Consider the following 71,628-nt stretch of genomic DNA (forward strand, 5'->3'; position numbering starts at 1 on the left):
TACATGCATTTTGGAGTGGGGAGTGGCTCTGTCTCATGATCGAGATCTGACAGCTGAGCGGCGCCGCCCACTCCACTTGTTGGATCTCCGAGGAGCTGGATCTCTGCCTTCATCCTCTACCTCATCATGACCCAACTCTTCTATGAGGAAAGATGGATCTGCCACATCATCATCAACATCCTCGCTATTTGCCTCAGACTCCGGCTGGGAGTCTCCGTCCACTTCCTCTGCTTCCAGTTCAAAAAACAGCCGTACTATCTGAACTGCCTGGTGGACATTTATCCTTCTCATCATCCTTTATATAAGCCTAATAAAAGCCTACTAAACTGCAGAGACTACATATCTGTCCGGATCGCTCCAAAATATGAAGTTTAACATCAATATCTGTCTAATTGTTTGTTGTTACTCCGTTCGTGCCACTCCTTTCCCCGCGAAGTGGCTCCTTTTTGAGCACATCGTTACTCGTGCGGCCTTCCTCTCTCTCAGCTACATAATGATACTTTTTATCAACTGAATAAGTGAGACTTCCACCAACAGCAACAGGATCTCATGTTTTTGTGGGTTTTTTATGTTCACAAGCACATTCCCTCTCACGGATTACTAAACTGCTGTTTTGACAAGTTATCAGATTGTCTAAAAATAGGTCGTTTTTTAGTTTAGTATAACTCCGCTTTTACGTTTCCTATTAACAACATTTAAAAACTGGGGTGTAGTTTATAATCTCCTTTTTAAAGCTGAATTGAAACCGAAACTCAGGGAGGCGGAGTCTTGCTGCTACAGTGTCCCAAATCAGACCTGTTCAAAAGACGCGGATACGCGTCCGTGGACCCCAGAGGGTTAACAACTAGCTTTATAATAAGTTGAAACTGTTTCTTGCTTACTGAGCAACAACAGTCAGACTTTATGTAAGCCATTGACTTTGTTTAAGCCGCTTTAGATTTAAGCATCAAACAGGAACAGAAAGCTGCAAAGATAGTCTGAGAAGGACAATATGAGGAAGTCTGTAAAAGAAAGGGACAGCAGGAACTCTTAAGCAGATTGTTTGGAGAAAAAAAGGAATAACTTCATGTGTGGAGGCAGATAGTGAATTTATTCCTGGCCTCCAAATAGACCAGTTTTAGGTCAGCAACTCCCTCCAACACAGTACTTCAAATCAAAAACCGATATCGATGGGTAACAAAGTGCAACGCAGAGCAAGTCTACTGGAACAAAGGCCAAAAAGAAAACTTTCCACGCCCTTCCATTTAAACCTGCTGTAGGCTACATCCTTCATCTCCATACGACTCCCTGATGCAGCCTAAAATACTTTAAATAGACACACAAATGTTGGCATTCCCTGATGTTTTTATGTTGTGTGAAGAAGCTGCAGGAAACCACGTCTCCCACCCAGAGCAGGAGCGTTGTCAAACAGTCCGACTAATGAAAATTCACCCCCTCAACTTTTACAGCCCTCAACCAATCCTCCTCCAGGGCTCCAGTTAAATAGGAGCAACATGGGATTTTAACATTCAGCTGGTACTTCTGCTTTGCTGAGTGGTACTTATACCACCCAGTCAGTCACGCCCCATGCCTGTGGCTTTAAATATCCCAAAAACATAATCCTGGGGTTCCTCCACAGACATTATTTGAAGGATCTCGGGTCAAAAGTAAATCACAGATATGAAAAAGGGACTGAAAATCCAGCGGACTGTTATTTGCCTGATTGGTGCCGTGTTGGCGAGCAGCAGCCGGCTTCGGAAACACATGTTTAACTGTGCTGTCCGAAGCCATCATCATTATCATCACCTCCATAATTATCATCACATCACAGCTAGTGTGATAAACGTAGCAAGCCACGAGGAGAGGCGATATTGGAGGAAAATGCACTGATGGAAAAACAGAAGACCTCAAGTCTTCACTGAGTAATGGGCCTCCCCTTCAGCCAAACGATGCCAGCTTACACTTAAAGCATCATTTACATTAGGGCCTGTTATGGGCTATTGGACAGAATGCTTGAAATGGTTCATTAGCGGCAAAATGTTCACATCATCTCCGTTCATGTTGGAAGATACAAATGTAGCAGCATGAGTCAAATTACTTGTAATGTGCGTTACGTGCAAATACTGCCACTGGGGGGGAAACATGCAGCACTTTGTCATATAGCGTGGGGTGTGTATTTAGGGGATTAGCACATAGGGGCAATGTGGCAGAAAAGGGTTTCAGAGGGATATCATTATAGCAGCGGGGGCATGCTGCCACCATCTGGGAAACAGGAGCTCTATCTGCATTCTCCACACTCAGCCGGTTGAGGACTTAAGTGCACCTCCCAACAGACGCTACGCTGTTGTACCGGTTTAAGCTTTAGCAAGCAACCTTACATCCTGCTGCCAAAACAGATTCCCCATCCCTATTCCCTACATGAATAGTAGAGTTGCAAATTAAAAAGCTTTTTGGTGGAAAAGTGAACCCAAACACGCTCTGTGAGGTCAGTAAAACCATTAATAAGCAGATGTGCTTAGTGTGATCTGTGTTATTTATAGGAGCAAATAGCTGTAGCTCTATTTATTTATATACTGCTGTGTTTTAATAGCTGTTCACAAACTGGGTTCTGATTAAAAAAAAATTTAAATGTAACAAAAAGGTAAATTTACACAAACATCAGCCTCCAGATTATGATTTTTAAGGCATTTGTTGTGCATTTTATCCTGATTTTAGACAGTTGATAAACATTAGAGTTTACTGCTGGTTGTCTGTGAAGGTTCTCAGTCATCCAGGTCATTGTAGTCTAATGAGCTTTGAAAGAAAAGCGTCTGGACTTCTTTGAGTTGCTTGAAGACATTTCACCTCTCATCCGTGAGGCTTCTTCAGTTCTGAAGACCTTCAAGCAACTCAAAGAAGTCCAGACGCTTTTCTTTCAAAGCTCATTAGACTTTACTGCTGGTTAAATATCATGATTGCAGTAAAACATTAAGATGAAAAAACAGATGCCTAACTTAGAATTTATAGAACTTATCTGGGTCTTGCAGACGTTTCTAAACAAGATTCAAAAGTGATCATTAGTACTAATTACTCCTATTAGCATAATTTTCCATAATTGTTAGAAAAGGCAAAAGCAGCATTCATAAATGGATAAAAACAGCATAATTGTTGCTCTCTTACTCGGTCATGCTTTAATTGGTGTGATTATTCTGACCTGCGACGGTTGGGGCCACAAGTTTCTGATCTATTATTTGTGGATCAGAAAACTTGTGATGCAGAGACTGTAGTGGAGTTTATATATGGCTATTTTATTCCCCAAACTCTGTCCAGTAGGGGGCACTGCAGCTACAAGACCAGAGGCAGTGATTACTGTTAGTTTTGGGGTTTAGATAATTAAAGACACTATGAAACTTCATATTTTTAAATACATTTCTTGAACCAGTATGTGCCAAAATGACCTTTTACAGGATTAATGAAAAGCCACCCAGACACCATCGCCCCGTGGCCAGAATATTCCACGTTCAACTTCAGAGAGCTGGGCCGCTCTGTTGGGACTTTAAAAAAAACTGGAGCCGACAAACCTGGCGCTAAAGATTCTTGCATATTTTAGATCATGAACACAGCTTAATTGTATAATTTAGTGATGAACCACTCCTGTAGACACTAATGAAGGCTGGGAGACATTTCAGCTGTTCGATTAAGATGTTAAAAAGTTGAACACACAAAGAGATCGGTTTTGCTTTCAGTTCTACTGGGGGTGCTAAAAGCAAGCCATAACTGCAGTTCCCCTTTAAGAAGTCTTGTGTTGATTACCTCTGAAGAAGAAAATTTCTGCAAACAAGTCTAGAAATACAGTTTTAGGACTTTTGTAATAAAGGTGAAAAAATTATTAATTGATCAACAAAAGTTCTAGCACTTTTACAGCATCTCAACAGAACTGAATGGAACCAAACAACTAAACCAGCAAAGCAGAATTTAACTAGAAATTATGCTTTTTGGGCAAAATTCTACTAATTGAACACATCAGTTCAATCTACAACCCAGAACGGGACCAAAGCAAAAACTTGCCAGACTTCATTTTTGTATTATTTCTGCAGTATTGTTGTTTACAGAAAAGCATGATGAATATTCTAAGTCACACCTGATCTGCTAAGATAGGATTCATATGCTTATTCTAGGACTGGGCATCCATCTATCTACTTCCTTACGCTTATTCGGAGTCGGGTCGCGGGGGCAGTAGCCTAAGTGTAGAGGCCCAGACTTCCCTCTCCCCAGCCACTTGGGCCAGCTCTTCCTGGGGAATCTTAAGGTGTTCCCTGACCAGGTGAGAGACATAGTCCCTCCACCGGGCCCTGGGTCTACCTTTAGGTCTCCTCCCAATTGGGCGTGCCCGGAAAACCTCACCAGGGAGGCGTCAAGGAGGTATCCTGACCAGATGCCCGAGTCACCTCAACTGGCTCCTCTCGATGTGGAGGAGCAGCGGGTCTACTCCGAGCCCCTCCCGGATGACCGAGCTTCTCACCCTATCTCTAAGGGAGAGCCCAGACACCCTACGAAGGAAACTCATTTTGGCCGCTTGTATCCACGATCTCATTCTTTCGGTCACTACCCAACGCTCGTGACCACAGGTGAGGGTAAGAACGTAGATCGACCGGTAAATCGAGAGCTTTGCTTTCTGGCTCAGCTCTCTCTTCACCACGACAGATCGGTACAACGCCCGCATCGCTGCAGATGCAGCACCAATCAGCCTTTTGATCTCGCGCTCCAGTTTTCCCTCACTCGTGAACAAGACCCCGAGATACTTAAACTGCTCCACTTGGGGCAGGACCTCGTCCCTGACCCGGAGAAGGCATTCTACCCTTTTCTGAATCAAGGGCTGGGCAGTCAATCGAACATGTATCGTTATCGAAATTTCTGACTTATCGAGAATTTTTCCCATGTCAATAAATTAGATAATAAAAAATGAAAAGATGTGTGTAGGTTGGCAACATTCATGTCCCTTTAAGATGCTGTACCATCCTGAGTCATGTAAACATGTGACTCAACCTAATACATGTGACAGCCCTATCTTGCGGACAACTTTTGTTTCTGCGCATTCATGTAGTCTTCGTCCATTTATCGTTATCGAGGTGAAATCATATCGATTTCAGGCCATGTCGCCCAGCTCTAGCCGATTCCCCAAATGTCACTAGAAGTAAAGATGTCATACTTGTTTCCTCTGATTCCTTCCCTTCGGACTGTGGCAAGCCCTTCGTTCACCAGAGACTCGGCGATGTTCTCACCTGTTGTGTCTTCACAAAAATGGCAGAAAAAATGTTTTCACTAGTTTGACATGGTGACATTTCAAAATAAATGTCATTTTTTTGAATACCAAAAAAATGTTCCGCATGCAAATGGCATTTGACCTAATCTGTGACAAAAGGAAAAGAAAAAAAACGCTGAGAGTTCGAGTACCTTTGCCCAGGTAGACCATGCCATACTCCCGGCCCAAGCTAGTCCTGATTTCCACAGTAAAACAAACTTCTTTACCAATTAGCTTCTTTCTCAAAAACTCTCTGGCTTGGAAGGCCCAAGGCTGGAAAATACAGAGATCATAACACAGTTAAAGCAGTTCAATCAAATATTCATCATATTGAAGTCATCAAAGCAGATTTACACTGTCAACGTCAAACTGCTCTAATCTCAGGTGTTTGAAACTAGAAGCAATATTTTATTATTACGGATCAGTGATGCACTGACCAGTGACAATTCCTTTGGGAACCGTGACTTGCTAAAATGTTTTGTCTTTGGTTCAGAGGTTGCGATTGCAACTGAAGTTCAGACTTAAACAAGCACAAGCAATCTCACCTCATCCGGGGTGTCCTTTGTGTCGGGCTGGCCTTGCGCTGCTCGGCGAGCTATGGCCCCGGCTCGCATGTTACTCAGGTTGATCTGACGCTCTGGGGGCGGACCTCCTCGAGGCTGACCGCGAACAATGATGGCACAGCCAGACAAGACCTGGATGAATGAAAACAAAATAAATCGTCTAAGAAAGTCTGATTCTACATTTGAAATCCTGCCTGGTTTCACCAAAGCGTGACACAGTTTCCGTTTCTTCTACTCCCAGATTAGAACACAGGTTTATTTTGTAAGGGGCTGACATACTGAGAAATAGGTAAAAAATAAAATAAAAGAATTACAGAGCCAGAAACAACTTTGCTCTATGTGTCATCATAGTAACATTGTTATTCTAACACTATGGATGATTGTTCCATGTGATTACACAAATGAAAAAAAAAAAAAAAAAAAAGATAACCACCACTTGGCGTTTGACAACCAGGGCATTTACACGAATCTGAGCAAACACGTTTTATCTGCAGACTCTTCAGCGTGTCTGCAGGGAGGGAGCATCGCCAGTTGTTGTTGATCTAAGATGTGAGGGAGATTAACTCTTTCTACCAGTCCGACCCCATGTGAGCAAAGTGGGCTTTGGAGATGTGTTGTTCACAAACAGATGAGCAGTGAGAAACAAAAGAAAACAGACACTGACCCCTCTCTGATTACAAAAGAGACTTCAGTTTCTAGTTAAGTAGACAAAAATAGTTTCAAATCATAATCTCACAAATTACACTGTTGTGCTGGGAAAAAGAGCTGATTGAAAGCTCTGTTCCAGTTTTCCTCATGAATGACTGAAGCAAACTGGAGATTTATTCTAAATGCAATTAATCTGAAGGTAACTCATCATTAATGCACCAATCTTACCCTGAAACTCTGTGATTTGTATTTCTGAAATACTACACTAAGGCTAAATTACAAAGGTCAGGTTTGTTTTCCCTACCGCTCTTAAGCCTTGCACTCCACAATGTCTAACATAAACAAGCAAAACATGAAATAAAGTTGTAAAACTATTCTGCATTTCCAGCTTTTACTTGCTGTCCGGAGAAACAAAAGCAGAAAAGATTGTGGACAAAGTATCAAAATTAGAGAAAACTTTTTTTTTTGCAGTGATGAGAAATGAGTCCAAGTAGAAACATGTTTGTTGAGGAAACATGAAGATAAAAGATATGACCTGACTGACATCATTTAAATGTCCTTGAGCAAGAAAGCATGCTTCAGTGGAGTATGAAGGTAGAGGACAGAACAATCCACTAAAGCACGACAAACTGCATGTGTGCACAGAAAGTTGATAACCAGTGAAGCTCTATGCGTTTCTATTGGACTCAAACTGCCCCATGAACGAAAAGCAAAAAGTCTAAAGTGTGCGACTAAGGCCAGACTAATGTGAAATTACAGGGGGGCAAAAAAAGTTGTAGCTACGTGTCAGTTTCAACTGGTTGGTTCTGACCAGTTCGGTGAGGGAAATTCCTCCTAAAGAAGACTTTTTAATATTTAACCTGCAAGTATAATCAGAAAAAATATGTCAACAAATAATTTGACCATTTGACCCAGTCATAGTAAACGTCAAGTTGACGGTGAACAAAATTTCTTAAAGCTACATTTTGTAGCGTTAGCTTTTCAGCTAAAACTGCTACATTTGCAGTTTGTAAATAAGATAACGGAGTTCACGTTGCGCTGTTGTGGACAACGAACCTGACAGGCTCGACTCAGACAGTTAACTTTACTCACCGACTTTAAAAGCTCACCGACTTTGGACGCTAATTAGCTAGCAATGTGCTAGCCTTTAGCTGAGAAACTCGCCATCTGTTTTGTTACAAATCACAAGTTTTCAAGTTCAATCAAGCCTCAGATGGTTTGGCAATTAATACACGTTCGTCTCAAAAACAAGTAAATTGTATCCACTTTGTATTTGTCAATGCACTTGTCTTTGTCAAGAAGGTAGTTCACTTGCTTTAAATTATATAAAATCGAAGACAATCTAAAGAAGCTAGCATGCTAACGTTAGCCGGCATGTTGCTGCAAATATAAAGCGAGGAGTGACAGCTGTTATTACTGTAATGACAGCACCGGAATTAAATTGACATTTGTTTATATGGCATTAATTAGGTAGTTATGTGAAGTTATGCGACAGCTCCACGTTATTTCACTCTTCATTAGCCTTAAGCTAACTAGCTGTCTCCCCAGTGAGCTTTCATTCACATGTTAGGATTCATACCATTTTCACAATCCCTCTTTGCAAAGAAGCAGCCGAAACCGGGACTGTCTGAGCTGGAGCCGAAACAGATGCCATGTCCAAAGATTCGAACTGTAACGGGTTTAAATAGGCGTGGGAGCTGGGACTCTAAAGAAGAGTGACTGATCTAATGAAAGCCAAGAGAAAAAGGCTGAACGCCAACCAACACACACGTTATACCGGAAACACACTTTGCCATGCATATACGCACGCACGGAGAAATTTTTCCGGGTCTGAGGAGCAGTATGAATGGTAGTGAACGGAGAGCGCTCGCGACCGCGTAAGCAAATTGAAATAAAGCCTTCCGGAGCACGAGGTACGACACGTCAGCGTAGTGATACCCCGGAGAAAGCTGCCTTCAAGAGAACTGGGAAATATGACGACTTCGGTATTCGTTTGCGCAGGAGCCGACGAATGTAAACAAACACACACACACACAAATAATCTATTCATTTTTTAACTGCTTTTATAAGACATTTACTACAGTTGAATTGGTAATTCTAACAATATCAAATTAATTCACAAAAAGTGCATTTGTTTGGAAAGAAAACAGTGCTTGTTTTTCCTGTCTCCAGATACATTTCGCGCGCGCAAGCACGCACACACACACACACACACACACACACACACACACACACACACACACACACACACACACAGTATTTGTAATAAAAAATCTGAACCAAATATTTAGATTATCGTAATATCAGAGCACAGCAACAGGCACTTGCTATTCTTCCTGTCATTTGGCAAAAATCCGTTTGAATATGTTTTTTCAACTATGATTAACCTTTTTTACTCGAACTTTATCATGAACAAATAAGACAATAGGTACAGAAAACACTATAACTCTTGTGCATCCTGCACATAAAACATGGCAACCAAGCCAGAGATTTATAACATATTACTGATCTGAATATATAAAATACAAATTTTAAAAATATACAGATTCATAAAACTACTTCACAGACTGGAGAGCACACACTTTTAAGTTTGGTTCTGGCATAACAATATTCATCCCTGTAGATTACACCCTCTTTGTCTTTCTGTGAACATTCTTTAAATTATATCATATTTATTGACTCTTTCCATATATATGCAGTTCTAAACAACTGAGTTGTTAAACTCTGTTTATGTAATTTTAATAATGATGGTAACCAACATGGCTGACTGTCCCTCGTGACTCACTTTTACAGTGTGCATAATAAAATATCACCCCATATACTTTAACACAGTAAATTTAGACCAAGAAATATATTTTCACACACTCTTTCTGTATAAATGTTATTTGTTGTTACTGTCAATTGTTCACATATTTCACAATTTCCAAACAGCATGATTTTAATGTAAAATTATTGGTAATTTTTCAATTCAAACCATCATTTTGCCATTTGCGGCCGAATGTGAAGCGGCTGGGATGAGGATCAGCACCTCCAAATCTGAGACCATGGTTCTCGACCGGAAAAGGGTGGCTTGCCACCTCCGGGTCGGGGGAGAGGTCCTACCTCAAGTGGAGGAGTTTAAGTATCTCGGGGTCTTGTTCACGAGTGAGGGTAGGAGGGATCGGGAGATCGACAGGCGGATTGGTTCGGCGTCTGCAGTGATGCGGACGCTGAGCCGATCTGTCGTGGGGAAGAGGGAGCTGAGCCAGAAAGCCAGGCTCTCGATTTACCGGTCGATCTACGTCCCAATCCTCACCTATGGTCATGAGCTTTGGGTAATGACCGAAAGAACGAGATCGCGGATACAAGCGGCCGAAATGAGTTTCCTCCGTAGGGTGGCCGGGCTCAGCCTTAGAGATAGGGTGAGGAGCTCGGACATTCGGGAGGGACTCGGAGTAGAACCGCTGCTCCTCCGGATCGAAAGGAGTCAGTTGAGGTGGTTTGGGCATCTGGTCAGTATGCCTCCTGGACGCCTCCCCGGGGAGGTGTTTCGGGCATGTCCTGCCGGCAGAAGGCCCCCGGGTCGACCCAGGACACGTTGGAGAGGTTACATCTCCAATCTGGTCCGGGAACGCCTTGGGGTCCTGCCGGAGGAGCTGGTGGACAAGGCCGGGGAGAGGACGGCCTGGAGCTCCCTAATTGGGATGCTGCCCCCGCGACCCGGACCCGGATAAGCGGAGGAAGACGAAGACGAAGATTTTGCCATTCCTGCTGTAATCAAGTCAAACCTGCAGATTTTCCCAGAGGCAAAAACATTAGTGTTGTTTATAATTAATATACATTTTAATGCTCTGGAAACCTTACATAATTTATTGATGTGGAAATGACTTGTGGCCCAAAACTTGTGGTACTCCACAATTTTGTTTAAATAATCTCACCTATAAGGTGACAGAGAAGTTAAGAGCCTACCCCAATACTGAAGGCGTACAGTGTTATGCCCCGCTCAGTCTGTCGACGTTGATGTGTACTTGGGCAAGACACTTCACTCGCCTCGCCTGCATGGTGCTGGCTGAAGGGAGCCAGCAGCAGCCTCACCTCTGCCTGTTGCTGGGTGACAGTGCGTGCTGTTGTACCAGATTATGTCAAATAGTTTTGAAGTCTTGCAACACACAAAAGGAAGTTCTAATTCTACTCACCCAGTTAGTTTTCTCAGAACACCCTTTTGAACACCAAGGTAACATTTTGCTTCCTTCAGAAAAGCTTGTTTTGTTTATGAATTACGGCAGAAGCCATTGTTGTTTTGAGATCATTAAATGTGTTTCAAGTCTAAACCGTCTGCTTAAGCACGTGGTGACTGGCACGTGAGAGAGGTTTTGAAGGTTTCATGAGGCTAAGAAATTAAACTTCCTTGCTTCCCATGGGAATGTTGTCTGCATTATCTGTTGTGTTGCACTTTATTCTGTGTTTTTATGGAATAAAAACATTGAGATGATGAACCATTTGAATATCTTTTTTTGGGGGGGGGTACATTTTACCTTAAATGAATAGGTAATGTTTATCAACTGATAATAATTAAATTTTATAAGTAATTATCAGGTATTACCAACTAGCAAACAAGAGATAATTTTACCTAATTTCAATGAGTAAATAGCTGTTGAATGTATACATAAATATTGGGTAAATTTTACCCAATTTAATTAAGTTTTTCATAGCTTTTTATTGAAGCTATTTTAAACACAATATATTGAAATAAATCTACCACAAAAAAGGCTATGCAAATTGTTACCTCAGATTTATTGGGTAAATTCTATAGATGAGTTTTTACAGTGCAACAGTAAATAAGATTTAGTAGCCTAGATGTGATCCAGCACCCGATGAACATGATTTCAGATGTGCATGGTGCTGAGCTTTATTCCGGAAGTTTTTCTAAGAAAAACTGTTTGAACACTATAGTGTTTTGTTTAATGCAGAAAAATGTATATTTGAAGATTGCAGTCATTGAACAGTTTTGAGCCATGATCTTTCTTGATGTGCACCAAAAGTAAAAAATAAACTAAATTAACTAAATTGTGCAATCTTAAATTTAGTTGTTTTTCAAACATAAATTTTAAAGTGCAAAGTCACCCAATTTTTGTCTTAGACGGTATTTGTAATGCTTATGTAAAATTGCAGGCTCACAAAAAGTTTTGATAAAAGGACGAGCAACTCAGTTCTTCAGGGGTCCTTCTGAGTTGAAAAATGCTCGTGAAATATGTATGTGGAGTAACCAGGTAGGTTTTAACGTCGCAAATCTGCAACGCCTGCCTCCAGAGGGTTAAAACAAAGACAAGTGTAAGAGCCTCCACTTTATCAGGTCGGAGAAAGAGCAGAAGACTAAAAGAGAACACAGAGTTTATAAAAAATGAACAATTATGATGCTAAACAGTCATCAAAAAATTGGAAATTTCAAGTAACCCTAAAAGTTTAACTGAATCAATCCGTTAGAATCAGCTAGAAAGCTGATGTTTGGTCCGTTTAAATCAGCAAAATACAAAAATCAGCTGTCTGTGTTCATAGAATAGAAGAATAATGACTAAAGGCAAAATTAATTTGTGAAATCCCGTGGACTGGACTGCTTCCTCGAAGCACACGAGGAGCAGGGACGGAGCTCCATTACGCACACGTCGCCTTTGTGCGCTTTGGAGAGGTTTTAGTATCCTTTTACGCGGCCGATTTACTCACATTTCCTCATGTTGTAGAACAAAGTTAATCACATAAATGCACGTATTTACGTGTTTGGTACGAGTCATAAAGATTTAGGACATTTATTGAAAGTTGAATTTGCGCTCTGTGGCGCTAAATGCAACCAACTTCAGACGTTTCCTTCTGTGAAGGCGAAATAAATTTTACGCAACACAAAATGATTTGTGTTGCATAAACAGCGGGCCTCAAGTCGTTTACCTAAATCTGCCATATTCACTGTAATAAAGAAGAATAAATTTATGTCATAATCTATGATAATAAACAAAAACGCGTGTCTTTATTTAACCTTTTTCTTGGTTGGCAAGGAGACACAAGTGTCCAAAAGCGGCTGCGCTCCATCCAGTCTGGCTGACTGTACCAGGGCTTTTACTGTCGTGCTGTCCATGGTTAATGTATAATGTGGGACATATGGCATTTTAAAATGCGAGGCTGTATTTCTGTGACACTTGGATGTGTGTGGACCCAACTAATGATGTCCAATTAGTCATTAAACGGGCCAAAAGACGAGCGTCGTGTGGGTTTTCCGCATGAGCTAATATTTGCTTGTCAAATATTTCCCTTGAAACCGTTTACAGCGCATTTTTATCTGCTATCTACCCAAATAACATCTGTGGGGACATTCGCCTCCTTCTTCTGGACAAACCAGGTTCCCCAATTGGTCCTCTTGGTGCGCACATGCGAGTCTATTTGTTCACGTTTTCAAAGAAAATGTAATAAAGATAGACAAGGTGATGGATTTATGATTGATCAAAAGCACTTTACCATATGGCAGTAGTCAATTGAGCAGATTTCCCAATGTTTGTTTTATGGAAAAAGAGGCCAGAGATCATTTTAATGTGAGCCACTTCACCCGGGGGAAGGATGCTCGGGTCACGTGACGCCAGGTCTCCCCTCCGAGGAATGGAGGGACACTGGAGCTGAGCTTTCAGATGAAATTAAATGAAATTATGCTCAACATGCGCAGCTAATATTAAAAACACAAAGCTGAGGAGGTCTGACGTGGTATACTTTAGACCTACTTGTTCTGACGCTGCGCAAAATCAAAGCATCAGAATTTTCTTTCATATTGATTCAGTTTTTGCAGGAAAAAACCCCAAAATAAGCAAAAATTATCTTTTCTCCTTAACATTTGGACACAAGACCTAAATCAAAGCTGCGGTTAAACCGTTTGGGGACAACTGACATTATTTTGCCAAACCATTTTAATGTCATATCCAAAATTCAAATCAAAACAAAATATACAAAACACAAATCTAAAACTGGGATGAATATATTGGCCCCACACTTCGGACATCCACGTCATTGGGATCTCCAGCTCATAAATGCTGCTGAGGGGTGCGATTGCGCGCATTGTCCTCTCAACCGAGCGGAGTGGACTCCTGGACTTTCCGGGTCATATTAATTGGACTCTCGTCATTGGAACCAGTTACGCACAGATGTGCGGAACAAACACAGATCTGTTAACCTCAGGTTAGTTTCACGATCTTATTTTGCACATTTGTCGATTTTAACGCAGTTCCAAATACTTGTTGCCTTTTGTAGGTGGAAGGAGTGTCAACCAGTTAGGAGGGATGTTTCTTAACGGGAGGCCTCTGCCTGAGCCCAAGAGGAGGAAGGTGATTGAGCTGGCCACGGAGGGAGTTCGTCCGAGTCAGATCTCCAGGATTCTTCGGGTGCGCACAAATCTAAATGGCACAACTTTTAGGCATTGGTAGTATCTTAGGGGAAGCAACAAAATGACATAAACAATCTTTGTAGGTGTCCAATGGGTGTGTCAGTAAGATCCTGAGCCGCTACCGGCGCACAGGACTCATTAAGCCCAAAACTATGGGAGGGAGCCGTCCCCGGCTTCTCACTCCGGGCGTGATCTCCACAATCCTCCGCTGCAAAAATGAAAACCCGAGCATTTTTGCTTGGGAAATCCGCCAACGGCTCGCACTGACACGGATATGCAAATCCACTAAAATCCCCAGCGTAAGTAAGATAGAGCATAGTACATCTGATTAAACGAATCTGATCATTTAACAGCTTTTTTGTTCTGTAAGGTGTCATCCATAAATAGGATTTTGAGACAGATCCACTTGGAGGATGGAGCATCGTGCATGGATGTCAACACGCAAAGAGCTCAGCAGGGTGAGTTTAGCGCGCTTTCCCCTAATAACAACAGGCACATTTTAAATCCTAATGTGTTTGTTTGGTAGGAGAAGGAAGAGGTTTAGAAATCCAGAAATCTAAGGATGCTCAACAGAGAAATCGAACCACCTTCACCCCAGAACAGAGCAGAGCCCTGGAGAAAGGTTTCTAATGCAATCATCAAAAATTCTCACAATGCATCACCTATTTCCTCAGCAATACTAATAAGAAAAACACTTTTTCATGTCCCAAACCAGAATTCTCTCAAAGCAGGTATGCAGATCTATACACAAGAGAGAAGCTGTCTGCAGAGATTCAACTTCCTGAGGACACCATCAAGGTAAAATACTCACTAGTGCTCCATTTCCTTTCTCTCTTTCTGAGATGTTTTGGTTCTCCTCTGCAGGTTTGGTTTTCAAACAGACGAGCGAAGTGGAGGAGAGAAACCAAGCAGAGAAGCGACACACAGAGTGAGGAAAAAAGTCACAATATCCTCATTTTGAGGAGAAAATACAAATAAGAGACTGTTTTTTAATTAAAAATCATCATTTGGACATTTTCCAACATACCTGTTCCAGATCCAGCATTTCAAGAGCATAACAGTTTTAATTCTTTGAGTTATGTCTTCACAGCCCAACAGGTGGGAATTTTAAAAACCACTCTACAGATAAACATGGTTCTGCTGTTTCAAAAGAAACAATATTAATTTTTATCTTTTGCTTTTACTAATTACAGGAAACAGGAATATTAAGAGAGAACAAGGAAGTCTCCAGTTTGTGCACTCTCCCTGGAAGGTTTCTCAGTATCTCCCAGTTTCAAACACAAACAGGTCAGTTCATCCTTTCCAACAAATAATGCTGATTCACATTAGTCATGCATACAATATCCCTAAAAGTGAAAAGAGAGAAAATGACAAAGAAACTCTTTAAAACTGTGTTTTCTTTCCCCTAATCTGAAGTCAAATCAACGTGAGATTGAAGAAAAATCTAAATATTCATGAACAAAAAATTGTTTCAGACACACACAGCTGAAATACATAAATAGTTTCAATGACCTTAACATTTTTATTATCGTTTAAAATTCAGTTAAGTTATTCTCAACTATGGGCTTTTTTCTGCTTTTAGATTTTATGTAGATTTAAAAGCTTCAGTAGATATAAAAGTCACACATTCTCTCCTTTTTGGAAAATTATGGGATGTTTTACAGTTAACGCTATTAACAATTTTCAGATTCACTTCATCAGTTGGGAATAGAAATTTTGAAGCCTCTTGTTCATTTTCCTCATTTATTTTGCACAAATTGTTTAAAGAGCAAGTCACCCCCAAATCACCTTTTTTGCTGATAAACTATATAAATGTGTGTCTAATCGTGCTGCAGACACATGTAGTAAATAATTTGGTACTTCAGTGCATCTTAGTTAAAATTTAAATATTCTGCCTGACGGTCAGTGTTGCACCGTCGTCAGGTAAAAACTCTGCACTGTTTTTGAATTTAAATCTGTCACCACTATTGGCTAAGAGGTATTCTATGATGTAAACTGGTACATTATGATGTCACAATGCCGTTGTGAGCCTGTGTGTGTGTGTGTGTGTATTTGTTAGCGGCTCCGCCCTCTTGGTCTGCTATAGGCAACAGCATTTGTTTGCAGTTTTCAAACATGAAGAGGGAGTGAAGTAAGTTTCTTTTAGGGGGTGACTTGCTCTTTAAAGAGCAAGTCACCCCCAAATAAACATTTTTTTGCTGATAAACTATATAAATGTGTGTCTAATCGTGCTGTAGACACGTGAAGTAAATAATTTGGCACTTCAGTGCATCTTAGTTAAAATTTAAATATTCTGCCTAAAACTGGCAGTGTTGTGCCGTTGTCAGGTAAAAACTCTGCACTGTATTTGAATTTAAATCTGCCACCGCTATTGGCTAAGAGGTATGCTATGATGTAAACTGGTACATTATGATGTCACAATTCTGTTGTGAGCCTGTGTGTGTGTGTGTGTGAATTTGTTAGCGGCTCCGCCCTCTCGGTCTGCTAGGCAACTACCGAAGCTAAATTCCTTGTAAATGTAATTTTACTTGCCCAATAAATCTGAAATCTGAACAGCATTTGTAGCATTTTTCAAACAGGAAGTGGGAGTGGAGTAAGAATCTGGTAGGGGGTGACTTGCTCTTTAATTTAATGAAAAAGTCTAAACCATTTAAGAAACATTGAAGAGTAATTGATTAAGACTAATTAAATAAATGTATCAATGTTGCTACTTGAATGTAAATTATAAATAACACCTCTTTGATTTTTGTATAATTTTGTTTTCCGTGCATATCTGAAAATTTTGTCATTTCCACCTTTAGTTCCCAACCCGCTGAGTGACACGTTGCCACAAAACAGGAACAAGATTCCCAGAGATCCCTTTGGCGATGCGTTCACTTTCCCAGTGATTCAGCATCCCTCTGACACATGGACAGCCTTTTCTTTGCCATCTGAGACCAGAAGCCCCCCCATGCCTCAGCCATGGAGCCAGAAGAGGACCCCTTTTATTTGGAGTCAGTTTGACCCTAAAGAGACGTTTTTGTTTGCTCGGGATGTGAATCTGCAGTGTTACACCGACTGAAAATGAGAGCATTATTCGTTTTGTTTGAGCGAGTTGTGACACTTTCTGACCACTAGATAGAGACAAAATACTGACATTGCAATGGGGCCAAAATCTGCAGTCCATTCATTCACAAAAGCTAGAGACAGAACAAGTTTTCATTTCAAGATTTTAATTGTTTGAGATATTTATGTGAATCCAACTTGTAAAACTGACAAAGTTAATTGCTTGGAGTAGTAAATAAAGTCGGATGGATAAGATGCGCCTTTGGTCTTTTAACTGGGATGTTTTATTGGTGTTTCTGATTAAAATGAATGAGCTGTTTTGTGCCAAAGCCTGATTAAACCAGCACAAGCAGACTTTTGCTTGACAGGGAGTAGATTTTAGAGGGTACATGTAGTACTAACACGGAAAATAAAAAGATGGACAAGGAAATGAAAGAAAGACCTCGACTTGTTGCTCTTTCATGTTTCTGGGTGAGTCGTTAGCACTAATCAAAGCTTCATGGATCATTTAAAATGTTGATTTTGTATTTCTGTAGCTGCTGCTGCTTGTTGCAGTGCAGAAAGGAGATGGAGGCCACGTTCCAGGAGTTCTGTCCAGGAGAAACCCATGGGACAATCTATAAAAACACAGCTTCAAAAATCCTAAATCTGATCTGATATCTGCATTGCTCTGTATCACTTTTTATTGCTGCAGCAGGGCAGAGGCACCGGGTTCCTTTACTATGATAGAGAGACAGTAAGACTGAGTGTATTGATAATCGGTCACCGGGGGAAAGATTGGGATCAGGATACAAACAGCTTGGTCAGCCACATGAAAGTGTCCTGTTGACAAAACGACTCTCATCGGAATATACGAGCACGAAGCTGGACAGATGAATGATGTCTCCACCTGACAGCGCTGTCTTCTCTACTGAAGATCACTTGCTGTGCTGCTTTTTACAAAGTGAGGCCAATTTAGGGACTGAGAAGGAAAGTCGCAGCATTTCCAAGTTTTCTTTATATTGAATGTTTTCCTCTCTTGTGGTTTACATTTTTTTATCTTATTCACTTTGAATACATACAGAACATTTTAACTGACTTTAAGTAAAAATATTCTAAACTATTAACACCCTATCTGTTGTAACAAAGGTTAGCTCTGATCAGACAAACTACCGTATTTTCCGGACTATAAGCCACAAATGTTTCCCCCACGCTTTGAACCATGCAGCTTATAATGAGGTGCGGCTTTACTGAAGATTTTCCTTCACCTGCCAGGGGGCGCTTTAGCAGAAAGTGAAACAGGTGGAAGTCAAAAGTGGAAATCGAAGAAAGTGCTTATTTTAATTTAGCACATGCAAGCAGCCAGCACGACGAAGAATTTTTTTCAAATCCATACCCCCTCATCATGGTAACTACACATATGAGTTCATATGATGCCGCATTTAAGTTGAAGGCATCGATCTGGCAGTAAAGGAGGGAAACAGTGCTGTCACATGTAAGCTTGGCATGAATCAATCCATGGTTTGGCGCTGGAGGCGGCAGCGGGAAGAACTCATTCAAGCCAGCTTCACCCGGGATGATGACAGCAACACGGACAGCGACACTGACATCGCCACAGAAAAGGTATGTGACGAAGTTTTTCTGAGGCTGTTTCAACTCCGACACTGAAGAAGAGGACTTTAATGGCTTTAGTGCGCAAGAGGAAGATGAGAGCGAATGACTTTTTCTGATAGGCAAGTGTTTTATTTACTAACTAGGCATGTTTTGTGTGCAGTTTTTATTTTCTAATCATCCAGGGCTTATTAATGCTGTGTCAGCACTGTTCTTTTCTTCTAAACATGCAAATGACCGGTAATAACGTGTCAGTTCTGTTTTTATTTTATAACCATCCAGAAATATGAATGCTATCAGTGCTGTTTTCTTTTCTAAACTTGAAGGCACGTTCACCTGTGTTTAAAATTTGTTTTGTTGAATTAAAACAACAACAAAAAACCTCAGTGTAACGTCTTTCTGTCTAATTATCTTATGTTATGGCCGTACATGTGCTGTCCGCCGGAGACCTGCATGTGGCTGCTGCACCGCGGCTTGTATTTGAGTGAGGTGTGTGTGTGTAGAACACCTTTTTTTTTGTTGGTGCTGCTTATATTGAGGTGTGCTCTATAGTCCAGAAATTACGGTAGTGTCAATTGCTATCAGTCATTAGGCAAGAGGTGGAGGACATCTTGGACAGGTCACCTGCCCATCACAGGGTAACAGAGTCAAACATCTAGTCATGCACACACCCTCAGCTAGGGATAATTTTGGTCTGTGATAGGAAACCAGATTCCCTGGATAAAACCATCGATATATAAATACTGGACAATTCATTTCCATAGGCTCCAATAACACGTTTTTGAGGCCAAATGGGAGGTGGCCACCACCGCCATTTTGACCGTGTCACAGGTTCCGTCAAGCCCAGACAATTCCACAAAAGGGAAGAGAGGTGGAGCTGAGGGTGGGGCTGTAAGGCTGGGATCGACTGACGACACCCGGTCGAACTAGCTACAAGCTAACCTGAAGCTAACCCAAAGCTAATACGGAGGTGGGAGCTAAGCTAATGGAGGTAGCAACCTAGCTACAACCGGAGTTAACTGTGCACAACACCAGAGCTTCTGAGTCAGAGATACGCTGGGCTGACCGCTGGGTAAAACCGGGTGGAACACAGAGGTCTCCGAGACCTCTGTGGAGGTCTCGGAGACCTCCACAAGCCGGCAGCCGCACAGCAGACAGCGCCGCTGCGATGTGAGATGCGCAGAGCTGCCGCTGCGGAGAACCAGGGGGAAAGGTTTCCACCCCAGAGCTCCACAAGCCGGCAGCCCGCACAGCACACAGAAGCCGCGATCAGACAGAGATGCGCTGAGCTGCGAGGAGAACCAGCCAGCAGCCTGCGCAGCAGACAGAAGCCGCGATCAGACAGAGATGCGCCGAGCTGCGGGGAGGCGAGAATGGGTGGAAAACATCGGTCTCCCGAGAGCTCCACAAGCCGATAATCGGAACCCAGCTCCACCAACATGTTATATTTCAACCCATTTTCTAAAGTGCAGCATTATGTTAAATGCACTGGGTTTTACCAAATTACATTTAAATGTCATGGTTAAACAGTACATGTTAAAATCTAAGCTCAGCTCGGCAGTGACCTAAAATACATAAATATAATTTTACTTACCGAAAAAAATGAAGTGGAGACTCCTTGGATGCTCTATTAGTGCAATTAATGCCACAGCAAGTCATTTTGTCCAACAATTGCACAAATAATATCCAAAAAAGAATACACAAACACAGAGACCTAAAATCCCGGAACAATTTCCAAGCCAGACCGAGGCTCTACTGAGGCCTTTCCACGGAGCTAGCTCTGTGGTCACGTGGGCCTGATGCTCATTAATTATACAGAATTTTAGGCTTTTAATACACTTAAACAGAAGAGTGAGAATAAAATTCACCCCCCTCAGAGTTGTCATGAGTGTAAACTAGATGATTTAAATGAAAAACATGTTTTGGTACCAGACTGTAAACATGTTTATTTCTGCTGTGAAATTGGTATTTTAACATGGGAGTCAATGAGGATTTGCTCGCTTCTGACACCAGCCCCCAGCGGATGAGGGTGGAACTGCAATTGTTGGTACTTCCAGGTTGGGCTCAATTTTTGAGCCGCATTGTGGGGGCTTGGATAAAACCCACGCATGCATGGGAGGAAAACACAAACTCCCACCCAGCATGAATTGAACCTATGACCTTTGTTGTCGTCATCGTCTTCGTCTTCCTTCACTTATCCGGGTCCGGGTCGCGGGGGCAGCATCCCAACTAGGGAGCTCCAGACCGTCCTCCCTGGCCACCTCCACCAGTTCCTCCAGCAGGACCCCAAGGCGTTCCCAGACCAGATTTGAGATGTAACCTCTCCAACGTGTCCTGGGTCGACCCGGGGCCTCCTGCCGGCAGGATATGCCCGAAACACCTCCCCATGGAGGTGTCCAGGAGGCATCCTGACTAGATGCCCAAACCACCTCAACTGACTCCTTTCAATCCAGAGAAGCAGCGGTTCTACTCCGAGTCCCTCCCGAATGTCCGAGCTCCTCACCCTATCTCTAAGGCTGAGCCTGGCCACCCTACGGAGGAAACTCATTTTGGCCACTTGTATCCGCGTTCTCGTTCTTTCGGTCATTACTCAAAGCTCATGACCATAGGTGAGGACTGGGACGTAGATCGACCGGTAAATTGAGAGCCTGGCTTTCTGGCTCAGCTCCCTCTTCACCACGACAGGTCGGCTCAACGCCCGCATCACTGCAGATGCTGAACCAAACCACCTGTCGATCTCCCGATCCCTCCTACCCTCACTCATGAACAAGACCCCAAGATACTTAAACTCCTCCACTTGAGGTAGGACCTCTCTCCCGACCCGGAGTTGGTAAGCCACCCTTTTCCGGTCGAGAACCATGGTCTCAGATTTGGAGGTGCTGATCCTCATCCCAGCCGCTTCACACTCGGCCGCGAACCTACCCAGCAAGAGCTGAAGGTCAGAGCTGGATGAAGCTAGGAGGACCACATCCTCTGCAAAAAGCAGAGACGAGATTCTCCTGCCACCAAACTCAACACACTCCACACCATGGCTGCGCCTAGAATTTCTGTCCATAAAGGTTATGAACAGAACCGGTGACAAAGGGCAGCCCTGGCGGAGTCCAAACCTCACCGGGAACAGGTCCGACTTCCTACCGGCTATGCGGACCAAACTCACGCTCCTCTGGTAAAGGAACTGAATGGCCCTTAACAGAAAGCCATCCACCCCATACTCCTGGAGCGTCCCCCACAGGGTGCCCCTGGGGACACGGTCATAAGCCTTCTCCAAATCCACAAAACACATGTGGATTGGTTGGGCAAACTCCCATGCCGACTCCATCACCATTGCAAGGGTATGGAGTTGGTCCACAGTTCCACGGCCAGGATGAAAACCACATTGCTCCTCCTCAATCTGAGATTCAACTATCGATCAGACCCTGCTCTCCAGTACCTTGGCGTAGACCTTTCCAGGGAGGCTGAGGGGTGTGATCCCCCTATAGTTGGAACACACCTTCAGATCACCCTTCTTAAAGATGGGGACCACCACCCCGGTCTGCCAATCCACAGGAACTGCCCCCGATGACCATGCAATGTTGCAGAGACGTGTCAACCATGACAGCCCTACAACATCCATAGCCTTGAGATACCCAGGATGAATCTCAACTGCCCCCGGGGCTCCGCCGCTGTGTAGTTGTTTGACTACCTCAGCAACTTCTGCCCCCAAGATTGGACAGTCCATCCCCAGGTCTCCCGGCTCTGGTTCCTCCTCGGAATGTGTGTAGGTGGGATTGAGGAGCTCCTCAAAGTATTCCTTCCACCGTCCGACTATAACCCCAGTTGATGTCAGAAGCTCCCCATCCCCACTGTAAACAGTGTGAGCGAGTTGCTGCCTTCCTCTCCTGAGGCGCCGGACTATTTGCCAGAACCTCTTTGGAGCCGATCGATAGTCTTTCTCCATGGCCTCACCAAACTCCTCCCACGCTCGAGATTTTTTCTCGGCAACTGCTACTGCTGCACCCCGCTTGGCTATCCGGTACCTGTCTACTGCCTCTGGAGACCCACAGACCAGCCACGCCCTGTAGGCCTCCTTCTTCAGCCTGACGGCTCCCCGAACCTCTGGTGTCCACCAGCGGGTACGGGGGTTGCCACCACGACTGGCACCGGCCACCTTGCGATCTTAACTAGCAACAGCCGCCTCAACAATCGCAGAGTGGAATAAGGCCCACTCGGAGTCAATATTCCCTACTGCTCTCGGGACGCTGTCAAAGCTCTGCCGGAGGTGGGAGTTGAAGACCGCCTTGACAGGTTCTTCTGCCAAGCGTTCCCAGTAGACCCTCAGTATGTGTTTGGGTCTGCCAAGTCTATGCGGCATCTTCCCCTGCCATCTGATCCAGCTCACCACCAGGTGGTGATCAGTTGACAGCTCCACTCCTCTCTTCACTCGGGTGTCCAAAACATACGGCTGCAGGTCAGATGATACGACTACAAAGTCCATCATCGACCTGCGACCTAGGCTGCCCTGGTACCAAGTGTACCGATGGGCATCCTTATGTTCGAACATGGTGTTCATAATGGCCAAACTGCGGCTTGCACAGAAGTCCAATAACGAAACACCACTTGAGTTCAGATCAGGGGGGGCGTTCCTCCCAATCACACCCCTCCAGGTCATGCTGTCATTGCTCACGTGAGCATTGAAGTCCCCCAGCAAGACAATGGAGTCCCCTGATGGAGCACTATCTAGCACTCGTCCCAGGGACTCACAAAAGGGTGGGTACTCTGAACTGATATTTGGCCCACGAGCATAAACAACAGTCAGGACCCGTTCCCCGACCCGAAGGCGCAGGGAAGCTACCCTCTCGTCCCCCGGGGTAAACCCCAACACACAGGCAGAGAGGCTTGGGGCTAACAAAAAGCCAACCCCAGCCCTCCACCTCTCACCCGGAGCAACTCCTGCAAAGGAGAGTGTCCAACCCCTCTCAAGGACTTGGGTTCCAGAGCCAATGCTATGTGTCGAGGTGAGTCCGACTATATCTAGCCGGTACTGCTCAACCTCTGCTACAAGCTCCTGCTCCTTCCCCACCAGCGAGGTGACATTCCATGTCCCAAAAACCAGTTTCCTTGTCCGGGGATCGGACCGCCAAGGCTCCCGCCTCGGTCTGCCACCCGATCCACACTGCACCGGACCCTTCATGTTCCTACTGCAGGTGGTGGGTCCACAGTTGGATGAGCACATGTATCCGGTTTGGGCTGGGCCCGGCCGGGCCCCATGAGTGAAAGCCCGGCCACCAGGCGCTCGCTCACGGGCCCCAACCCCAGGCCTCACTCCAGGGTGGGACCCTGGTAACCCTCCGGGCCGGGTACTCCGACTCTTTGACTGTACATCCATGAAAGATCCTCTGAACCATTCTTTGTCTCACCCATCACCTAAGACTAATTTGTCACGGGAGACCCTACCAGGGGCACAAAGTGCCCCAGACAACATAGCTCCTAGGATCATTAGGGCACTCAAACTCCTCCACCACGATAAGGTGACGGTTCAAGGAGGAGTAACCTTCTTGAATGTATTTATCCATTGCACTACCATGCAGCCTAACTGTAATGCAAAATTTAAAGCGGTGCGATGGTTTATAAAAAGAACATTTGCATGAACTGACATAAGAGTTTTGAGATTAAAAATACTTTAAGAGAGCAGAAATGGCTAGCTCAGATACGAAAAGCTGCTAATTTATCAGTTTGTCTGAACTAAGCTCTGAGCTAAGGCTGTTCAAAGAGTTTTCCACAGCAGGCGATGTTTTGTTTATCACCTTTTCACAGAAATCAATCCTAAAATATTTGAACTTTGCAGGTTTTCATTTTTCTAACATCGAGTAAAAAAAAATGCTGTTGTTCAAGACTTTTCTTACTCCATGATTTTTGACATTGTGATATTTATTTGGAACAAATATTAAGCTCACATCTGGATAATACAGCATCACTTATCTCCTATTGAGCAACTGGACGTTCTCTGAATTGCTCATTCAGAGTGGACTACACCCCGCTCATGTTGACCATGTCCTCATTTGTCATCCAAATGTCTCTGGAGATGTAATTATTTATCTTCTCGACTGATTGTGTGAATAACCCCTACTGCTTTAGACACTCAAAACATCCATCACTCATAAGGAGTTGCTTCTCTAAATGACAGAAAGACCTTAAAGCCAAAACAGAAGAAGCGGCTGACAGTGAATCTGTCTGTCTGTTTTCATCCGCTCATCTGGGTCCGTGTTGTGGGGCTAGAAGCCTCAGCAGAGATGCCCAACCTGCCCTCTCCTCATCAACCTCTATTACCTCCTCAGCTGGATCTCAAGGCGTTCCCTGGCCAGTGTGGATATTTAATCCCTCCAGCATGTCCTGAGTCAACCAAGGGGTCTCCTTCTGGTAGAACATGCCTGCAACACCTTTCCTGGGAGGCATTTTGACAAAATACTTGAATTACCTCTGCTGGCTCATCGAGTCTCTGCCAGATGTCTGATCTCCTTTGGGCTGAACCTAGCCACCCTACGTAGAAACTCATTTTGGACACTTGTACACATGATCAAAAGTTTATGATCATTAGGGTGGATCGGGATGAAGATTAATCGATATATTGAGATCTTTGCTTTCTGGCTTAGTTCATTTTTCATCGCATTCCTGCAGACATCACTTTGATCTGGCTGTCTCCTGCTCCCTCCTTCCCTTGTGAAAAAAAAACAAGAAAAAAACAAGATACTTAAAGGTGAGGTTCACTAAGAGACAATGTAGTACTTGCTCCTTTTTTTTTATTTGGCTGCTGAATGTAAATTTTCATCAGCCCCTATTGCCTGCATTAGCTGCAGAGAGATAATAGACAAGGAAACACTTGGTCAGAAAAGGCTAGACAGCTCAACATCACACTTTAAAACTATAGCCTCGCCCACCTTGGAAGACGGTACTGATCTTGCAGTCAGGAGAGAGCAGAGTGCATCTCGGCTAGAAGCTAACCATTAGCACCTCCACAACAAGGCAGAACATGTTAAAGGGACTATAAGGAAGTTTGACAGCCAAAACATGTGTAGAAATAATACATTTCTTCATAAATTCTCCTGCAATGCCCTGGTCCTGTAGAATGAGCCCTGGCATTTTTACTGTGATTGCCTGTTTTTCTGTAAAATCACAGAAAAAGAGAGCTGCTCGGGTCAAGCAAGCTGCTTCATGCGTGTTCACGCTCAGGCATAGCCCGTAGCATTTGCTATCAGTAGCTTTAGCAGCAGAGAGAGAGGTAGTGCCACTTTGTCGCTGTTCCTAACGCCTAGTGACGAAGCTAGCTACATTTCTGAGGACCCTTAGCTACTTTCTGTAGAACTTTCTTCTAGATATTTCCTGTAAATTAGCAACAAAATAGCCATTTTCGCTCCGAAGCGTTCTTTGGTTTGACGTTGTTTCAGGTGTCATCAAGGATATAAACGTTACAGATACAGTGAATGTTACTAGAGTGTAGCTCACCTTGTAAGATGTCTGACTCTCATGCAGAAGACCTGGGTTTGATTCTGGGTGTGAACATAGTTCGTTTAGAGTTTATTTTTTACATTAATGGTATTTTTTTTATAGTAAGATGTCCAAATTTTTATTTGAGACTCGCCGAACGGCATTGAATTCACAGATAAAAAAGATGTGGGTTCAACTTTCATTTTGGAACAATTTTTCAAGCAAGGGAAGGGAATGATCTGAGCATGCAGGAGGACTGACCCATCATAAACCTTTGTCGGCTGTGCTGAAGAGAAAGGTACAGAACCAAATTATTTAATTAAGTAGCTGCGCATTCTCCTGTCCGCTGGGCCACACACACACACACACACACACACACACACACACACACACACACACACACACACACACACACACACACAGGACTGTCTCAGCTGTTATTTTCGTTAAGGAGTGTGCACGTACAGCATGCGCGCCTCATGCACGAGCCTACTATTGAAGCTGCCGTTACGCTTTTGGCCTGAGGGGGCAATCGCGAGCATAAAAATTCTAAAGTCCGTAAAGTCCTTTTAAGGCTTGTGTTATTTGTGGAAGTAAAACGTCCACATTGCCTTTTTTAACCATGAAAGATTAAACTGAGGCAATGGAAGTCACATAGGCGACGGTGGCACAGGAGTTAAGTGCTCGCCCCGTAATCGGAAGGTTGCAGGTTCGAGTCCCGCTCAGTCTGTCGCTGTCGTTGTGTCCTTGGGCAAGACACTTAACCCACGTTGCCTGCCTGTGGTGGTCGGAGGGACCTGTGGCGCCAGTGCTCGGCAGCCTCGCCTTTGTCAGTGCGCCCCAGGGCAGCTGTGGCTACATTGTGGCTCATCCCCACCAGTGTGTGAATGTGTGTGTGTGAATGGGTGAATGACTGATTGTGTTGTAAAGCGCCTTGGGAGGTTCCAGGACTCTAGAAGGCGCTATATCAAATACAGGCCATTTACCATTTACATCGCTTTTAGCCAATCAGAGGCGAGATGATAGCACAGACGGTAGTCTCACATGTACTGATGAGACATTTTCCTTTTATACTTCTCCACTGGTGTGTCAGTGTTGTGAAGAAATTCTCTGCTGGGACAACAGAGGGTGCAACACTTTTCTAGGGTGTCCCATCATCATTGTTCTTTTTCTGGGAGACGTTCTTCAATCCGCTCCGTGTCTGCCGCTAGATATCTTTTGACCCTCGTATTATTTTTTCAGGGGGAATGGCGGTGCTGTTGACAGTTAACTATTTCATGCATAAAATAATAATAATACATCAAACTAATATAGTGCTTTTTAGGACACTCAGACGCTTTCATGCACTCACATTCACACACTGCCAGTGATGGTAAGCTACTGCGTAGCCACAGCCGCTCTGGGGCGATCTGACAGAGGTGAGGCTGCCATTTGGCGCTGTTGGCCCCTCTGACCACCACAAACACAAGCAAGTTGGATGAAGTGCCTTGCCCAAGGACACAACAGCAGAGTACCCCTGGCGGGAGCTGGAATCGAACCCATGATCCTCCGATCATGAGGCAACCCGCTCTACTACCTGAGATACTGCTGCCCATTACAATGGTCACTACAGTGGACAGCTCAAAAAAATTCTTTGTTTGCTATTGGTTAAAGATTTCATAATTCATGCATGAAAGGGTTAAAGGAAGCAGCATCCTGACCAATCACAGGATTACAGTCTCCGTTCCTTACGACGGACAGTTGGAAAATACGGCTCTACTCCTGTCCTTGTGTGCCTATTAGAGAGCCCTTGCAACCATGGATAACTGCGTTGCACATCTCCGATCCTCCATGTGGAGAAGTATTATCTACGCTTCATCCAGCAGGAACTGAAGGTCGCAGTTTGATGGAGCCAAGAGAAGCTGTCTGGTGAGTTCTTATTTATCTTATTCACACAAAAAATGTAATAAGGAAAACAGCTCAATTTCAAGTTGTTTATTAAAATAAGAATAATATAAAATGATACAAAATTTAAAAAAGGCATGGATATAAAAGTAACAAAATAGCAGCTGTATTTTATATGATATTTACATTAATTACAACTTGGAATTTACAGATTGCATTAGGCTATTTACATCACATAAACATTCATTAAATAAGAGTTGCAACACTGTCAGAGCATGGTCAAAAAGGAACTTTACAATAAAGGTAAATGGTTCCCAACAACAAAAATGAGTATTCAGAATCTGGTCTCATCTGACGGAAAAGTGTTTGATTTTCATTGGGGTGCAGGAATGTCTGACATTTTGGAGCTCTTTGTCTTTAGTGTGTTACTTTTAATTATTTTTTATTTGTTCTCTGTTCACAGACCTAAGTTTTAGATTTTTAATCATCTGGTGTTCAAAACAAACTCAAGAATATCCTGTAATTTATGAATAAAAGCTAAAGAGCCATGTCATGTCATGTCATTCATGTCATGAATCAGTGACATTTAGGCTGTTTTGCTAATGCTAATTGGGCTAAAATCTGGGTTTTGAGTATGGGATTTGCAGGACTTTTTTCTATTTCCTTAAACTAGGGCCAGCTGAGAAACTTTTTAGCTTCATGCAAAATAATACTGAAAAATAATAATAATAAAACAATAAAAAATTTGAAATGTCTAAATCTTCTGGGTCCAAACTCAGTTATAGTGAATTAAGGGGAAATGGGAAACTGTTGGGATGGAATTATGGGTCCCTGTTCTGGGCTAGACCAGTGGCCCCGCATGGATCTTCATCAGTTAAAAAGCTAAGAGTTCCCAAATGACTTTGTTCTGGAAAAACACAAAATTCCAAACGGTTTCTCTTCTATAGAATTTGTGTAACTTGCAGATGGAGATGTTTAGTTAACTTCACATTTTAATAGAGCTGCACAATAAATCAAAAGTGTTTCTCTACATCACAAAGGATTGCATTCAACAGTATGATAATTGCATGTTTTCTTTACATTGTGCAACCTCATGTCTTCCCTAACATCCCAACTTCAACAAATGTTTGGGAAAGTTTGTCCCTGGTTAGAAACTGCAGGCCTTCACATAACCTTATGGTTCATTTTTGACCACATTTCTCCAGCTAAGTTAAAACAATAAATAAAAAATACTAACAGCTACCAATATTATTTTAAATATTCCAAATAATCGGAAGCACAAAGGAGCTTTACAAAATGAACCAACAATCTTCCAGATCTATAAGACCCATAAACCTTTATACCACAGCACAAACATAATAAATCTGCAGCTTTGTACTTACACACTAACTGTTCATGTAAAAAAAAGGAATCAAATATTCTACTGACCACACACGGCCCGCCAGGGGCCACAGTTCCCTCCAAACTGGAGACCAAACAGCCATGTTATATTTGGCATGGCTTCTCTCTCTCTCTCTCTCTCTCATGCTACAAATATTAGCATAAGATCTGGAGCAGTTTGCTTAGTCCTGCTTAGTCGGTCCTACTACTGTCAAATCTTTTTAACATTACAGCAACTAATAGTTGTGATGTTTGTAAAGTATCGTAAAACCAGAGTGGAACTCTATATGAATTTGTCGCTTCTATTTAAAAAAAAAAAGGTAAAAAGACACAATTTGTAGTCCAGCTAAACAAATTCCAAAGAAGAAAGGAAATCCCATTCAACAAGGAATACCGTGGGTAGTAGCCTGGTTGGAACTGGGTTCAAGTACAATCCAGGAGATCATTCTCATTCACCAACGTCTTTCTCATTGTCTGCATTTATGTGGCTTCAGAAACTCTGAACATGTCAAAATACTTCAGTTCGACATCCATGTGCCCAAGACTTTGGTCGTAGAAATCCTACTGATGCAAAATAAACAGATCTTCTCATTTCTAAAGCAATAAGATTCCATTTGGTACACCAGTCTCCAGTTACAAGTCACAAAAAAAAAGGGCAATTTTCCAATTGATTAGCTCCCTTTGGGAAGATCTTGGTAGTCTTTTTGCCGTATATTTGGCCCGTTGTGGTCCAAACGTTAGTTCCTTTCCTCTGTAGGGTAAAGCTTAAATACTTTGTAAATCCACTCCGAGTAGAAAGCAACATTGACGAATAGGGCGGGCTGCGATGAGGCACATTTTGTCCTTTGGATGCTCACACCAACAATAACTTTGCGCTCATGCTCCTGGCAAACCAATGGGCCACCATAGTCTCTCTGTAAGAAAGTTAGGAGTTAGTATAACAGAAAGTGATGCACAAATCTGAAAATGGGTCAACATAAATACCACTATTATAGTCGATAATCAATATTTATCAGTATCACACTGTAAAAGCGACCGCACCACCTAAGTTGCTTCTCTGCTTCAGTTAAACAGCCCCATGATCTTGCATTACCATCACTGATGAGATACCGCTCGCTTCCGCCAAAACACGAACACAAACAACAGCAAGACGAAAATAAACATTAATTATTAACACGGGCCCAGTTTTACCTTTTGGACAAATAGGATATTAAAAAATGACTTTGCACCGACCATTACCAATGCTGATGCAGATATAATCGGGCATTAGGGGTGCGAATCTCACAACAACTCATGACTCAATCTGATTCTCGGGGAGAAGATTCGATTCAGAACTGATTCTTGATGGAAATCTCTTCACAGATTCCAGGATAAACTACTTTCCTCTGTTCCCAGGTGCCTGTGATGAAGGAGTGAGTTGCTCTGGAAGCGATGGAACGCATCAGCATGGAAACTGACGACTGAAACGGTACGAGCAGCGAATAAGCTAGAAATCGCCTTCTCAAGTAACAAAACGTGGACGTTTTGGATCGATTCAGAATCTTTATAAATAAGAATCTCGATTCAGACATGAATCAATTTTTTCCAGCACCTGTATCATGCATCCCTATTAATAAAGTCTCAGTCTGATCAAACCTCTAAATCTCTTCATTCTGGGTTTAAAGTTGGGATAAAATCATTTCTGAACATTAATAACAGAAACATCGGATTCTGCTTACATCACACACTCCTTCACCAACTTTTCCGCCGGCACATATCCTGCTTTCCCCGGCATCGCCTTTGATTTGTGAGCACATGTCATTGTTGACCATCGGCATGGTGACCGAGTGCAGAACTTCATCCTGACCTGTATCTGCACAGAAATGATAAACATCACAGGAATCCTTTAGACCTGATGAACAGGTAAGAGGAACAGTGTTTCCGGTATGTGGGTGAAAAAAAAAGGTACTTTTGGTTTCTCCCCATCCGTACACGGTGCAGTTGGTGCCTTCGGCGATGTGACACTCTTTTACTGGAAGGTGAATTGTGGAGGCACCCTCTGACACAGGAGCGGGGCTGGGGTACACAAAGGAATCATTTATAGGAAAGAAATTGTCTCTTCTACTGATACCAAAATATAAAATCTAAAGTTAGGAGATAAAATACAAATATTTCACGCATACAGAAGCCCAAACACAGGTCAAAAGAAGTTTATTCGAGTATCAGCTCAGTTCCACTGAAGGGTTTGGGATGGTTCAGGGCAGGTCACCCATTTTTCTGCCCCCATTGTAAAACCGGCCCATATAGCCACCCCAGACCACTCCCTTTGTGAACCCTTCTGTTGCAGCCCATAGCTAAATGGAGTGGTACAGCTGGGGTGGCGAGACAACACAGTCCACGGATGGGGGACAGAAATACGTCACCACTTGCAACAAGCAAAACAAACCCCAGACTTTAGTTTGTATTTTCATTAGGGTTGTATGTTTACGGATGTGAGAAAGTGCAAGCAAACAACGGCAAGGTCGAGTCAGCTGCAGAGCTCCATACATTCCTCACCACCATCATGAGTCTAAACTCAGGACAAGTTAAACGGATCGGTAAGGAATGAACGCGCTGCACGCCATTTATGACCAATGACCTCCAAACCGAGGCAGCGAGGCGCAGCGACCATGATTCGCTTGTCGAGCCCGTTGGTAAGCATTTCTTTTTTTCTTTAGCTCTGCAGACCATTCTTTGCATCACAAATATACTGAATAGTTGCACAACTTATTTATGAAATGGCACAACAAACATAACGGTTTAACCCTACCAGCCAAGTGAGAGACCAAACTGCGATTGCTCTCCTGAAATTTGCAGACCCATACCAGTCCACACCAGCAACCAATGGCCCGCCCCATCCCAAACCCCGCAGTGGAACCAAGCTGTTACAGCATCACTGGTTTGTTCAACAACAAAAACTGAAACACCAAGTAGGGTACTTACTTCTCTAGTTTCAACATAACCAGATTGGATCCTTCCGGGCCACAGATCAGGCGGGAAATTCGTAGTCTTGGGCGCCCAGAGGACTCATTAAGATGTTGCAGACCCACCTGGACACTATAGTCTTTCAGCTCTGGAACGCTGGCAACCAGGAGCGGCAGGAAATGTAAACTTTGTATTTCAAAGTTGTATTTTACTTTTGCAAATTAGGAAACCATTTTTTCCCCCCTATTTATTCTAAAGATGTTCCTGGTTCACATGCAGATAGTTGTTATTGGTCAGAGGATATGTGGAAGCCAAGCTTGTTTGAATAATATCATGCAGAAAAAAAATAAAACGAGCCACGAAGACATGCAACAAGAATTCACACATGCTTCAGATGAGCATCTACAAGAAGGACCAGATGGTGGATCATTACCAGGATGTAAAGCACTGTTGATCCGTCAGAACCCAGTCCTCTCTGATCAGTGAGCCGCCACACAAATGAACCTTCCTAAGAAAATTTGAGACTGTAAATTCACTCGCTGCCAAGCTGGGTATAAATTAGATAAAGAGCTTGTTGTAACAAAAAAAAAAAAAGCACAAGGAAGTGACTTACTCTCTTTGGATGCTTACAACCCAGCTGCCATCTGTAGCTCGTACTTCATGTCCTCCGACTATTCTGGTGTTTATGTGCACAAAGCATGAGATCTTGGGCCTGGTTGGATCTAAACAAGCAGATATTTCAGAAACGCATGTATGGCTGATGCATTTTTGCATTTAAATAGGAAAATGTTAACTGTAACTTCAAAAGTCAACCATAAAATAGGATTTGTTTAGCCAGATTAAAGGCAACAGAAGGATCTGATATAAAGAGTTAAAAGGAAAGGGGAGGAGATCAGAGATAGGGCCAAAACAAGGTGGAGGAGGAGGAGGAGGATCGGCCTGGCAAAAGGCAGATTGATTGAAAAAGGATACTTACTGTTCGGTTGTGGGGGCGTTGTTGCAGATTCACCTGATAAAAGTAAAGAAAAGCACAACAGTGAGGAGAGACAGAGAAGGGATTGACACACAAAGCCCAGAATCTCAGAACAACACAGATTATTTAGGAGTTTTAAATGACTTTGTGTCTGAAATTGTTGTTAGAGGCTTTGACAGATGACAATGCAGACGAGTCTGCTCAAGACACAGAAAACCTAATGGTGGACATGTTTTAGATTATGCAGCCGTTCATAAAGAGGCTCTCCAGTGTCCTGAAACCAGCCACGGAAAATGTCGGACCCAGCAGAGTCTGAAGACGTTTTCCCCGGCTGTGGAGTTTTGCATCTGTTTGCTGTTTGAGCATTGTGCATCCTCTGCCAGTTGAACCAAACCGCAGCTAACAGATCACACAAGCCACCAATCAAGATGCAGCGTGGAACTGTTATTGTTGTTCGTTGAGGTCGTCAAAAAGCTGTAAAGCTAGATTGTTTTACTGCTGTACCAAACACCGTCAACATACTCAAGTCGGTCTCATCTCAAACTGCGTGAATCGCCCGCGAAATAAAAACAACTTCCAGTCATCTATATTTGTCAGCAAACCAAGTTCAGTGTGCAAACATCTGAGACGTTTCATTCCAGGGATGGATTTAAAAGGGAAAGTTGTGTTAGTCACTCACATTGCTTGAGTTTGCAGTAGTCCCACACCAAGCGGTTATTTGGACTCGTGTAACACCAGGGGCCGTGTTTGTCTCGATCCGGGTTCCGGCAGTAGTTCCTCTCCAGCCCTACGTGGGATACTGTGGAGTGAGAATCCCCACTGTAAAACACACACATACAAATTCTCATATTCTATTTGTTATCTTGTGCACAGTTTATTAGAACTTAAACCGGGTCACGTCTCCTAAAGATTAACACATTCCCATACTAAAAACAACCAAAGCATGTGTATAGTGTGCATCAAGTTGTGCACGCACCGCTGTGCACACACAGCACCTTCGAGCTCTAAGTAATGATAATATATGTGGAAAGTCTGGCTTTCCTATGGTGCAATGAATCCTCTCCACTAGCTGCACAGAGCACTCAGAAGAAAACTCGGAGTTTTCAGAAGAGTGCTCAAGGGAGTATGAAAGTATGCCGTCTAAGCATTCGGCAGGGCCCAGACCAGCAGGAGCCACATCCTCTATGGTTATTTGGCTGTGCTCTCAATTGGTTGGAATTCACATCTAATCATGTGTCCTTTAGCATCTTGGCTGCAGAAGAATTAAAGGCAATCTCCTCAAATATCCAAAATATCCCCGAAAAGTAATTACAAGCACAGGGTTTGGACACACAGGCGCAAAAATAACGCCAGAGAGGGGGCAACAATTTGTCAGGGGGTGAAGATAATTCCACCTCCCAGGAGAATGTTGAACAAGCTGTAGCTCTCAGTGGTTTTTCCTGGGATGACCCTTAACCTTGAGAAGGGTAGACTTGCTGGCTGCGCTCAATGCGAGGGAGCTGATTGGCTTTGATCTGCTCTCCTCAGAAAGCACTTCCTGGGGTCAGGGGTCGGCTCTGGAACATGTCCATCTGTCTGTGCCATTCTGGCTTTTAAAATTCTTGTAAATTAAATAAATCCAGCAGCTTGAATTCAGCATGACGCGATGGCTTTGGAGTGGGCAACTTGTCTGCTAGGGGGCGGGTCAGTCAGAGAACACCCAGGGGTTTCCTCTTGTCAGTTAGCTGAATAATAATTGGACTTGGTATTGACCCATGAGGAACCTCTGATTTCCTTTCACTGCTTGTTTTCACAGCTTAGCTTCACCAATGTGAAAGTGATTTTCAAAAAAACAATGGGAGCCTATTGGTCGGTGTTTATCCACACCTAAAAAAAAAAAAAACTCAAAGAGTGTTTTAGTGCATTTCGTTACCTGTTTATGTGATGTGTCCAGTTTGCACAGGGAATCCCGGATCGAGTTATGGATAAAGCGCCCCGGTACGTCTCTCCATTGTCTTCATAACACTCTGGGAAAGAGAGAGACGTTATTTTAGGAGAATTGTTAAGAATTCCAAGAAGCAGCGCCAACAACAACTGAGCCTAGCAGCTTCTCAAACACCTGAAGGCCTTCGGTGAGGCGGGGTGCTTAGAAACACATAATCATGCACTTGCAGAGAGGAACCAAGGAATGCGATTGTGTATTTTTCCTTGCGGTTTGGAACGGCCGTGTTGATGACAACGTGTCCAACTGGTTCGGGAATATAAAAGAACATTTCAACTTCAATCCCTTTGTCGTGAAGCTGCATCAGCAGAAGGCATGTAGTAAATGACATGTGTGGTCTACAGAACTGTAAAGCTGAGGGACATGGGAATTGACAGCGCGCGTTGTTGCCAAAGTCTGCTGTTTTTGTTCCTCGGTGGAGTGGAATTCATTGGGCAGCATGCTGCCAAGTGGTTTGGTCCTGGGAGTGCGATACAGAAAATGTCTGCATAATTCCCATGTGCAGACGGGACATGTTTCTGCAAGCATCTGCAGTTTGGCATTTGATTCGTGCTTTTCAAGAAATATTTCTAAACAATTTTCAATATGCCTGCTTGTTGTTGGAAGCGTAGGATGTAGGAAAAAGGTCTGCTCGAGAAATGGTCACATTTGAGACGATTGTGTTCAAGAGTTGGAGGAGAAATCAATGAAAAGGTAACTAAATCTATATCAGTAATGCATTTTTCATTTAGGTTTAACATCGTAAGAAAACGAATATGCTGCAAATCTGCATCTAATAATATCTAATAATCTCCATGCTCACATTAAACATTTCCTCATGGAAGTTTTTTTTTTTAGGCTGATTGGTTGGTGCCCCCCCCCCCCCCCCCCCCCCCCCCCAGGCACTTGGTGCCCTATGCATGGTGCGTGATGAGCGGCACCGACTGCAACATCACTACACAGCCCACCCCCCAAAAGAAAGGTCACCACCTGGATTTAACTAAGCAAATAGGTATGAAGCTCCTATTGGATAATGACTGCATGGGCGATTATCTTTCAGCTGCAGCAAGTTATTTAACCCAACTGGTGCAATGAGTTGCTTCTCATTTCTTAAACAACCATGTGGAACGACACATCTGGTGGTCGTGGAAAAAAATGTTACTCTAAGGGTCAGATCATTGACATCAAGCAGAGAAAACATCTAAGGAGATTGCAAAAACTAACTAACTAACCAACTAAAACTTTATTTATATAGCGCCTACAAATGGCCCAAGGACCAAACAAAGCGCTGCACAGCAGAAATAAACATTTAAAAAAATAAAAACACATAAAATCATTTAAAAACCAACAAAAACATGCAGATAAAATCTAGGCGGGGCAGCAAAAAGTGCAAAGCCATCAGTTAACGGGACTCTTCTTGAATAAAAGCTAAAGAATAAAAGTGAGTTTTCAGCTGGCTCTTAAACTTGCCGAGCGTGGTGGCCTGTTTAACACATGTAGGTAGCTCATTCCAGAGCCTCGGCCCCAGCACCGAGGAAGCACGACCCCCTCGGGATTGTAGTCTGTGTTTAGGAACGACCAACAGTCCTTGTTGCGCTGACCGAAGGTTCATTGCGGGAACATAAGGATGGATCAGATCCGCCAGATAACGTGGAGCCAACTCGTTTAAAAACAAACACCAGAACTTTAAACGAAATTCTAAAAGAGACTGGAAGCCAGTGTAGGGATGCCAAGACGGGCGTGATGTTTGACCGCAAAAACGAATAAAACTGGGTTAAGAACTGTCCAACACATTAATAAAAACTGGTCTGATGAGTCCAGATGGACCCTGTTCCAGTGTGATGGTGCATCAGGGTAAGAAGAGAGGCAGAGGAAGTGATGCACCCATCATGCCTAGTGTCTACTGTGCAAGCCTGTGGGGGCAGGGCTATGATCTGGGCTTGCTGCTGTTGGTCAGGTCTAGGTTCAGCAACAGGATGTGCTCCAAGAAAGAGGTCAGCTGACTACCTGAATATACTGAATGACCAGTTTATTCCATCTTCCTTGATGGCACGAGCTTATTCCAAGATGACAATGCCGGGATTCATCGGGCTCAGATAGTGAAAGAGTGGTTCAGAGTCCAGACCTTAACCCCAGAGAGAATCTTTGGGATGTGCTGGAGAAGGCTTTGTGCAGCGGTCAGACTCTACCATCGTCAATGCAAGATCTGACAAACCCTGCCACCTGAAGCAATGTCATCACATTGCAGAAGCGTATTGAAACGGCGCATGTGTGCTGTAATCAAAGCTAAAGGTGGTCCAACCAAATCCTTCTTCTGGTTGCGACTTTTTGTTTAGGCCGGCAGTGTTCATAGGAAAGCAGGTCGGAGACACCTCAAGCTGCTCCTTGTCAACAGCACGGTGAAAGCTGATTTGAATTCTAGAACCCCCTTTAACCCAAAGACTACACCTCTGACCCTAATCCAACAGGAGACCAGAATAATCTTAGAACTAAAGCTACAGTAAACTTCTACTAAACTAAACTTTCTAATTTAAGCTGCTTTGCAGCGAGGTCACATCGTGAGAGGTTTCAGTACTTTAGTTTTATTTATTGTTTTCAACACGGATAAAATGTTATTCGTTTTACTTGATTTCCATTTAGGTCCATTAGCTTCATGTTTATGCAGACAAGTAAATAAAAATGCATCTGCAAAGCAGAAAGAAAGCCGTTTACCAATCTTTTGCGTTGCTTCGGCATCACATCTAGGAATGTGCGTGCACTTGGCTCTCCTCTGATTAGGGTCCGTAGTGAAGCACCACGGGTAATCTGCATCATCCGGGTTGCGGCAATAATTCTCCCTGAGGTCTCTAGAACACACACACGAGCTACAACTTAAATGATGATGCTGACGACTGTTGTGTTTACAGCGGAGCCGTTTGACTTCATCACCCTCTTCGGGGCTTTTCAACCGTAAAACAAACAAATGAACGACTTCCTCGTCTTGACGCCAGCGGCCACAAAACAAACATCACTCACTTGCATTTGAAGTTCTGAGGAAGAAAAGAGTGGTTGTGGGGGAACTGGGAGTCCCAGCGCTGACACGTCACGCCCTCTGGGGTGACATTCATGGTTCCTCTGTAATTCGTTCCCTCCCCCTGGACGCAGGACGTGGTCGTGTTGACATCGGCGTCCTCGCTGGGGTCCGAGTCTACGGAGGGCAGAGACTGCTGTGAGTAGGAGCATGAGAAGAAGAGGTCGCCAGCAGAAACCGAATGCAGGAATGAGGGAGGGAGGGGAGGGAGATGTTAATCCCCAGAAGAATGTGTCATGTTTAACCTACAGACAGATGATCAGAAACAGTAGCCCCCCCCCACTGTAAAAAATAACTCTGTGTACTTATAACACACATTCCTGAACTCAGGCTTTTCCACAACAATAAATGACTTAGCTGGCTTTCATGTCTCCAAAAAATCCTTCAAACGGAGAAAAGGGCTAAAGGATGAAATTCACGCTCGGTTTATGTTTTGCACATCAGTGACTTCATCCACCATCAACGAGCTTTTCAAACATTATCAGATGCTCTCCGACGGTGCCCAGGGAGGAGCAGCTTCTTCCCTCCGGATCTCTTGTCTTTGTTTCTTTAGCCTTTGACAAATGAGATGGGAGAAGATGGAGGAGGAAAGGGAATGTTTTGAGGTAGAAACATTCAAAAAAAAAAAGTAGATGAGTGGAAGAAGAGAGAGATTCCTTGGCTTGATGTAACGCATGCCAGTGTCGGTGTGCGCGCCGCGGAGTACAGGTCAGTGGTTTTAATCTTTCAGAGGGCAGGCAGTGAGGGATGCTCACATCTGGACAAATGCAGAACGTCCACCTTTGCTGTAAATCACACGCTGTACAGTAAAACTGCATGTGTGTGTGCGCGCGCGTGTGTGTGTGTGTACCGGACTATATCAATGCACTGTGACAAAGTAATGAACAAATGTTCCTATGCTCTAAAGTCTTTTCAAACCGAGTCTGAAATCATCTGGAGAAACATGTTATCTACGGCTCCAATCAGACCGACCTGTGGTTGCAGAAAATGGCTCGCTGCCCTAAAAACCCTCATGCCTTTAACGTTAGGTAGACGCCGAGTGTCGGCGAGGGCCACAGCATATGAATCAAATCATTTTCATGTCCATCACACCATTCGCTGACCTCCTGAGCTGCTCGGAGGAAGCATCTGCAGTCATTTCCCTCCTCGCACGTCGATTTATCTCTATATCTTACGTCTGTTATTTCAAACACAGCCTTCAGTGCCTGAGTGAAGCATTGCGCTATAGTCGTCTCCACTGTTATCCTCCACTTTAAAGCCTCGAGTGGTCTCCAAACACTATCAGAAGTCTGATGATCCACTTCACAAACAGCCTACTGGCCTTTCCTCGCTGAAGCAGAAGAAGCCAAACACCACATGAAACAAACAAAGACTTATGAGACTCCACAGGGGAGATGATGGGGGCTTTTTCCAGAAACCCCCCCAAAAGTCACTGAGGATTGAAAGGACAACTTGTTGGTGTTTTCGAACCAACACCCTCAAGGCTAAATCCTGAAACAGATTCCCAATGGTGTGGCACAAAGTTGTTTGTTCAGTTTCCTCCGTACCGCACACAGAGATGTTGCAGTACTCCCACGGACTTTTGGGATCCATGGTGAAGCACCAGGGTCGAAGGCGGTTGTCTGGGTTGCGACAATAGTTGTCCTTCAAGCCTTTATCCCGATATCTGTAGCGACGGATAGACCACAGACAAATAAAGGAACACGGGAGAGATGTAAGTCTTAAAAACTGGTGTTCTACCAGTTTTTTTAAGCTATCTGTTCCACGAGAAAAGTCTCACTGTGGTTTTCAGCTCACCTTTTGGGTTGGAAGTCGTGTCTGTGAGGCTTCTGCGAGTCCCACCTCTGACACTCCTTTCCGCTCTCCGTGTGGTCCACTTTGCCCCGATAACCCTCTCCGTTACATGTCACACAGACTTCTGTCAACAAAGGAACAACATTTTCATTCTTCTGTCATTCTCTAGAGAAGGCAAACAAAAATAAACCACACAAGACAGCAATGAAACCCACGAGCACTTATCACTTTTTGCTTTATTTAATTCGCCCACAAGGATGCTTTGCCTCACCCTGTGAACACTGCGGTATGCCACACTCCTCGGCTCGCACATTGGGGTCTGTGGTGTAACACCACGGACCGCCGGGATCGTCGTTGGGATTCCGACAGAAGTTCTCCCTCAGGTCTTGAGTCGGGTACCGATCTGGATAAAACCTGACAGGGCGGAGCGGGCAGCGTGTTACTTGATACCACAGAGCTGTTTAAATAAATTTACAGAACGGCTTGTGCACTTGGCCACCTGGTTCCGTACTGACAGTCGCCATAGCAACCCAAATAAGTGAATCTGAATTAAGATATGAGCTTTGCTTTGGTTTAAATCCCTGGAATGAGCTCATGTGGCGACCGTATGCAAACTAAGCCATTGATACGTCTCCTCTCACCAGAATTGCTTGATCAAATTCCTAATTCAACACCAGCCAGAGTGTGAATCAACCCGAGCGTCACAGCACAGTAACCACCAACAGCACAGAACTAGGATATGGGCCACTTGGAGCAAACCACGCAGCTCGTTTGTTGGCAGCCTTGGAACCCATTTAAACCCAATCCTTCTCTGTCAACCGCTCCACCGCATTAGTGCAACCCCCCCCAAACCAAACGGTTAGAAAGCTGGTCCAAGCAAATGTGGTGTAACAAAGAGGATCAGCAAGGGATCCCCATGTTAAATGGACAGTGTGTGAAATTCATCTTGTGTCGAGGCAGGATGATGAAAACCTGGCACGTCAGCACCTCCTGATCCACTCCGAACCGCAAGACGGTGACAGATGATAGAAGAAGGAGCTGAACGCTAGTTTTATCAAAGAAGAAACAAATGACTGAATTAGGCGGCGGCAAAACTGTGAGCGATTTGTCTCCTTTTCCGCTGATGGTATTGAGAAAAAGCACACACATAATAAAAAGAACCATCCTGTCTTTAGTAATAAGCCTGAATGCTTTACCACAGCCTCATGGGGGAGTCTCTGATCCCCTCCCAGCGCCTGCAGGTCTTTTACAAGCCTTTTACAATAATGCACAACATTTTTCATTCCAGTGTTGGAGGCGATTTCAGTTATTTAACCAAGTCTATAAAAAAAAGAGAGTGCAAAAAGAAATAAAGACCTTCCAACCATACGGTCATACCTATATGTCAAAACCCAACAGATCCAACAGCAACGTTTCTTTTATGAATGCAGCTAAAACACAACATTTGTTCCAAAGCAGCTTTCTGCCCCGGGCCAAAGACCACGTCTGCCGTGTGTAACTCAAACTCAATAGACTTCAATATTCTTAATCTATAAATGGAATTACAAGTTTCCTCACTTTGCAGGAGGAGGTTGCATGTGAGAGTGAGACGGCTGCAGCATGGGAGCAGGTTTGCTGTAATGATGTTGTGCTAACAGATGTTGGCCAGTTTTTCTTCTCCTAGCCAGAGTCAGCTCCCATCGGAGCGAAGGCAGACACCGTGCCGACTGCTGGATTTTTGGACACCACTGAGGGTGAACTCTAGGCCTGAAGTAAGTGCTGCATAATGTGTGACACTGCCTGCACCTGGTGGATGAAACATCACGCTTGAATGCTGAAGAGGTGAAGCAGAAATGAGTGTCGGAATCGAGGTTAGTTTAAAGAGCAAGTCACCCCCAAATCAACATTTTTTTTCTGATAAACTATATAAATGCGTGTCTAATCGTGCTGCAGACACGTGTAGTCAATAGTTTAGCACTTTAGTGCATTTTAGTTAAAATTTAAAATTTCTGCCTGAAACTGGCAGTGTTGTGCCGTTGTCAGGTAAAAAGTCTTCACTGCATTCGAATTTAAATCTGCCACCGCTATTGGCTAAGAGGTATGCTATGATGTAAACTGGTACATTATGATGTCACATTGTCGTGAGTGTGTGTATTTGTTAGTGGCTCCACCCTCTCGGTCTGCTAGGCAACAGCATTTGTTGCATTGTTCAAACGTGAAGTGGGAGTGGAGTTCGCTTCTTGTAAGGGGTGACTTGCTCTTTAAAGACGTACATGCTCGTCGTCGTTTCGGGGGCTTGTTTTTGCCGAAACTTCCCCTACTGTGCATTACTGTTTGTCCATTTCAGCTGCTGATTTTATATTATTTATTGTTTTACCGGTTTAGTTGAGAATATATTTCAACACAATATGAGGACTAAAATGAGCTTCAAAGGTGCTGAACTGTTGTTTGAAGCTACAATGGCAAATTTGGAAAACAAATAATCTTAAAACGTTTTTTTCAAGCCCCTCTACTGCCAAGCCACCACACTCCCCTGGGTCCTCCACTCATCACTCACTCACGTATTTTGCAACAGAACTCCACTAGTGTGAGAGGTTCTCTGCTCAATATCAGAGAAGGAGAAACAGCCAGCTGCTACCACTTCAACTTTAGGACAAACTACTAGAGTCCCAAAAAGAAAAGCACCATCTGAAGCCGTAGACAACAAGAGACGCTTGGACCTAGAAAATAGCAACAGGTGTTTAGCGCCATCTCGTATCGCAGGTTCCCGGTTCTGGCAGAAGTATCTCAGGGAAGGTACCTGAGGGAGGGGTAAGTGCTCCATGACCGTTTGAGTTTAGCCAACAGCAACACGACTCTACCACCGGCTCTATTTGCTATGTGAGGTTGAGGTTTCATCGCCACAAATATCACAAGCCTGGAGGAGTTCTGCTGTGTGGTGGAGTTGCCAATGCTGGCGGTTAGCTTCTACTTGCTAAGACGTTCTCCGCTGTTTCCTGGACGCTAGTGTGACAGTGTGACATAGACCTACCAGACTTTTCTAATCCTAGAACTTCACAGTCTATTTTCTGTCAGAAGCTAATGCAGGAGATAGGCGTAGGAGACTATTTTCATGTTCAGGCTGCATGAAAAACTCAGTGTGACCGATTATAATCAGAAACAACAATTAAAAAATGTGTTTTCAGTGTTCCCCACCTTTAACATGAGAAAGATGTGCAGCTTAAAATTATCAAATTAAAATTAAAAATAAGAAATAGAGGGTAGAATCAATTGTTTTGCTTTCCGTCCTGAGCTGGACGTCACTTCTTTTGGCGACTTGAACCCACAAACGGAAACAACAGGTGGAAGTCCTGGAAGGAAACCTCCAGAGAAATCCCTCCCACCCCGACGAAGATCGGTCAAGCATGAAAATAATAGTTAACTGGATCTCAAATGGCTCATTACGGGACTAATTCTCACACAGCGGTCCGCTCAAATCTTAGGTAACCCCGTCTTTATCTCGCTTCATTTCCACTCACCCTTTAAAAGTTCAAAGATGTTGACAGGTTGTGCTGATTGAAGTCCCTTCTTCATTTGCTAAGAGGTTTGGGACCATGCGTCAAATAAACGATGACAAAGGATTGCTAACCACTGCTTCTGGGAAGTTCTGACAGGTTTGGGGCAGCGCCAGAGAGGAAAGGACCGATGCTGCAGTCTGTTTTAATTGTAAAGGATCACCGAACCTGTATTTTCTCTGTGTGCTTGCGACTCTGTAAACCCAGCTGGACATCAGACAAAACATGACTTCAGTCTATAAATCTTTGCACCTTCTTTATTTCCTTTCTACTTTTTCACTCAGCGCCTCCTCAAACTCTCCCCACTCCCCTCTCTGCCACAGTTAAAACATCTCGTAACTAATGAGCACCTCTAATGAGGAGCTGGCAGCAATCCACCTCACTGATCTCTTGCCTTAATTTTAGCTGAGCAAAAACATCTTTGGGATACACCTGATGGCCTCTGGTACAGGGGGAAAAACCATCAGGGAGGACATCCCTGCATGTGTTGAAAGAAATCTGACTTAACTCTGGATAAACGTTCAACTGTCTCTGAGCCTCCACCTTCCCTTAACCCCCGAGGTGGAAGGGGATGAACTGAGCAACAATAAATCAAACGCTGAGGTCTGTTCAGTATCAGACACAGAGGAAAAGAGAAGGAGAATCCTGGAAATGAAAAAAAGAGGCGAAAGACTAAAGAAGATGTGAACTTTGATGGGTTTGAATGTGGAGGAATTCGGCGAGAGGAAGTGGACGATTATTGCAATCTGTTAGCGTTAGGGCTGCTCAGTTGATCGAATTTTAATCCCAATTACGATCGGAGTTTTGAACGATGATAAAACAAAACAAGCTGATTATTTGCTCCTCCCACTTGCGCTGCCCTGAGTTGCAAATGAAGCGCTTCTCCCAGTGTTGCCAACTTGGCGACTTTGACGCTATTTCTAGCAGCTTTTCAGACCCCCTTCTTGACTTTTTAAGTCTTAAAAGTACCTAGCGAACACCTCAGAAACATCTCTGGTAACCCTTAGCTACTTTCCGGATAACTGTTGTTGACATTTCCTGCAGGTTAGCTAAACACTCCGCCTGCGCTCTGGACCGTTCTTCAGGAAAGGGAATGATGCAGTGATGTGTCAGTCGCTAAAGAAACGGCTCTGAGAGCCGGCTCCCTGTTGGATTAGCCAGAGTGAGTGACACACACCTTACCTGCGGGCTCCTGAGCAGTAGCGGTTTTACCATTAGGCATAGGTAGGCGGCCGCCTGGGGCCCCTTGTGTTGGGGGCCCCCTAGCCCTGACCACCGGCACCCCTCTGTTAATGCCACAATATTCTTATTACCAACCTGTCGCCGCAGATGGGATTGGAGTCATGCTTCTCGTTACCATAATTCCTGAACCGTTCAAGATATTATTAAAATTCCAAAAGTGCTGAAAAGATTACGAATGGGGCTTTTTGTGCATATACAATACATTACGGTAGCCACCGGGATTCCCTGTCTTGAACGCAACGAATCACAACACAGATTCAGAGACGTGCCGAGTTTGTCATCCAAAATGCTCCGTTTTATAACTTTTGAATGGCTGATCAGATTCAAAAAATTCCAACGGTTCCTAAAAGTACATAAAGGCAGCTTTCCAACGATCTATAGCATGAAGCAATCAGAGTTAGGGAAAATATCGCTACGAGGAGAAATCCTGCTGTACAGCCTGATTGAAACAGAGCGCAGCGCTGCGGTGAAAGCGGATAACGGAACGGGGAAGCTAATCAGCATAAAAACCAGCATGAAATTATGGAAATGCCTCAAAGAAAATCAACACGATCTGTTAGGTGTCCCAGAAGACTTATATCTGAAGACAGTGACCATGAAGAAGGACAGATCTCCAGTGAACCAGGGTATGAATGTTTGTTCAGTCTTTACTTTTTATTTTTACAACCCTCAACTACTTGCTAATTGTAAGATTCAGCTTCATTCCAGCATCATTTATCTTTTTACAATAAATAATTATATTTGCTAAAACAAAAATTTTTGGTATATCAGTGCACGGTGTGCCAGAGAAGCACCCCATGTCAGTGTGAGGTGTGCAGAGTGGGACTCTGCCTGCAGCTGGAGAGAAACTGCTTCAAGGCCTACCACATCAAATAAAAACGTCTGAAAGTTTACAAAAATAAATGGTCTTAAAAACAGCTAAAAAAGATACCAAGGTTCACACTTTTTTTAAGAATAGATGCATTACAGTTCAAAGTTTAAATTGGTCATTCCAAATTGTTTGCCCAAGTCATTTTGAAGTTCCTGTTCAATAATAAATGCAAAAAATTCAAATCCGTTTTTTTGCTTTTTTCACTTTTAAGCTGATTTTTTAAAGGTTTTTATAGAAATAAATTCTAAATACAAACGATACACTGAAAGCTGAGGTCGTTCTGAAAGAGTTATACACACTTTGCACTTTTTATTACAATTCTACAGCCATAAGATTTAAAAAATACCAGGTGGCCCTGTTATAATTATGGTCATAAGAGGGTTATTAAGATGGCGATGCACAAATAGGAAGTGATTGGTAGTCACTCCACTCCAATCCAGTTGGTGGCGGTAATGCACCAAACTGTTGTTTGCCAAGTGCCATTAGAGCACAAATAATAAGAAGGAGAGGCGGGAGCATTTGTAACAAACTCAAAGCGATAGTCAAAACATTAAGCATGACATGGAGTTATCCTAGTGGCTCCAATTAGAGAAAGAAGCTGCAAGCTTCGTAAAAGCTTTTATTTTCACTTCTGAAAATGACGTCGTTTCTCGATGTAAACATCAAAATGAAGCAGAAAGGAAAGACAATGGAAAATGTTTAAAGAGAAGAAAACATTGACTAAAATGGAAAATAGAAAAAAAAAACCTAAGGCTAAAGCACAGGAGCCCTGACAGGAAAAAGAAAGCAGAGCAAATATTGAAAGCGCTCAAAGGGAGGGAAATACAGGAAACAAGAGGAGGACTAATAAAAAGGGAAGAAAAAAAAACTCGTGTCAGAAGAGGGGAGAGTTTCGCAAATCAAGTTAAAGGTAAGATTGTCGTAAATTTAGTGTAAGGGGCCCCATGTCTGTGTTCCCCTTGGGCCCCCAAATTGCTAAATCCGCCTCTGCTCCTGAACCGCTAAGAACAGCTAAATGTGAGCGTGTGGCATACTAAACACACGTGCAGCTTGCCCGATTGCTGTGAGACCGGGTTGGGGGGTGGGGGATGCAGCTGTGGTTGGGACAGTTATTAAATTAACTGATGACCTGTAAATAAATAGTTTATAAATAAGGTAGAAATAGATAAATAAGTTCCTCACGCTAATAAATAATAACTAATCTCTCTGAGGACCTACAGCACCTTGACATGACTAAATATATATTATGCAAAATTTTGTGAACTTCAATTGTGAACTATTTGCATTTATTTGTTATAAACTGTATAATTCTTGCTGTCAGTATTTGCAAGATATTGGTATTTGGGTCTGTACTGGTTAGACTTAAATGAGTTAAACCAAGGTCTATAGCACTTGGGTCATAAACTATGAGCTATAAGTATATTGGTCTTTTTATACTGGGAATCAGCAGTTATTTTAGTGATCATCCTGTTTCTTATTTATTTTTGTCCTGATTGCGCCCTGAGCAATTTTATGACAGAAAACAAATAAAATCAACATTAATTGAAAAATCGTCTTAAATAATCGAGATCTCAATTTCAGTAACAGTAATCGTGATTATTATTTTTGCCATAATCGAGCAGCCTTAGTTAAGTGTCGTAACACACGCGTCTGACGAATAAATGTCTAAATAGGATCTGTACTTGTGGGTGATTTTACAACTGTACTCACGTGTGTTCATTGATGTTATTATCAGACCAAGCTTGGCAAGTGATATTTGACTTTGTCCAAGACCTCCTCCCTCTGTAGTCGTCCTTGGTGCTGGAGATGCACTCCCTTATATAATCTAAGAAAAAGAGAAGACACACACACACACACACACATACACACGCACACACACACCCTTTTTAAAAAAAAGCTGCTCGTGTGTTCTGTGCCAGTTTACACAGCGATTAAAGGCTGCTTTCCCTCTAAATCTTTGAATAAAGTTGCCCAAGTATGGTCAAGACGAGTGTATCGTTCAGTTGCGTTCCAGCTTGCACGTTGCTCCCAAAACAGACAAGAAGTCCCTGAAGTTCATTAAATGTCACGGTGGGGAGCTTTTGTAAATTTTGCAATAAATTCTAAAGTGCTAGATTCCACAGCCCACACTCGAGAAAAGCTCTTGCGCTTTGGCTGTAAACAATGATTTTTTTTTGTTTACTTCAGCCTGCTGTGTGTTTAAGCAGCAACGCTCCTCCATCAGGATGATTAAACAGCAGGGCGCGAGGAGGTTGGGTTCTGTCATTATGTCAACAGAGGGACCAAAGTGCTCAAAAAACCCACGAGCCAACACTCGTGTGCCACTACCAACAGTCTGCCTCCTGTTCTCGTGAGAAAAACACTGAAATGCATGAAGCTCTGATAAGATTTACCTTTTTTCTCGTACAAAGTGAAGTTGATGTTGGCCTGCTTCTGCACACCGTGGGTGAAACGGTCAAAGGGAAGCAAGTGGCATTTCCTGTTGTGCCTTTGAAAGTTGAAAGCCCTGTAGAAACGCACGGGAAGCAGTTGAAAGATGACTAAATGATAAACAACAAAAATATGTAAATACTACGAGGGACACAGAAGGAGTGCGGGGGAACGTGGGCCACGGAGGAACCAGAAGACTTCAAAAGTGACTCACCTACAGTTGAATCTCTTCTTCAGCTTCTTGCACTTCCGGGCGCAGTGTTCCTGCGAGCGGCTCCTCTGCACCAACGGAGTCAGAGGACAGTCTGTGCAAATCATCATGTGGCTCTCGGTCTTTTCATACTTCTGCAAAAACTGACGATGAGGCTTTTGACAGCAGCCTGCAAAATACAGACACATCAGATCTGCATAAGTATACTTGTGAAAAGCTTTCATTTTATTCATGCAACCAAAGCTGAAGCCTCAAAGACATACCTTTAAATACTGATTTACTGTCACCTAACATAAAAAAAAGTAAATAATTAGGCAAATATGTCAAAAAGGATTAGGTAAACCAGCTGTGGAGATTCTTATTTGATGCAGTCAGACTGAGCAGCATTGTTGAAGGTTGAAAGTGTTAAAGTAATAACAATTGTACCCATTGTAAAGCTTCCAGAGTAGCCTCAGTTTGAAGAAATAAAGCTTATGTTTAGGGATGGGTACCTTTGACATTTGAATCAATTCGGTACTAATTCCCAGTAACGGTACTTAACGGTACCAATTTTAGATACTTTTGAGTGCTTAATATTTTAATTTTCTTTTATAATTAAATATATATTTTTTCTCCATTTATAACCATATTTGATAAATATCACGATTAATAACATACAACTGTTTGTATTTTAACATTGTCCTTGTAGTTTTATAAGCTGATAATTAAACTGAAGCAAACATCTTTACTGTGAACTAAATTTACTGTGTATCTTCATTCCTTTTGCCGTCCTTTTTCTTTTGATTTTTCCTGCTGGGAAGTTAGAATTTCCTAAGAGAAAGCGAGAGCACCATTAGCTGATAACAACGGTGGCAATGGAAGCTAATTTATCAAGCTAACGTTATCTTAAACCGTTTATTTAGCTGCTGGAGCAGATTAAATCAATGATGCCTCACACTTAGATCGTTGTCGCTGGTTTCATCTTCACCCAATCACCCGTCGCATTCAGTAAAGTGAAGCCAAACTTTAGCACGCGTTCATGTTCTTCTAGTCTGGAATTCGGAGTTCCGAGGAGAAAGCGAACGCACCATTAGCGAAACGGAAGCTAAAATATCAAGCTAATTATATTTACCTACCGGAGCAGATTAAGATGAGGATGTCTCACTTAGATCGTTGTCACTGGTTTCATCATCACCCAGGTACCCATCACATTTAGTGAAGTAGACCCAAGCTTTAGCGTGCGTTCTTTCTACCATGCTGCTCTGTTTACAACTGGTTCGCAGCGAGCGACGACATAACGCTCTTGCGCATGTGCAGCTGTCTAGACAAGTTCTCGTTATGAAGGACGGGTACCGAAACGAGGCACCGTTTCAAATGACGCGAATCGATGCTCAGTCGGTACTATGGAATTCGGTCGGTAGCTTAAAAAGTACCGAAGTCGGTACCCATCGCTACTTATGTTCCACAGCAACAGTCAACTAAAGGATAATCCAAGTGCTGCCAAGAATAAAGCAGTTTGCTGCCGTCGTAAAGTGGCTCCAACCTCCAGAGCTTCATAGCAGTTCATGCAAAAGTTTGATTAAATGGCAGAAACTTTCACCTGAGGTTGCTAAAATAAGGGTTTGTGATTTGAACACAAAAAAATTATCACATGACTAGGGCTGGGCGATATGGCCTAAAATTAATATAACGATATATTCCGGATTTCACGTCGATAATGATAAAAGGTTGATAACTACAGGAATGTGCAGAGACAAAAATTTTCCACTAGATGGGGCTGTCACGTGTATTATGTTAAATCACATTTTTACGTGACTCAAGGTGGTACAGCTTCTGGAAGGAACATGAACGTTGCCGACCTACACACATCTTTTCATTTTTTATTATCAAATTCATTGACACAGGAAAAATGATCTTTATTAGAGTCAAGTTTTTTTTAATAACGATACATTTTCTATTGATTGCCCAGTCCTACCTGACACGTTTGTTCTCTGCTTTAGTAGATGAGGTTCAGTGTATAGAGTCACACTGTTAAACATTTTTTACTGATTACTCGTAGAATTTTATTACAGTTGAATAATTTTAGTCCACTTCCAGTGAAACATTTGCAAAACCTCCTGGAATCGTATAGCTTGTTTTGCTTTCTCATCAAACCCCCTTTAGGAAATCGCTGTCAAAAGTTATGCTATCCTAATAATGGCTTTGTGCGTTACTGCCCCCTATTGGGCTGGAGGTGAACATGGGGACATTTCATCAAATATTCATGGATTATTCACTTAATCTGTAAAAACACTGATGCACCAATATGAAATTTTTGGGCCGATACTGATATTAATATCACTGTTATGGCCGATAACCGATATTTGCCGATATTGATAAACCGACATTAATGCTTCCAAAATCAGCAGATTTTGTATAGATTGAAAATTATTAAAAGCTGAATTTACATTATGTACACACACCACACACATCTACTGTCACATGACTAAACTAATACAAATCACCCCCCTCACCCTCTTAAACACATAAGCAAATGGAAGCAAGATGGAAAACAATATCGGTTGTTAACTCATTCACTGCCATTGACGACAAAAGTGGTCTTTTTAAATCCAACTGTTCAGTGCCACGGACTAAAGTCGTCATTTGCATTTTTTACTGTGTGGGCATCGGAATGAGCCCCGCACCGTGAGAACAAACACCCCCAGCTCTAAAGCCGATCTTCATCCACGTATGTAACACGTCACGTGACCAGGAAGCAGAAAATCCTTGTGCTAGGAGATCGTTTTGGGCCGCTGCTGTAAAAAAAAGTGAGGCGAGAACCGGAAAAGCTTCTGCCGATCACAATTTGACAACAGATTATGAAAGAACAGATAAAGCTGGAAACACGCGGATACTTCCCGATGTAAGAGGTGAGTCTGCTATTTGTTTAGGTTGTTTTGGCCTTGACATCATCCTAGCGCTCAACGTTCTGTGACTCTTAAAAAAAACATTGCAAAACGCTGAAAAACGCTGACAGTGAAGGGCTTTTCTGATCAGAAAATGGCTGGCAGTTAATGAGTCTGCCCAGTTTTATTTATCGAACCGATACCGATAAGTTAAAAAATGACTAACATCGGCCGATACCGATATTGATGCCGATATATTGTGCATCCCTAAAAAATATCTTGTTTAAAAAGGCTTACAGGGCAGCGTCTAACATTCTAAATCAAATTCTATTCATAGAATTTTTTTTTTGTTCAGATGTTAAAATTTGTAATTAATTTCTTTAGCAAATATCTTAGGAGAGGACACAATGGCAAACACGATGCAGTCCACGGTTGAAATCCTTCCAAAAAAAGCTGCTCCAATCGGGAAAAGAGGACATTTGTGTGTCAGAAAAACAGGAATAAGCCTTGATTAAAATGCCACCCAGCAGTTCTGCTTTAAACCAGAACGCTCGAGTTGTGAGGGCAGCTGAAGGACCAGAGTGAAGTCCATCAGCAGGCTAATATGCTGCAGTGACTCGGCTGGAGACCCTTATGAAAATACATCTCATGTTTTACTGCTTTCAGAAAGAGCCTAAATCAGCTTTTTAAAACTATTTTTCCACATTGTGGCATTTGCGATGCTAGATTCATGTTACTGAAGGCAAATCAAGTCATTCCTAGAGAAGAAAGCTGCATAATAGAGGTATGCCTAACTATCAGGACTTTATTTTTTATTCCAAGAAATCAGAATGACCTTTTTCTACTATGTGGTCGTGTGTCTTGGGAGACGTTTAAAAAAATCAACCAGATTTTCTAATAAATAATCCATTTTATGGGTCTTTTAGTTATTTGAAGGCGACACATGCTAGCATACGGTAGAAATGAGCTGCCAAGCTGTCAGCAGCCCAAAATGGACACATTCTAATTCATTCCTGCATTATTTATAGGGTTTTTTGTCCAGAGCCATTTCTTCAGAAGAAGAACATCAAAAGAAAGAGTTAAGGTCACAAAAAATGTGGCATAATGCTCATGGGATTTCAGCAGGTTCAAAAACAGGACAAAATCATATTTTAAGTCAAACATTAAGGGCTATTCATGCAGTAGGACAGAGCTCCACTGTATCTGTAGGTTTTTAATTCTAAACCAATGGTTTAAAGTTTATAATTAGTTGCAAGTGCAGCATAAATCACCCGGGAATATCATTTGCTCCCGACTCATAACCACATAACCCCCCCTTGTGCCAAGAACCAACCCAAGCCGATGTGTGTACTTAGCATATTGTAAACAGTGGACCGTTTAGAGGCTTGTCGTGGCTGAAAATGGTTTTTGGGGAGGACGTGTTATTAATGTTTAGGCTCCTCTGGACCACATCTGGCAGTTATCACAGTGTTGTTCCAGCCCTGATGTCTGGCCAGGCCGCTCAATTAGATTTCACTTAGTCTCTTCCTCTCCTTGCACTCAGACCCTCGCTATCTCCAAAATATCTCTCAGAATTCGCCCAAGCACAGGACAATGATAAAAGGTGCTCGGGGAGGGAGAGAGCTGAGATTTAATGAGAAGAGGCAGACGTATTAGTTGGAACAGGTTGGGGCTGAGGTTGAAAAATGTAGATGGGGTATAGAGGACCGATGCTCTGACCTCCCCTAGAAAGTTTCTCCTTTTTCCTCCCTTGGGGATGAAATCCGACGACAGTTTGACATGTTTTAGTCATGCGGTTTTGGGTAATAATGTGTCAGCGATCGCCTTAAAAGTATCAGTTAAAAAAAGATTGCATCTACAGGAAAGGCTAAAGTCTGTCTGGGAATTAGGCAGACATTACATCTGCTTCAGGGTGCAAAATGTGCTTGTGTATTGAGCAGCCAGATGTTAACACCCCCTCCCACCACACACACACACACACACACACACACACACACACACACACACACACACACACACACCTCCTGATCTCCTTCTCTGTCTTAATCACACCCCTTTTATCCAACAGGACTTTTTACTATCCCCACCTCTGGTGTGGTCAGAGGTCAGGGTCAGCACCAGCAGAGGTGAGAACTATACCCTGACATGTCAAATGGGTGGACGCGAGCCAAGGTGGCCATCAGATCTCCCAGAACATCTTCTGTTTTCTCTTTTAAATAAAAAATAAAACGGCTGCTGCAGGAATCTTATTTGGATGCATTGTGGGTGTGCTGCCAAATCACAGCAAGCAGGCATCTTCTCTGAAGTTGGTCCAATTCTTGCAGAAGAGGAACGGTCTATGGGATAGTCTTAGGGATAGTCTTACATTATATGAATAAAAAAAGGACAAATGGTGTTTTTATCTGGTTTAGAATGGGATTAATCATTAGAAGATTCAGTTAAATTAAAGTCTAAAGTTAATTAGTTTTACTGTTCAGCGAGATTAGGATTTTTAAAATCAGTTTATCTGAATTTGCTCAAAGCTTTACATGCTTTTTGAAGCGCCTTAATACAATCTGCGAATGTAAACAAAATACATTTTTACATTTTAGCCATACATACTAGTGATTGTGAACAAGTTCATTCAGACAAGAGGGGTAAAGCGTTTTACTCTAGCATTAGAAATCAAAGCACGTGTTTGAAGTATTTTGTGTTTTTATAAAAATAAATCTTATCTCACAATATCTAAAATAAATGTATAGATGATCTAAAAACAAAATAATTCATGCCAAGATTAAACAATGAGAATTGTGCTTAATTTTTTAATCCTACCTGGGTCCACAAGAGTGACAAGAACACACAGCAAAGTTTGGTAAATCCATACGTTTGTCCTCATGGCTGGGTCCAGATAATCTGAGAGCAGGTTTGAATCCGGATTAATTGAGAGACGGACCCGCAGGTTGGTTAAAGTCCAGAGAGAACTAAACAAGACTCGTCTTCTTCACACGGATGCCACTTTCCAAGAAACCACACGCGTCCTCGGTTCAACCCCCTTTTTACCAAAGTTTGTACCCCCCTCAAACGGCGCTTCTCCTCACTGACGTCAAGTTCCGGAAAACAAATCAAACTGTTTCCGGTTTACGATTTCAAAATAAAACTGAAAACAATCGGTGCGGTCGGTTTTCCTGATTTAAAACAAACGAAAAAGAAATAAAATGAAAACAATAAATACGAGAAATGTCACATTTTAACCCTTTGATGTATAATGGTCACTACAGTGGACAGGTACACAAAACTCTTATTTATTTTTTGCTATTAAGCACAGCTGTTGAAGACTATTGCATTTGAGCCCCTCCATTTGGACTTCAGTAGGGCAAGCCAACAGATTTCATGTTCAGAATGCACGCTGTCCACTGAGGTGGACACGTAATAAATTATTTGTAAATTATTAAATGTTTCAAAAAAATGTTTGTTGAAATTTGTTTCATCACACCTAAAGATGAATGAAAAAATTGTTAAAAAAATCATGGTTGAAGATTTCGTAATTCATGCATCAAAGGGTTAAACTTTTCAACCACTTTTTATAATAACTAACAACCCTAATAAAATAAATACAATTAATCCAAATAAGTTAGTCGGTAAGCAGTCTTCATCCTCTTTTATGGATTGTGACAGGTCACAAACTATACACCTACTTAAATTGCGTTTTTAACAATTTTAGTTCCTAGAATGTCAGAAACCAAATACAAAAAAAAAAACTCATAGCGAATGTTCTTCATAATAAGAAAAATAAACACATATCATATACGTTATCCTGACCAATCCATTTATAGGGATCAGACCATTTATACGTGTTAATATTTATGCTCACTTGTTGGACTGAAGTAAAACAGATTTCTTGTTGGCTCTAGATAAGAAAAACCCTTCATGATCTGTTAATATTTGCAATCATATGCTTGATGGGGCTCCACTAGACCAGATTTACTATTGTGACTGAAGACATGGTGAAGATAATGGTGTTGATCTGTGCTGGACTGAATATAATCAGGCCGGATCTTCTTGACAAGGTCTTCCGTCGCGTCTCCTCGCTGGCCTCTCTTTGGCTCAGCTGAGAAGACAGATGGGATTCTTAACATGGTGTGCCAAAGAGCACTTGGCGCAAAGTATTGATTGCATCCTCCGAGGATTAGCTAGTTGCAAAATACCTAATGCCGGACCAGAGAAAGAGCAGAGACTTCATGCATAGATAAAACAAGCTTACTGCAGCTCAGTGAGAGGAAGATGCTGGAAAGCACTAACAGATCTTGATTCTGAACTCTTGCATACTGAAACAGAAAGATTGAAGTCTGTGAATTTAAAAAAAAGTCTGGATAAAACTTCAATCAAACAGATAAATGGTCTCTGGATTTAAGGTCTATGGAATATGGAGGTATGTAGAATCAATGGAAAGCTTTCAGACCCGCTCTGGTTTTCTGCATTTGTCAAGTTTCAAACTCATCTTAAAATAGTAAAAGCACTCACTTGCTGTCATTTCCAGCACCAATCACTTCTCCTTATGGGAAGGACTCTTAGTATAACTTTCATTTGGAAAATCCTCACATGCCTCCAAGCAGAAACTTCTCAAGTTCAACCATGCTTCATGGAAAGCATCGCAGCACACAGATCTCCAGAGATGTGCTTCTAAGGCAAATTCTACATTTTGTGGATGACAGCATGCAGGCTGACGAGTTGATCTGATCTGTCCGTTATACCTTCTGTCTGACCACCCACCAAGGTGGAGTGATGCAAGAAATTCTCAGGTTTTTCAGTCTTTACGAAAAAAACTTTGGAAAATTCACGTCAAAAGTTTGCTTTTGTGGTTACATGTCCAACTAAGACCCTTAGTTGTGGAATGACCTTCCTAACACTACCAGAACTGCGGCTTCCTTTTCTATTTTCAAGAAACTCCTGAAGACCCTGCTCTTCAGAGAGCATCTTCTTAACTAGCACCTTGTCTGCACCCGTCCCTCCTCTCTACTGTCCACTCCTTGTTCCCTCCTCTCCATGACTGATGTCAATTTGTTGTTGTTACTATTGTTGTTAGCCTCAAGGGCAAATTGCCGATTATCACTTGTAAGTCGCTTTGGACAAAAGCATCTGCTAAATACATAAACATAAACATAAACATAAACCCTTCATCTGTGATTACTCCTTGCTCGGCAGACAAATCTATGAATACTGCTCCAAACTCTCTCCTTTTGAGACTGACTGAAGCTACTGTACTCTTGAATGCTTCAAGTGCTGCAGAAATCCTGTCCAGATTTGAGCCTTGAGACAATCCTGTAAATTCAGCTTTTCCAGTCCCATAGTTTTATTCTAAGATACAAAATCCAGAGTGAGAACTGGTGCAGGCAGCCATGTCTTTCCCAGTCATGTCCAATAAATGTAATTGGGACCAGTTGGACTACAGACAAGCTGCAGAAGCAAACCATGAACTGATGCATTGGGGCTTCTTCAAATACACGCTTTTTTTTCCATTGCTATTTTTGTGCATTGCGTTCAAAATAATAAGTGAACATGGAAGGTTTTAATCAGCCTGAAAACATTCTGTTCTGCATCCTGCTTCATCGTGCAAACTTGTTTTCCGCCTGTGCTTTGATGGATGTGTCCACTTAAGTGACAAACGCAAAACCAAGTGAGTAATAACCAGATCACAAGGCGGGATCTTCTCTTCAAAGCTCTTCTGGTGTCAAAGAAGAAACATTTCTGTCAGGAACTGAGGGAGTATCTGTCCTGCTCTTCAAACAATCCTCCAAGGAGACGCAGATATGGGAGGAAAAATGGCGCCAAGTCCAATCCTGGCATTTCCAATGGAACATTTGAAATCAGCCTCTTAAAAACCTCAAAACCATTGTATTTGATTCAATTTGACAAAGTCAAATATATCACAACTTTATAATGTTTGTACTAAAAGAGCTCTGAGTTGATAGTAGAGTTTAAGAGAGCAATAAAAGGTCAGCACAAAGACAACAATGAGCACTGCAGGTTCAGCATAAATCCCATTTGGGGCATTGTAAGACACGAAGTGTGTGTGCTTAAACCGAGCAGCTGTAAATGATCCTGTTTAGGTACTATAGTACAGGACTTTTGTTGGGCTCTAACCCCTATTTGACAGGAAATCCACACTTCAGCCGTTAATGGGCGGTGGACTTAAAGCCCTCCAGAGACAGCAGCAGGGGAAGAAATGGTTTGAGGTAAATGCCAGACACCCAGCCCTCCCTCATTAGGACGCGTGCAGGTCATTTCTGTTTTTTCTTTGGTCTCTTTTCAGTTTGCATGCCCGCATGTGTGTGTGTGTGTGTGCATGTGTGTGTGTGTGCAGGAATAGACAAGCAGGTGTACAGGGTGTAAGTATGCGCTCTAGGGGCTGCAAACCCAGGCTCTAAACCCTGGCAGCAGGCACGTAGCTGCTGCACGGTTTAACATCCACACATCACACTCGCAACGTCAATCAGTGTCAGCGCAAAGAAGAAATCCAGACGCTCAGAAAAATCTGCCTTTTTTTTGTGGTAGTTTTGTACCTTTTGAGTTACGCCTCGCCCTGTCCCATGTGCTCTACAAGCCCTGGGTAAATAAGTTAGGTCTGACAGCTGATTATGCATCTAGGGACAAGATGTTGGAAGTAGAAGTGCTGTTTTTTTTAAAGTAGAGCCGAGCAACGAGAGTATTAACTTCTCTGATTTATTTTATTCACTCCAGACTCGTTTCTGAGGATTCCAAGATGTCCATCATTCTTTAGCACTGTTAATTAAAGCATGTGAGATTTGGTAGCTGATGAAACTGATGGCTTATCCTGTTTAAATGAGATGTAATCAGCGGAACTGACACACACTTTGGGTCCAGTTCTCAGAAAAGCAGAATTATAAGCATGTTTTTAATTTGATTAAATAGAAAATGAATTACCAGATGGTTTTCAAATGACCCGTGATCACACCAAAACGTTAGCACTTATGAGAAATTATTTAACAAGGATAGCATGCTAGATCCAACCAAGGTGGTTGGAAGTCTTTGGTCTTTGCAGAACTGAAAATGTTCAGAATTGAAAAGGAGCTTTTTAATATTTGCATTTGTCTTACATTAACTAAGTCAGGTGTAATATGTCTAAAAACTGCAAATAAAAATGCTAAAGATTTTTTTATTTTATAAAGCATTTTCTTCTAGATTTCTCTCATGAAAAGTGCAAGCCCCAGTAGGAACCCAACCCAACAAAAGACAGGACAGCATTTATTCTGAGACTCATTTTTTACGTACTTTGCGTGTTTTTGAGAGGGACTCAAACCACCTCTCCACATGAGACCAAGTCTTGTACAAATTTTATGGAGAGTGGTTTCAGCTGTTCTTTGCTGTGGGGGACATTTCACTTTACACGAAGCAATACGCTTGGCCGCATTACGGCTTTCAATATTTTCTTCTTTACAAACTCTTTAGTCATCTTGGCACCATGTTTCACACTGTTGTTGAATATTTCTGATTTCTTCAGCTTCTGGAGGCTGGAAACGATTGGCGTTGATGAAGCCAACAACACTGAGCCCTATATATAAAAAAAGCCCCCTCTGTTTGTCAGGGTGAGATTTATGTCAGACTCATTTTAACAAATAATCTCGGCTGTTCGATTGCGGCTGTTTTACTGATATTGATGAACTAATATATACAGGTGAAAATATATTTCAAACTTTTGTTTGATTTAGCCCTCTGGAGGCAGGTGTTGCAGATTTGCAACAGTTAAAACCTACCTACCTACCTGGCTACTCCACATACGTTTTCATGAGCATTTTTTAACTCAGAAGTGTCCCTGAAGGACTTAGTTGTTCGTCCTTTAATCAAAACTTATTTTGAGCCTGAGAGGGTTAAGTGTGATGATTACTAGCCGGGCAAGCCGCCTTATATATGTGAATATGTAGTCTGATCACGACCCATTCAAAAAGTTCAGTTGAGGTTATCTTTCAAATGGTCTCCACATGCTATTGGACAATGAAGAACATGACATGCTCGCCACCATTGATGTCAGTCAACGGGGCAGTCCCCTGCACACCGTTGAAGATGACAAAAATATATCCTTTATCTAAAAAATTAAGTACCTCTAACTGCTCTTTAGAAAAACTCAAGTCTCAATAGTCCAAAGTCTTTTATTTTGATGTGAATGTTGGTCGATCTAGCCTGCCCCAAGAGGAGGAGTTTAAGTATCGTGGGGTCTTGTTCATGAGTGCGGCAAAGATGGAGCGTGAGATTGATTGGTGCTGCATCTGCAGTGACGCCGGTATTGTACCGGTCTGTCGTGATGCAGAGAGAGCTGAGCCAGAAGGCAAAGCTCTCGATTTACCGGTCGATCTACGTTCCTACACCCTCACTAGTGATCACGAGGTTTGGGTAGTGACCAAAAGAAAGAACGAGATCGCGGATACAAGCGGCCAAAATGAGTTTTCTCCGAAGAGTGGCCGGGCTCTCCCTTAGAGATAGGGTGAGCAGCTCAGTCATTCGGGAGGGGCTCAGAGTAGACCCGCTGCTCCTCCACCTCGAGAGGAGTCAGTTGAGGTGACTCGGACAAGTGGTCAGGATGCCTCCTGAAAGCCACCCTGGTGAGGTTTTCCGGGTACGTCGAACTGGGAGGAGGCCTAAAGGAAGACCCAGGACATGGAGGGACTATGCCTCTCAGCTGGTAAGGCAGCACCTTAGGATTCTCCCAGAGGAGCTGGCCCAAGTGGATGGGATGAGTGAAATCTGAGCCTCCCTGCTCAACCTATTGACCCCGGATAAGCGGCCAAAAATGGATGGATGGATATTGGTCGATAATATCTGACATCCTTAATCGGACCTTTCATTTAAACAATTGCCCCTCGGGGATGATTAAAGTTTTTTTTTATTGAATTGAATTGAATTGATTATGTCTGATAACCTTTCCCATTTGACGCTAGAATAAAGACACTTGTGTTGCTCATGGGTCTATTTCTCACCTAGAACCAGAACTTTTACAAAAAAATTGTTGCTAACTTATATTTTCAAAAATGCAGATCAAACCTGCATCAGTGACTCATGTTTTGAACAGTTTACTGAGTCCTTTATGAGTTTACCATTCTTGACATTTCAATAAATCCTTATACAGTTGAGTCATGCTTCATACTGAGATCTGCACACACTCAGTACAGGCATCATGGGAAAATGTAACTAACATGTTTTAGTTTCCTTTTTTGTACTCGTTGGAGACTGAAGTGTCACACACTCACACATCCATTTCATGGCTTGCGAGTCACATAAAGAGGTGTGGACAGGGGAAGTGAGGAGGCCGAGCAGGGACACCCAAGGAGACATGTTGTATTCATCATCAGGTGGACGGAGGGAGGAACGGGAGTTTTTGAGAGCGTCTCCTCCTGCGGCCAAAACCTGTCAGCGTTCGCAGAACGAAGCCTCATTTGACTCATTTTCCGACTTGCTTCTTAAAGCGCTCTGCCAACACGTGTGACTTTTACATCGACGTGCTTATCCAGCTGCCTGTTATGAGTCTATGATTACTGACATTACAAACACTTTTTTTGCTGCTGTGGCTGCAGTTCAAAGGGCTAAAACCACATTTTCAAACAATCAGGGGATGACATTTCACCACGTCCCTACAGAGTTCTTAACAGAACCGCTTTTGATCACATACATGTGGAAAATATTTTGACTTTCAGTCTGGATGGCAGCTTTTTCTTATCAGTACGCTGACGTGCGCACCTTGACCCGTGGCAGCACCCCTCACAGATCCAATCATCCCATATGCTAAATTTTACCTATTTCCTTTTAATTACTTTACACCCCAGCTGCCCAACTAACGCTCCCCCTGTCTCTTGCTTCCCTCCATTCCTGTGCACGAAGAAAGCTAATCAGCGGTGTGATCTCCTCCTTTTCACCTCTGACCCCTCCAACACAAAAATAACAACCTCCACATCACACCCCCACCCTCTCAACGCTTTCCCCCCAATTAGAAGGGTGCTTTCCCCGCTTGTGGATGACAGATGAGGGGTCAAGGGGTTGTTAGACCCCCTTGCTAGTTTCTCCTCATGCCTACTGAGGGATGAAACAGAAGGACGTCCTCGCTCTGGGGAGTGACGAGGGAAAAAAGGTTTCGAGATGGAAGTCGTAGTGACATAGATGAATGAGTGTCCGATCGCTGAGCACCAGAATACAAAGTTGTTGGGCTGAGTTAGCAGAAGGAAAGTAAAACCTGTTGGAGGGATTAGGGGGATGGATTCAGCAGGAGCATACTTGAGACTGAAAGGAAGTAGATGAAAGAGAAAGAGAGCAAACCTCTAAAGACGACGCGGCGGTACCTGAGGAGGAATTACAACCGCTGTGGAAAGACTAACAGCCTTTAGCATAAAGGGAGCAAGAGGCTGGGCAAAAAGATACCACGCAAACTGTGGGCTTAAATGATCAAAGAAAAAACAAATCAACCTGATAGCAAGGGAGAAAAAAGGATAGAAAAGGCAGCAATCACTGAGCTAAAACGCTGCTGCAAGCTCGCACCCCCCCCCCCCCCCCACTGCAATAAAAGCAGAGCTGCAGTCCAATGAATCAAGGCATTGGGGGGCTTTTCTCTCTGTTGTGTGTTATGTCCACTGCTAATGGGCAGCAGATGTGGAGGTATTTCACAAGTGTGGCTTTGGAAAACATTCCCGCACATAAATCCAATTAGGTCGGATCCCAAGCGCGAGCTGGCCGGTGAGTCGTGCTCACGACCGCCTACAAGCAGGTAGAGGAAGATATCAATTTCATCACGAATAAAGAAGCCTGAGCCCGTGTTGTAACTGAAGATAGCCACTATTTGGGTTTGGTCTGGCTTTGAAGCTTTGGGATTGGTGCTGAGATGTTTTTATTACAGAGGACAGAATCATTTTAGATTCTTCAAAACGGGGACCGCTGACATAGTGTCGAAGCAGTAGAGCGATGTCTCCCAAGTGACATGCCCAGGAAAAAGATCATGTAAACTAAAGAAGGAAGCGTTGATTTATGAGAATCTCTTGAGGTGGAAGAGCAGAGTACAGGTTACTGGTGGCTCAAAGAGAAATCTCCCCCGTTTCCATAACAAAGACATCAATAAATCACCGTTTGGTACCAGCTTGGCTCACATGGAAGCTGAGCTGAAGCTCTAAGCAGAAATCATCCAAGGAAGCCACTGGACACACGTCTATTTACACCTCTGCCCAACGGCCTGAAAGTGAGGATGCATTTTTTGGAAGGACAAAGTACAAGCAATGATGGAGCTGTTGCCATAACAACAGTCGGTTTGTGAAGCAGTTTTGAAGCCTTGGTGTTACAGCTTGGTCATTTAAAGATTACAATGTAGCCTCTTCCCATTACAAAAACGTTTGAACTGTTTGAAAGAAGCTGACTTGGGGAAGCAAAGGTACGTTTCATTACAGACCTGCAAGTCAGTGATGTCCAGTCATCGTCCTCAAGCGCCGCTGTCCTGCACATTTGGGTTTTTGCTTCAACACATCTGATTTTAGTGAATGAAATATTAACAGACTTAACTTAACCATTGAATGAGGCGTGGTGGGCCAGGGAAACTTTAAAAGATGAAGGATTGCGGCCCTCCAGGTCCAGACTGGAACACCATTCTCTAATACCAGCTCAGTGCCCACCCAGGGACTGGGAGATCGGAGTTCAAATCCTGGTTAGGTCATACCAAAGACTTTATAAAAATGGGGCCCAACCGCCTCCCTGCTCCACACTCAGCTTTAAGGGGTTGGATTGGGGGTTAAACCACCAAATAGTTCCTGAGTGCGGCCGTGTCTGCAGCTCAACGCTCCGCATGGGGATGGGTCAAATGCAGAGGAGAATTTTCACCACATCGCACACTTTAACTTTAATTTAACTACCAAGCACTAAGCTGCAGGTACATTAAATGTAAATAAACCCACAACAAGAGCCCTCACTCATACCAGCACTTTGAGCAAGACATCTAAACTGATCTGAAGTCAGCACAATGCAGTTTACTGCAACTGGATCCCGAGGCACTGTTGCTAGTATGGCAGCTGCTGCGTGCCTGTCTGGCACCTCATCGATGGCTAACTGGCTGCACGTGTGTGTATATAAAAAAGGTCAGGTCCAGATACACTGCATGCACTTTCTGCACACACACACACTAAAACGTGCACATTCTATAGACGCACTCCTTTCCACACGCCAATGACCGACACACGTGTGCACACGCACTCACTAATCCCCCATTTTTAGTGGCACAGCAGGAGTGCGGTGGTCTTGTGTGGCTTTATTAACTTAGGTGGGTTAGGGGAGGGGAGAAGAAGGGTGTGTGTGTTTGTGGACGGGGGATTTGGGGTTTGGGTTGGTGGCTGGGACGTGTGGAGTCCCACCAGGTGCTAATAGATTTCCTGCAGCTTTGAAACATTTACTTGCACTGGTCCCCTGGAATGGAGTCGGGTTTCATCTGTAGCAAATTACCTGGTCCCAAGTTTGACCCTTCGACACAGCCTCCTCCATGAAGACACGCCCCAACCGTGACACACATTCTAGCAAACCTGAGGGCACATCTAACATGCTTCCTCAGGTCTTGATGTTGACCAGAGAGAGAAATATCATTTAGAATAAACTGAAATGAAAAATAATTAAAAGCACTATGATGAGCTCCAGACAGCAGCTGGTAGACTCAGCTCACCGTAAAGACAGAAAATATAAGGAGACAGCTGGATGATTACCAAACAGTGACTCATATTATTGTTCAAAACGAGCTTCAAGTAGACTAATTATGCATTGATTAGCGCGCAGTTGTCCTAGCTCAGCATGTGATTATACCAAAACCACACACAGATTCACCATGCGTAAACCCTTTGATGTTCCTTCACACGAGCACCAAAGATGCAGGATTGTAAATGAGTCAGAGGAGCCACTTTTGCTTAAGAAAGTCTATTTATGTCCAAACATGTACATATGTGTAGGTTTACAAGTTTGTTTGTCTGCTGTAGCCTGTAAGTACACTTTATGTGATGGGCTTGAAGAGAAGTGAACACGTGCATCTATAGCTCCACGCGGCTGTAATTTAACAGCAGTAAATGAGGCTTGGCGTGTCAGAGGATCTTTAGGAGATAAACTCCCCTGTTTGTTCCAGACCCCGGTGCTTAATCACAACGAGGACAACGGCTGAGCTGCCACGCTGATCAGACACCTGCGCCTCACGGCACAGGAAATAACTCACACCGACAGCGTCTGCCCTGACTGCACCGTCTGTGTTACGTAACTTCGGGTCAGTCTGATACGCCTGTCTGTAACAACACAAGCTATAAACCGTCCAGGAGTGAGTCTAAGGGTGGATTTATCAGTTTAGTTTGTTGATCAAACCAACAATGGCCACAGGAAAAACGTCTGCACATTTGGCTCGGCTGACTCACGCTGCATCATTGTTTACAGTGGTGATCAGTCTTATCAAAAAGACAAAGAAATATCCATTTCCCTCATGAAGCGTCCTCATCCAAACCAAACAAACACATTTTGTCTTTCCTGTCTTGTGAAATTTAGCAAAGAGGATAGTTTTGGTTTCATTAAAACATTCAGTCACTCGTTGTCTTAACTGCTTATTCCTTTGTAGGGTCATGAGGAGCTGGTGTCTAAGGCCAGGAGTCAATGGGAAGAGGCAGGGGACACCCTGGACAGGTCTCCAGTCCATCGCAGGACCACACAGAGACAAGAAAACACTCACTCACTCACTCACTCACTCACTCACTCACGGACGATTTAGGGTTGCCAGTCGACCTACTGTAACATGCATGTTTCTGGCCTGCGGGTGGAAACGGGAGTACCTGGAGAAAACCCATGCACGTATAGGGAGGACATGCTAACTCCACACAGAAAGTCAGGATTTGAACTCGTTACCTTCTTGCTACCATGCATTAAAACACACAAGAGGCTAAAACATTGTGATTGTGATGATTTTCTTGTCATTCATAAACATAATATGAGGCATGACAACCACCGTTTTAAAGGTGTGGAACACTCGATTAATTCAATTCAAATTCAATTCAAAAATACTTTATTAATCCCAGAGGGAAATTGATTGCTGTAGTAGCTCAGAATAATAATAATCAAGTCATCAAAGAGTTATTGTATATTACAATGGCTGGTGGCAGGAAGGATCAGTAATCAGTAATCAGTACTGAATGAATGCCTTGTAAGTCATGTAGCGTCATGAATGTCCTGTTTTTGACCTAAAGGTCATGATCTGCTGTGTCTGCTCGAGCAGAGACATAAAGTCTCTGACAGCCTAATCTACATGAGATAGTGGCCAAGGTCTTTCATGCACTCTGCTCATCTGAACTGCTTCACCTGTGTTACAGCGAAGACGAAGACAAAGAACTATTTTTATAAATATATAATCAAACATCTTTGTTATTACCAATAATAATGTGAGCCCAATGTTCAATCAGTCTGTGAAATGACAATGTTATTACTGGATATTATAATCCTGTGATCAGTAGTATTTTACAAGTTATTATAATATTGGACATTTGCTCTAGACACTGATGACACGTACTGTTAAAAGTCACACGACACATTTCCTTTTGTCTGACCCAATCAGAACCTTCGTTTCTGGCGCGAGGCGTGGTTTTCTGTGGTGTCTGTATAAACCCCCTTTTGCATGTCAAATTCTGATTCGCCAGTAAACCAAAATATGACAGTTATAAAAACTATCCCATGCCACCTTTTCTTTAGTTCAAAGCGTTCTAGAGAAGTCTCGGACAGGCCATCCAGACTTCCTCTTCAGCCATAAAGAACCTCGACAAGCTGGATAAAATCTGTTGCAAGTTACACCTGACCGCAACGGTTCCTTCAGAGTAAAAGCTGAACCTCACAACCCCTTTAGGGTCTCGGAGATGCCAGTGATAACCTGTCGTGACCTGGAAGCATTCCAACACTAGTTTGGTCGGCACCGCTGCTTTTCTACCGGCTTCAGTTCCAAGGAGGGTCCAAGAGGACCTCGACATTCTGGATCTGAACGGAGGCTTCCCCTGGGGTACGTAGACCGACAGATGGCGTTTCATGTGTGTTATAAATCTCCTACTAAAGTTTAGAGCGGAACATTCACTCCCACTCAGAACTAACTGCTTCTCCGGATCCGCTGGTTCTGAATAACATTCCACACTCACACCATCGTCATTTCACGTCTCATTCCACCTTAGTCCATCAGTACACAGAGTGTTAAAGTTAGTCTTGTTTAAATTGTGTAGAAATAATTTTCTTAACTATTATAAACCCGACTCTCTCTCTTTCCTTGGACTTAATACGAAGTGTCACTTAATCCCTGCAATAAAAAGTTCTGATCTTCTGGTTAAAATATTCAAAGATCCATCAGATTGATATTTCATATTTCTATGGAATCTCACATTTTATGGTTCATAAGTAAAATGTAAATGACCCATCCTTTACATATTGGCAAGCCAGCCAGGAGATAATAATCAGGAGTAATCTGGGGAACAAGGCTCTGGTGCACCATTTTCAGGAACTAGAAGCGAGCCAAGTCAGAGCTGAGCTTCAGACGACAGGATCTGGAGTCTTACTTTCTGATATTTGGACATCTTGCCTCTGATTGGCTAACAGAAGCATGACTCTAACACTGACTTGCAACGCTGAAGTTTTATCTCCACAAATACCACAAGCCTGGAGAAGATTCTGCTGTGTGGTGGAGTTGCTAATGCTAACGGTTAGCTTCTACCAGCCGTGACTTTCTCTGCTGTTTCCTGGATGTTAAACCACCAACAGCCTTCCCTGTCTCGAGCCATGATGGGTGAGTTCATGAATGCTGAGTGACAATGTGACGTAGATCTATCTGGCTTTTCTAATCCTAGAGTTTCACCGTCTATTTTCTATCAGAAGCTAATGCAGGAGATAGGTGTAGGAGACGATTTTCATGTTCAGCCTGCATGAGAAAATCTGAGTGACCCATTATAATCAGAAATAATCATTTAAATGTTTTTCAGTGTTCCACACCCAGCTATCAATAAGTTGAGTCCAAATATACTTTTCATCCATCTTTGAGAAATCTAAATATTTTCTTTCCAGCTTTCCAAATCAACAAGCATTTGACAGCTTTCTACATTTTCATCTGCTCTGCTGAGGTAAAGACAACTCATATTTGCTGTCAGCGACAGCGGATGCATAACAGCGTTCACATGTAAAAAAAAGACTAAAGCGCAGGCACCGGCCACCATATAGCTTCACTGCAGAAGGCTGCCTCACATCTGCCGTGGTTATGATGCAGCCTTCCTGTTACAACTCAGACCTCCACCTGAGCTTCACTTTCTCTTCAGCCAAAAAAAAAAAAAAACATGAAAGGAACACGAAAAAAACAAATGCTACCAGACTGCTGCAATTACAACAAAGCAAAAGACAATAATGACCAGCAGATGAGTCACAAAGCAACAGAGGTCCCTACAGGGCTCCAGAGTTGTACAGTTACAGAGCAGGTGGAGCATATTTGGAGCATAAGCTGTTTTGGAAATATGAGTGAGGCTTTGACATCATGAAGCCATCTGTTAGAAATGACTGTTTTCAGTGCAGCTCTTTCCCTCACCTGGATTTTGAATGTGATGAATGAAAGGAATCAGAAAGCTCAGCAGGTGCTAATCGTCCTAAAAACGTCACCCTAAATCACGAAACAAGTATGGAGCCATGCACATAGAAACATTTTACCTGGAAAACCAAAACTCAAACACTTCCTGCACTCATGGTGCTAAAACTTTGTCTTTTTCACAACCTTCAGCTGCCTATTTGTTACCTAAATTGAGATTAATTATGTTTTCAGTCATGCAAACTTTTGGAAAAATTGTTTTGTTTTATCTACAAAAGCATAACGGCTCCTACAAATAAAGCTGCTGGGGAAAGAGCAGTACAATATCAGCAAAGCAGCTGTTAAAGGAAAAATGACCTGCACTTGTATTGCGTCTCTCAGAGTAAGGACTCCAAAGCGCTTTACACTACAGTGTATCACTCACCCATTCACACACATTCACACTGGTGGTGATGTGCTATAATGTAGCCGCAGCCATAGTGTTGGCACACCAGATCTCTACCTCTGGGGTGATGTTTTCAACACTTTGCAAGTCTTTCCTGATAAAACATAACCAGGGCATTTTTCAGTAAGAGTATGGACTTTCCCTTTTATCCTAAAAGTGATTTTGATGAAAAAAAAACCTCACACATAAATCAACCCTATTGAAAAGTCTTACATTTTTGACAGTTTCATGCAGTCAGCTAAAATATTTGCAATTATTTTAAATGGTTTAAAAACATTTCTAATTCATAACCTCAAATAAAATCAAGTAGGACATTAAATAAATGGATATTAATTTCCAGCAGATTCAAAACCAGGGGAAAAGTGCTCTTTGGGTGTTCCACATGGATCTGACATAAGGCCCTTTATTATCTGGTCTTTCTATTAATGATTTCCTGGAACACCGCCTTGTTGCAGATTCATGTATATGATGCGATTACACATGTATTTGCTAAACCTGCTCTAGTTGCAGCTGCCAAGCTGACAATAGTACCAGAGAAGACGATACATTAGCATTATTAATCACATCTGCATTTGAATTTAAACAAGACAACATGAATGGTTCTTTTCTAAAATGACGGTGCAACCTTTTGACATTAATGATCAAATAAATTGTCAAATAATTGAATTATCTGAGTCTAAAACAGACTTATTCCACATGGAACACATGCTTTTGTTTGCTTTAAGCTGAATGATACATTTGCACTTCTTTATCCATTTATGACTTGAATAATTGGTTGGAAATCAGTGCAGAAGTCCATGTGGTAGCAATTATGATAAGAAATCAAAACTGTTGAAGGAACTAAATCAATGTTTTAGCTGCTGTCAAAGACCTTTTCTTGTTCAGGATGTTTTCTGAAAATCTAAAAGCAACTGTTCTCCGTGATAACAGAAAAACACACTTTTACTATAATCTACCCCACAATAATCTTATCTTTGAAAAAGGGGGAGAACAAAAACATTATGTGAGACATTGGAAGCAGTTGAGATTTAACCTTGAGGGTAAAAAAAAAAGAAAAAATCCTGAAAAAGAGAACAGAATTTATAAAGAGAAATAGGAATCAGTAATGACAGACATCTCGATCCCAGCTTCCTCTATATCAGCGTCCCTGGAGCCTTTTAATTACATGGAATCCTAATTATAGGAGTCATTTTTGATTGTGTTGTGAGTCTAAGCCAAAAAATGTCTTTACAAAGTGTCAAATTTCAGTGAAAGAGGCTAAACTTCATTCTGGCTTGGGGTTGTTGTGGATTCTTCTGCAAAACACAGTCAGACTTTCAAAATTACGCAGAGGAGCTAAAATGCAAGTGGACCAGAAACAAACCCTCATCAATGCCTTGGTGGTCCTATCTTTGTTATTAGAAATTCAAAGCAATTAAAAATAAATAAATAAAACGTTTCCGCCGAACTCAGCAGACACAACTTTGCTCTCTTACCGAAGAAGAATGCAAGTAAAAGTTGTCCGTAGACTGCGAGTGTGCAAAAAGTGAAACAGGTTTGTTATGTTTGTACACAGATGCAGAAAGTCTGTGGGGAGAAACGCGGTTCCATATGGAGACAAATGTTTTAACAGTCCTGAAGAAGGAAGGAGGAAAGCAGAAACTATCTTCGTCTGGCAGAGAGAAGAACACAAGTGACCATAAGGCAAAGATTTGGCATTTGAAGGTTCGCTCTGCAGCACAAGCGTGATCCGACACCATTTCTTCAAGCATAAGAAAGCCAGTTATGTAAAAACAAACCTGTGTGTAATGAGAGGCGTTACGGATATTTACAATCACTTGCCTAATAAACTTTTCATATTTACTTAGAGGCTGTTTACTTCTGGGACCTCAGGGTGACACAAGCCCACTGATTCAGGATTACAATCAAAAACACAACAGAGACAAACCCCATCGGTGTAAACCAACAGGGTCGGCCTCTTGCCAGACGCAAAAGACAGAGCTGCTGGCAGGAAACCCAACATGGGCTGTTGACATCACAACTCATCCTTAACAGACGTGGAATAACACTTTGGGAAGGGAAGTCTGGAGTAAAACAGTGGGGTCCCCAAAGAGATGGTTGCAGAAAACATGACTAGGCAGAATTATGCAAGAACAGAAGAAGAATTTGTTTCCGTTTTTCTCTCAAATTGAAGTTTTTGTCCACGCTGTTATTCCATTCTGTCACAAGATCTTTATAATCTATGATTATGCATTACTGGTCCCCGTGCAGCCGCTCAGCAGCCACGCTACTAACAATAAAGATCCTTTTCATTAAAAGTAAACACTAAAGATGTCGTAATTGGCCGTATTCAGAATGTCCCAAAGCAGCTTAAGGATTTCAGGTTCTCTTCGTGAGCTCCACACTGAACCAGGGTTAGTTTTAACGCCTATAATAAAAACGTAAAAGGAGCCAGTAGTTTGTCTTTTGGGGGCAGTGAAGAAGAGGAACAGCAGCTCCATTAGCGTCAAGCAGCTGGTTTTAGGTACAAGTGTGTTAACGGCAGACACTATTTGATCAACATGCAGTAGAAAAAAAAACATGGAATTATTCTAAAGTTATGACCAAGATAACATTAAAAGTTGTTGCTAATGGGTGAGGCCTTAAGCCAAATGTGGATAAATGTGATTGGATGCTCCAAGTGGATTTAGGCTTGGTGTCAGGACGTTGGTTCAACACTGGGAGAAGATTTGGAGTGAGTTTCTTCTCACTGTCACAAGCATTTTAATGGGAAATGCATGTTGGCATCCTGACAAAAGGTACTCCCTGAAATTAAATTTTTTAATGCACAAAGACAGAAATTTTCCAAGAAATAAACATTTGAGAAAACTTAAAGAAGCATATCAAAAAGGTTTTATTACGAATACACCATATTTGACATGAATAAACATGTCAGGATCTGGGGTGAGTCTGCACATTCATCTAATCAACCTCAAGTCGTTGCAGGTGGGCGGCTCTGGAGAGCGGCCAGCTGCGGTGATTTTCCTCATCGACTACCTGCGTTTATAAGGAGCTGGAGATCACTTCACCTCGCCGGAAGATTACTCACTTTGGGTAGCTCTTGCCACTATAGTTAAACTGCAGCTTTAGTCCTTGCCTTGCCTTGCCTTGCCTTGCCTTGCCTTGCCTTGCCTTGCCTTGCCTTGCTATTGTCCGCCGCCGCCGTTGTTTTTGATGACCTCTGCCTTCCCTTTACCAGGAACTCTCACCACTGACCTACTCTACAATAACCTGGTTTTCATCTCCGAGCCTGATCTCCCTCCTCACCCGAACCGACCCGCTCTACCACCACTCACCTCCCTTGGATTTCGGATTATCACTGACGTTGCTCACCCCAGTCCTGGCTACCCTCCCAAGCTTTGGATTTCACCCCCACAGTAAGATCCACTGCTAACTGAGTCCTCCAAATTCTGTTCCCCTCTGCCCAAACCCTGACAGTGTTTGTCTCAACAGACCCAGCCCCGGAGCTGTGCT

General features: G+C 42.8%; 3 protein-coding genes across 5 annotated transcripts in view; 1 reads left to right on the top strand and 2 right to left on the bottom strand.

The window, feature by feature from the left end:
* The window catches only part of snd1 (staphylococcal nuclease and tudor domain containing 1), a 225,577-nt gene extending 217,320 nt beyond the window's left edge, over positions 1-8,257 (bottom strand). The window contains exons 1-4 of the mRNA XM_015959730.3: positions 8,051-8,257; positions 5,806-5,955; positions 5,413-5,533; positions 5,168-5,249 (exon numbers count right to left, since the gene is read on the bottom strand). Coding sequence (XP_015815216.3) covers positions 5,168-5,249; positions 5,413-5,533; positions 5,806-5,955; positions 8,051-8,125 — 428 coding nt within the window. The 5' untranslated portion in view covers positions 8,126-8,257. The remainder of the gene's footprint in view (positions 1-5,167; positions 5,250-5,412; positions 5,534-5,805; positions 5,956-8,050) is intronic.
* A 5,269-nt stretch (positions 8,258-13,526) lies between these two features.
* On the top strand, positions 13,527-17,169 carry pax4 (paired box 4). 2 transcript variants are annotated; one of them, XM_015954587.3, is made up of 10 exons: positions 13,527-13,662; positions 13,735-13,865; positions 13,951-14,166; positions 14,238-14,325; positions 14,394-14,489; positions 14,583-14,665; positions 14,732-14,795; positions 14,904-14,965; positions 15,061-15,154; positions 16,669-17,169. In XM_015954587.3, exons 1-10 carry the CDS (start codon positions 13,629-13,631, stop codon positions 16,926-16,928), a joined length of 1,128 nt encoding a protein of 375 aa, XP_015810073.3. In that variant the 5' UTR covers positions 13,527-13,628; the 3' UTR covers positions 16,929-17,169. The 2 variants fall into 2 exon arrangements, with proteins under 2 accessions (XP_015810073.3, XP_054595710.2); XM_054739735.2 differs by having other exon boundaries at positions 14,583-14,795.
* Positions 17,170-29,762: 12,593 nt separating this feature from the next.
* hgfa (hepatocyte growth factor a) lies at positions 29,763-54,108 on the bottom strand. Of its 2 annotated transcripts, none has more exons than XM_015959704.3 (18): positions 53,930-54,108; positions 48,258-48,423; positions 48,007-48,119; positions 47,324-47,438; positions 40,239-40,381; positions 39,971-40,091; positions 39,721-39,839; positions 38,119-38,290; positions 37,816-37,949; positions 35,056-35,149; positions 33,823-33,962; positions 33,147-33,179; positions 32,784-32,892; positions 32,604-32,678; positions 32,189-32,326; positions 31,176-31,282; positions 30,946-31,079; positions 29,763-30,141 (listed from the first exon to the last, which is right to left on the bottom strand). In XM_015959704.3, exons 1-18 carry the CDS (start codon positions 53,991-53,993, stop codon positions 29,965-29,967), a joined length of 2,154 nt encoding a protein of 717 aa, XP_015815190.1. In that variant the 5' UTR covers positions 53,994-54,108; the 3' UTR covers positions 29,763-29,964. The 2 variants fall into 2 exon arrangements, with proteins under 2 accessions (XP_015815190.1, XP_015815181.1); XM_015959695.3 differs by having other exon boundaries at positions 37,816-37,967.
* Positions 54,109-71,628: the final 17,520 nt, after the last annotated feature.

This window comes from Nothobranchius furzeri, chromosome 1 (genome assembly GCF_043380555.1).
Source record: "Nothobranchius furzeri strain GRZ-AD chromosome 1, NfurGRZ-RIMD1, whole genome shotgun sequence".
Lineage (NCBI taxonomy): Eukaryota > Metazoa > Chordata > Actinopteri > Cyprinodontiformes > Nothobranchiidae > Nothobranchius > Nothobranchius furzeri.

Bases quoted from the DNA above. Each gene is read 5' to 3' on its own strand.
- hgfa (XM_015959695.3), bottom strand. From the start codon at position 53,993: ATGAGGACAAACGTATGGATTTACCAAACTTTGCTGTGTGTTCTTGTC. The intron at 38,291-39,720 runs GTACGGAGGAAA...TGCCCTCCGTAG, and splicing joins CTGCAACATCTCTGTGTGCG to ACTCGGACCCCAGCGAGGAC. The intron at 31,283-32,188 runs GTAAGTACCCTA...TGTGTACCCCAG, and splicing joins GTTATGTTGAAACTAGAGAA to CCCCGCTCCTGTGTCAGAGG.
- pax4 (XM_054739735.2), top strand. From the start codon at position 13,629: ATGTGCGGAACAAACACAGATCTGTTAACCTCAG. The intron at 13,663-13,734 runs GTTAGTTTCACG...TGCCTTTTGTAG, and splicing joins CACAGATCTGTTAACCTCAG to GTGGAAGGAGTGTCAACCAG. The intron at 14,966-15,060 runs GTGGGAATTTTA...TACTAATTACAG, and splicing joins ATGTCTTCACAGCCCAACAG to GAAACAGGAATATTAAGAGA.